This window comes from Tamandua tetradactyla, chromosome 14 (assembly GCF_023851605.1).
Source record: "Tamandua tetradactyla isolate mTamTet1 chromosome 14, mTamTet1.pri, whole genome shotgun sequence".
Lineage (NCBI taxonomy): Eukaryota > Metazoa > Chordata > Mammalia > Pilosa > Myrmecophagidae > Tamandua > Tamandua tetradactyla.
In genome coordinates, this window is record NC_135340.1 from 59,839,122 (window position 1) to 59,911,210 (window position 72,089).

At 40.3% G+C, this 72,089-nt stretch overlaps 2 protein-coding genes and 3 pseudogenes across 5 annotated transcripts in view; 2 read left to right on the top strand and 3 right to left on the bottom strand.

Annotated features, from left to right (window-relative positions):
* Window positions 1-1,592: 1,592 nt before the first annotated feature.
* LOC143655134 (tubulin beta-2A chain pseudogene) lies at window positions 1,593-3,186 on the bottom strand (annotated as a pseudogene).
* A 12,683-nt stretch (window positions 3,187-15,869) lies between these two features.
* Window positions 15,870-59,451, top strand: BLOC1S6 (biogenesis of lysosomal organelles complex 1 subunit 6). Of its 2 annotated transcripts, XM_077127770.1 has the most exons (6): window positions 15,870-16,064; window positions 22,856-22,997; window positions 24,653-24,740; window positions 26,567-26,653; window positions 27,089-27,211; window positions 55,703-59,451. In XM_077127770.1, the coding sequence occupies exons 1-5, from the start codon at window positions 15,983-15,985 to the stop codon at window positions 27,206-27,208; spliced, it is 519 nt and encodes a 172-aa protein (XP_076983885.1). In that variant the 5' UTR covers window positions 15,870-15,982; the 3' UTR covers window positions 27,209-27,211; window positions 55,703-59,451. The 2 variants fall into 2 exon arrangements, with proteins under 2 accessions (XP_076983885.1, XP_076983884.1); XM_077127769.1 differs by lacking the exon at window positions 55,703-59,451 and having other exon boundaries at window positions 27,089-31,750.
* On the bottom strand, window positions 16,161-22,122 carry LOC143656514 (small ribosomal subunit protein uS5 pseudogene; annotated as a pseudogene).
* LOC143655460 (dnaJ homolog subfamily C member 1-like) lies at window positions 39,297-55,862 on the bottom strand (annotated as a pseudogene).
* A 5,034-nt stretch (window positions 59,452-64,485) lies between the features above and the next one.
* The window catches only part of SQOR (sulfide quinone oxidoreductase), a 46,401-nt gene continuing 38,797 nt past the window's right edge, over window positions 64,486-72,089 (top strand). Inside the window, exon 1 of one of the 3 annotated variants that reach the window (XM_077127775.1) lies at window positions 64,486-64,569. The gene's annotated coding sequence lies outside the window, so the exon portion shown is untranslated. Of the gene's footprint in view, window positions 64,570-64,638; window positions 64,934-65,064; window positions 65,435-72,089 lie in introns of those variants that run through there. The other 2 variants (XM_077127776.1, XM_077127773.1) reach the window with 2 other exon arrangements.

Here is a 72,089-nt window from a genome sequence, read left to right on the forward strand (position 1 = left end):
TTGAATCCCAGATTCTTCTGGACCCCCAGGGCCTGAAGAAGTAGCCCATTCTTTCATGTTAAATGGAAGTACAAACTCATTGTACAAACCCCAAGTTACAAGTAAAGTCCTCTTTACTTGTGGATGATGTAGAGACCTTTGCTTTGTAGGACAACATCTACCCCCTCCCCAGAATCAATCCTCATCTCCCTTCCTGGTCATCAAACCAATAACCATGGTCAGTGACCATATAACCCAGGACTTCCTTTTGCTACTAAGAGAGGACTTAGGCCACATACTGAAGGGACAATAAGATCTAGACAGCATGGTAAGGCTGGATCTGGAAAAGTATAAATGGAACTGGATCCTAAAGTTAGTAGTTCAGTGGGGGTGAGGTCTAAGGTTGGATAAAGGAAAATTTATGGAGCACTTTCCCATGATACAGGATTTAATACCCTAGAAAATGGTGTTAACTTGCTGCTAGGATGGTTTTGGGGGAAGCATTGAAAAAGTGATGCTCTGCATTAAGTGAAACAGAAGTGGCAGAATTGTCAGGGAAGGCAGTTGAGGAAATGAACAAAATGATCAGAGAAGTGTGCATGCTAGAGTGAATATAGTATAAAAGTATATATCGAACTATATTCTGCAGGAAGGCTAAGATGACCCCTCCTTTACCAAAAATGATTAGAACTGCACTGGTGAGAGGGACACCAGAATTTTTTGAGAAACTCCGTGGTGACTATCTTCTGTAGGCCAGAGCTGTCAGTAGGGTATAAAGTTATAAAACTTGGCTCCCTGATCACCATGGGGATGATAGGATCCTAAGGTAACAGAAGCCAAGTGATAGCATCAGAAGCAAAGTACATGCAATTATTATAATGAACAGAAAGGATAGAGGGGCAAGCAGAGGAGTCTGTCACACAGAAAGCTGTGGAGATGGTTAAAGGATCATAGGCCTGGAGCAAGATGGATAGACAACGAATAAGACTATTGCTCAATCTGAAAATAAAAAAGAAATCAAGACTGGGTGATCCAGGAGGCAGCTTCCCCAATAACAAGTCATGATTTCTTGGCCAACATCTCAGTTTTCTGGGGCTGTTGTAACCAGGCACCACAAACTGGGTGGCTTCAAAGAATACAAATTTATTAAATCACAGGTCTGGAGGCTAGAAGACCAAAAACAAAGTGTTAAAAGAACCATGCTCCCTCTGAAGTGAATAGGGAAGAATCATACCCCTCTCTTAGATTCTGCTGATTGTTGGCAAGCCTTCATTTGTGGCACTCAGTCTCTGACTCCACCATCACATGGCTATCTTCTTTCTGTCTGTTTGTGTCTTTTTTCTTCTTCTTATAAGGACACCAGTCATGTTGGATTAAAGGCTCACCCTATTCTAGTATGACCACTTTTTTTTTTTTTAACATGGCAGGCATCGGGAATTGAACCTGGGTCTCTGGCATAGCAGGCGAGAACTCTGCCACTGAGCCATCATTGCCCGCCCTAGTATGACCACATTTTAACTTGTCTAATTCCATCTTAATAACTCAGTTTCAAAATAAGTTCACATTCTGTAGTAGTGGGGATTAGGACTTCAACATATCTTTTTTTTTTTTTTTTTTGGGACACATGCTTTTTTATTAGTATAGATATCTTAGCAGACAATACTGTAATTTTTAGAGGAGCTCCACATTGTTACATCAACAGTGTTGACTTCTGACAGAGGCAAAACTGAGCACCATAGTGTACAAATAAAAAGACCATGCTTGAGGACGACAGAAGTTCACAAAGGATGAACGATTTATTCTGAGTTCTCACGCCTCATCCTCGCCCTCCTCCTCCTCCAACTCCCCTTGTTCATCGGCGGTGGCGTCCTGGTACTGCTGGTACTCGGACACCAGGTCATTCATGTTGCTCTCGGCCTCGGTGAACTCCATCTCGTCCATGCCCTCGCCCGTGTACCAGTGCAGGAAGGCCTTGCGCCGGAACGTGGCGGTGAATTGCTCCGAGATGCGCTTGAAGAGCTCCTGGATGGCCGTGCTGTTGCCGATGAAGGTGGCCGACATCTTCAGGCCCCGGGGCGGGATGTCGCACACGGCCGTCTTCACGTTGTTGGGGATCCACTCCACGAAGTAGCTGCTGTTCTTGTTCTGCACGTTCAGCATCTGCTCGTCCACCTCCTTCATGGACATGCGGCCGCGGAAGATGGCAGCCACCGTCAGGTAGCGGCCATGGCGGGGGTCACAGGCGGCCATCATGTTCTTGGAGTCGAACATCTGCTGGGTGAGCTCTGGCACGGTCAGCGCCCGGTACTGCTGGCTGCCCCGGCTGGTCAGCGGGGCGAAGCCGGGCATGAAGAAGTGCAGGCGGGGAAAGGGCACCATGTTCACGGCCAGCTTGCGCAGGTCCGCGTTCAGCTGGCCTGGAAAGCGCAGGCAGGTGGTGACGCCGCTCATGGTGGCCAACACCAGGTGGTTGAGGTCCCCGTAGGTGGGGGTGGTCAGTTTCAGGGTGCGGAAGCAGATGTCGTACAGGGCCTCGTTGTCAATGGAGTAGGTCTCATCCGTGTTCTCCACCAGCTGGTGGACGGAGAGGGTGGCGTTGTAGGGCTCCACCACCGTGTCCGACACCTTGGGCAAGGGCATGACGCTGAAGGTGTTCATGATGCGGTCCGGGTACTCCTCGCGGATCTTGCTGATGAGCAGCGTGCCCATCCCGGAGCCCGTGCCGCCCCCCAGCGAGTGGGTCAGCTGGAAGCCCTGCAGACAGTGGCAGCTCTCTGACTCCTTCCTCACCACGTCCAGGACTGAGTCCACCAGCTCAGCTCCCTCAGTGTAGTGGCCCTTTGCCCAGTTATTCCCGGCACCGCTCTGGCCGAACACGAAGTTATCTGGCCTGAAGATCTGGCCAAAAGGCCCAGACCTGACCGAGTCCATTGTGCCAGGTTCCAGATCCACCAGGATGGCTCGAGGTACATATTTGTTACCAGCAGCTTCGTTGTAGTAGACATTGATTCTCTCCAGTTGCAGGTCACTGTCGCCATGGTAACTGCCAGTGGGGTCGATGCCATGCTCATCGCTGATGACTTCCCAAAACTTGGCGCCGATCTGGTTGCCGCACTGGCCCGCCTGGAAGTGCACGATCTCGCGCATGCTGCCGGCTGCGGAGCGGGGGTGGCTGGCCTCGGAGCTGTCGGCGTGCGGGGACCGGCTGGTTCGCGGGCGCAGTCAACATATCTTTTTGAAGGACGTACTCTAACCTATAATACCTGATTTCTTTATCTAGCCAGTTTTCAGATCCAGCGCCGACTGGATGAAGTCTGTGGTTCCAGAGGTATCCTTGCTAGAGATTTATATGGCCTCAGATGTAGACCACTGATGTGACAGAGGCATTCGTTTCTATCCTTATAAGGAAGGGAAATAAGAAGTAGTTTGGATTTGAGTGGAAAGGAAACAGTATGCATTTCTGTTCTTGCCCCAGGGCTATGTTAACTCTTTCATCCCTTGAAATAGTATAGTACAAAGGGATCTGGACCACCTAGAGACTGAGGATACCACATTGATCTAATGTATTTCTGACTTCATCAGATTGGAGAGCAAGAAGTAGCTAACGTTTTAGAGGTCTTGGAAAGATACCTGCGCTTCAAAGGTAGAGTTTCAGGGGCCTATGACATCAGTGAAGTTTTCAGAAGTCACTGGTCTGGAGCATGCCAGGACATACCCCCCTAAAGTAAGGCCCAATTATTGCATTTACGCTTCCCACCATTAAACAGGAAGCACAACACCTGGTAGACCTTTTGGATTCTGTAGGCAGCACATTCCACACTTAGGGGTACTACTCCACCCCCCTTACTAAGTAACATGGAATACTCCCCAGAGCAGGAAATGGCTCTGCAGCAAGTCCAGCTTGTGGTGAAAGTAGCACTATTGCTTGGAGCTAATGACCTGGCAAAGCCTGTGATGTTGGAGGTGTCAGTAGTAGAAAAAGGTGCCTTGTGCAGATTATGGCAAGTCCCAATAGGAGAATTACTGCGAAGACCCTAGGTTCTGGAACAAGCCCCAACCCCCACTCACTCCCATCCTGATTTTGAAAATCAGCTCCTGGTATGCTACTGACCCCTGGTAGAAATAGAATATCTGATCGTGAGCATCATGTTTCTATGAGACCAAAACTTCCTGTTTTAAGTTGGTTCTGAAAGACCCAATAAGCCATAAGGTCAAGTGGGCCTACCAGCAACCCATTATAATTTAGAAGTGGTGCATCTAGATTGGACACAAGTAGGGCCAGAGAATACGAGTAAACTACACGAGCCGGTGGTCCAGACTCCTGTTTACATTTACTGACTTTGGCACTTTTGTGGTTTTATCCCAGACTGCCTGGTTAAAAAGACACCAGCAGAATGTTGTCTCAGTAAAGGTCGAGATAGATAAACAGAAATTATTCTGAGTATTTGAAAAAAGAATTTATTACAGGGAATTGCTACATACAAGTGATGGAAAAACGGAGAACCCAACAAGAGAAGATGAGGCAATACAGAGATTATCAAGTCAGGCAGCTACTTCCCCTTTGCTTCCTAGAACCCAGGTGTGAGGGCTACTGAAAGAGCCAGTTATCAGATTATTTCCTCTCCACTTCAAATCCACCCTTCATCGCCTGCTCTGCAATAATGAGATGGCCTCTATGGTAGGATAATTCTCAGCTGGCCTCCAAGATTTCCCCACCTTGGTGTACATGTCCTGTATAATCTCTTTCTCTTGAGTGTGAGTGATACTCTAAAGGTAATGGATTTTGTTTCTAAGATTAGGTTATATCAGATGACAATGGTGAAGGGCTTTTACAAATGTAATTTAGCTCCCAAATCAGTGACTTTGAGTTAAGCAAAAGGAGGATTTTTTTCCCTGGGTGGGCCTGACCTAATCTGGTGATTCCTTAAAAGGGACTGGGCTCTTCTTGAGAAAAGAGACTTAAAGTATAAGAAAGCTTGGGGAGGGGGCCAAATAGAAAAGGCAGGCTCTAGTGGCTGAGTGTGGTCCCCAGACAGTAGCCAATAAGAAAATGGGAACTTTACTCCTACAACTATGAGGGTCAAAATTCTGCTAACAACCTGAATGACCTTGGAAGTGGAACATTTCCTAGTTGGACTTCCAGATGAGGATGCAGCCAGGTGATATCTTAATTTCAGCCATATTAGACCCTAGCAGAGGACCTAGCCCAAACATGCCAGACCCTTAACTCACAGAAGATATGAGAGAATAAATCTGTTTTGCTTTAAGCCACTGAGTTTGCTGTAATATATTATGAAGCAATAGAAAACTAATACAGGCCCTATAAATATTTTTTGCTTTGTCAGCTGGCATAATATTAAGCTTTGTCAGTAGAGAGCACTGGAGAGACATTGCAGGAGGAAGGAAATTTTTTTTTTAATCCCCTCTGTTCCAGTGTGCTTCTCTCATCAGTGCTCCTGCAGTGTGGCAGCCTCTGCAGCAGCAGCATCCTGGGGCCAGGAATATGCAGCCAACCTCCCAGTGGACAGTCTCCCCAGCACTCCCTGAGTTGGCTTTGCAGCAAGTTATGAGATACAGCACCTCCCTGCAAACAGTCTCCCTCAGTACCCCAGCAAGTTCCAACAGTACAGCCCCTCAGGGAGCTTCACCATCCAGCGAGCCATCTCCAATAAGAGTTGGATCTTAGTCTTGGGGCTGGAGAGGCTCTTCCTTGAATGCTCTATCCCAGTCCTAGCACTGGGTGCTTCCTATATCTGCTCTTTCTGTAATTTTTTTTTCAGGTTCAAGATTGAATTTATTGTGTTAAGAATTTTTTTGCATCTGGATAATTTTTGGGGTATTTTTTTTACACCATATAACATATACACAAAAAGCAATAAATGTTAAAGTACATTTTAACAAGTAGTTATAGAACAGATTTCAAAGTTTGTGTGGGTTACAGTTCCACAATTTCAGGTTTTTCCTTCTAGCTGCTCCAAGACACTGGAGCCTAAAAAAGAAATATCAGTGTAATGATTCAGTAGTCATAGTCATTTATTATATCCTAACTTCTCTAACTGCCCCTTCTCCTTTGATACTTCTCCCAATCTTTAGGAATATTTGGGCTGTGTCCATTCAAACTTTTTCTTGTTGCAAAAGGGTTTCAACAATATGAGTTGGGGAATGGAACTGGAGATACTGGCATTTTGAGGTTTCAGGACTTATCCGGCAGGAACCATCTGAAGGTTTTAGGTTTCTGAAAAGTACATAAACCTTTTGTAGAATCTCAGATAGAGTCCTGGGTGTTCTTCAGGGTTAACAGAAATAACTTTGATTGGGGTTTGGCAAACCATAGCAAATAGCAATATCTAGCTTAAGCTTGCACATCAGTAGCCTCCAGAATGGGCTCTAACTCCATTTGAACACTTAGCCACTGATACTTCATTTTGTTATACTTCTTTCCTCCCTTTTGGCCCAGAAGGCATTGTCAATCCCATGTTGCCAATGCCAAGCTCATCCCTGGGACTCATGCCCCACGTTGTAAGGGCTACTCTCACCCCTGAATGTCATGTCCCACCTAGGGGGGATGGTAATGATTTTATTTGCAGAATTGGGCTTAGAGAGAGTCACATTTGAGCAACAAAAGGGATTTCCCAGAAACAATTCTTTAGGCATAATCATATGTTATCTTAGCTTCTCCACTACAGAAATAAAAGGGCAAGCCTCAAAATCAAGGGCTTGGCCTATTTTCTTGGGAGTCCTTAATGTTTGAGAGAGTACCAGGGGTTTCCCAGATGTGAAAGTTGAGTAGTTTCATAATTTTTCTTCAGTCCCTCAAGGACTCTACCAATTCTTTTTAATTATCAGCCCTCCATAGTCTGGTATGTATCCGGGAATGACATTAAGCTATACAGAATTACAAGGCCTTGTTCCTGTTCTGGGCTCCATGTGTTTGGGTTGTTTAAATGAGCTCTTCAGGCAGGTTGATTTAGGCTGTGTGTTACAGAAGATTTAGTTTCAAGACACAATAAACCTCTTTGCTTTTGGCCTCATACAGGAGGTGAAGATACATACACTATCACCCTTTGCCCTGTATTTCATTTACATTAGTCCCAACAAAATCAGCTTTGTTTTTTATTTCTAACTGAAGCTTGATCTCTTTTTTGGTTACTTTAACAGTTGTTGTATGTAGCCGTGCTGACTTTCAGAGCTGCAGAGCTGGAGTTCTTAAGTTCTAAGCCCTGAGTCTTAGGTATCGCAGAGTTACTGAAAGTTCCGGAGAAATACTAGCTTATACATGTATAGCACAGCATCTCAGAATCTAGATATATACTGACACCTCCAGACTAAGTGTGACTGCTACAAGAGCTTAACATCTAGGCTCCAATTTTCTTCTAAGTATTTTCTAAAAAAGACCATACCCTACTTATTCTTTTGTTTCTGGCTTATTTTGCACAATACAATGTCCCCAAGGTTCATTCACTTCACTGCATGCCTCACAACTTTGTTCCTTTTTGTAGCTGCCCAATATTTCACCATGTGCACACATCATAGTCCACCATTCTGCTTCTCATCCATTGTACCCCTCTGCGCCCTTCATCTACTGGACATCACAGACAATGTCCAAAATAAACATGTAAATTGCCAGCTTTGCTAGTGGAAATTTATCCCTAAGAAAACTGGCCTGGTGTATGATATTGATTTGTACAAAAGAAGTTAATTGGTAGTGAAACATATAATTGTTAAGCCCTCTATGCCGGTTTGAAGCTATCATATACCCCAGAAAAGCATGTCCTCTAATCCTCATTTAGTATTGCTGGGTGGGATCTATCTGATTGTTTCCATGGAGATGTGACCCACCCAATTGTGGGTGGTAACTTTCAATTAGATGGTTTCCATGGAGATGTGTCTCTACCCATTCAGGGTGGGATTGCTTACTGGAGTCCTTTAAGAGGGAACCATTTTGGAAAAAGCTTTAGAGCCACCAGAACGCACTGAGCCAACAGAACAGACAGAGCCCCAGGGAAGCCATTTAAGAAGCCTATAGAGAAAGGTAGAAGATGTCCCCATGCACATTTCCAGTTGAGAGAGAAACCCTGAACATCACTGGCCTTCTTGAACCAAGGTATCTCTACCTGGATGCCTTAATTTGGACATTTTTATAGTCTTGTCTTAATTTGGACATTTTCATGGCCTCAGAGCTGTAAATTTGAAACTTAAGAAATTCCCCTTTTTAAAAGCCATTCTGGGCGGGCCACGGTGGCTCAGCGGGCAAGAGTGCTTGCCTGCCATGCCGGAGGACCTCGGTTCGATTCCCGGCCCCAGCCCATGTAAAAAACAAACAAACAAACAAAATATAATAAAACAAGAAAATGTTAAAAAAAAAAAAAAAAAAAGCCATTCTGTTTCTGGTATATCGCATTTCAGCAGCTTATGAACTAAAACACCCTCTGATATTCATTTATATCAATTATTTTCTCTCAACCCACCAGGAATCACATTAGGGTTGAAAGTTACTTAAGGAAACTTAAGTCCATTTAAAAAACAAATTAAGGTTGGTGAATACATGTATTCAAGGCATTAATAGGAGAAATATTTCTTCTGGTGCACAATAAATACTCAGTTAGGCTGCTATTATTTGCAACAGTGCTTTACAGTTTACAGATCTTTTTCATATGTCTTAACGGGTGTTTGGTTTTTATAAGAACTATGTCCAGTCATGGGTATAGTATTGGTGAAGAAAATAGGGGCTCTGGTTACATGGTGTGGCTGAAATCTCATAACTGATATAGTTGACATCTGTTGTTTTTGGTGGTTTAGTTTCCTTCCTCCTTTTGGTAACAGGACTCTGATTTTCCTTTAAGGAACTATCCCTGTGCCTTTTTACAACTCGTAATAGGGTCTTCAATTAGGGACTCTGCCTCTCCTTCTTACATGTGACCCAGACTGGCCCATCAGGTTCCTTTTTACTCCCCTGTCTGCCCCGCCCCCTTGCTCCACCCTCCCCCACCACTGCCCTAGATGCTGACATTCGTCTACAGGAGGATATGTGGTCCAAGTAATTTGAGTCTTTTAAAAGTGATTGAAATGAATGCTAAGAGTGAGTTGGCCTCATTCAGGAGCTGTAAGGGCTGTGAAAATCTGGAGCCATTTTCTTACTGCATTGAGAATGCTGCAGTGAAGCTAAAACAGAGAAAAGCAGAGTCAAGAACCTGAGAGAGAGAAAAAGAGAGATTCTGGATTTCATCTGAGGAAATGGATTTAGCTATCCCTGAAGCGAGATCAACTCTGGGGCTTTGTAGTTCTGTGACTCAACAGATTACTTGTTTTGCTTAAGTAAATTTGGACTTCTTCATTTGCAACTCCCAATTCCTAACTAATAAAGCTAGTGAATATTGTAGCTGGACCTTAAACATGGGCCTTTGACATCAAATCCTTTGCTATTTCACAGCCATATACTTCATAAAGGTGTCCTTAACTCTAAATGTCAAAACTGATCAGGTGTTTCTGTGGGAGATTTGAGAACCTGCCTTCTTTTCATGAGAACACAGTGCCAGGTCCCTTCAAATTGTCTATTAAAAATTTTGATTGCGTAAGATATTGGGTAATTGGAGCTGAAGGGATACAGACTGTGCAACAGGACTGGATACAAAAACTCAGAAATGGACAGCACAATACTACCTAACTGTAATATAATTATGTTAAAACACTGAATGAAGCTGCATGTGAGAATGATAGAGGGAGGACAGCTGGGGACATAAATGAAATCAGAAAGAAAGATAGATGGTAAAGATTGAGATGGTATAATCTAGGAATGCCTAGAGTGTATAATAATAGTGAAATGTACAAGGTACATTTTTACAAGGTACAATTTTAAAAATGTTTTTGCACGAGGAAGAACAAAGGAATGTCATTATTGCAGGGTACTGAAAATAGATGGTAATTAATATTTTAAAATGTCACCTTCTGTGTGAGACTAAAGCAAAAAAATGTTTATTTGTTACAAAATATATTTTTTGACTAGTGCATTTCCTAATATAACTTATGTAGATAGTTTGATTGAACGCCATAAGTACTTGGAATCTCAGGTAGGACATGAGCTTTTGCTGGTTTGTCCAGAGTGATGCCCCGATGAATCCCAGAGTGATTCGATCACTCCCTTCAGGGAGTGGTGAGAACAGGGAGAAATTCAACTTCCCCAAGTTGAATTTTTGATATTCTCACAAGCAGTGTGGACAACCAAAGCCACAGGCAGAGCCCCCAGCCTTGGGGTTTGTTCATATGAAACTTAACCTCACAAAGGATAGGTCAAGTCTACTTAAAATTTAGGCCTAAGAGTCACCCCCAAGAGAGCCTCTTTTGTTGCTCAGATGTGGCCCCTCTCTACAGCCAACACAACGAGCAGTCTCACCACCCTACCCCTCTCTACGTGGGACATGACTCCCAGGGGTGTGGACCTTTCTGGCAACGTGGGACAGAGATCTTGGAATGAACGGAGACTCAGCATCAAGGGATTGAGAAAAACCCTAGAATGAGCTGAGACTTAGCATCAAGGGATGAGAAAACCTTCTCGACCAAAAGGGGAAAGAGGGAAATGAGACAAAGTGTCAATGGCTGAGAGATTCCAAAGAGAGTCGAGAGGTTATCCTGGAAGTTGTTCTTATGCATCAAGTAGATATCACGTTGTTATTCAAGATGTAATGGAGAGGCTGGAGGGAACTGCCTGAAAATATAGAGCTGTGTTCCAGTAGCCATGTTTCTTGAGGATGATTGAATAATGATACAGCTGTCACAATGTGACTGTGTGATTGTGAAAACCTTGTGTCTGATGCTCCTTTTATCTACTTTGTCAACAAAGGAGTAGAACATATGGAATAAAAACAAATAACAGGGGGAACAAATGCTAAAATAAATTTAGTTTAAATGCTAGTGATCAATGAAAGCAAGGGGTAAGGGGTATGGTAGGTATAATCTTTTTTTTTTCCTTTCCTGTGTTCATTTAATTTTTTTTCTATTGTCTTTTTATTTCTTTTTCTGAATTAATGCAAATGTTCTAAGAAATGATGAATATGCAACTAAGTGATGATATTGTGAATTACTGATTATGTATGTTGTTTTATTTTGTTTATTTTTTTAATTAATAAATAAATTAAAAAAAATTTGATTGCCTGCTATTTTCCACATTGCCTCAAGAAGAATACTCTTGTCAGTTGGAGTCAAGAGGCTATTCTGGAGGCGACTCTAGTGCAAACTTCAATTAGATAGTACTAAGTGCCCTGGTTTGCTAAACCCCCAACCAGCGTGATTCCTGCTGACTCTTAAGAACATTCAGGGCTCGAACTGAGACTCTATAAAAGCTTCATGCACTAAGTTTGCTTTCCTGGAACCTACAATTCCTGGAGGGTTCCTAGATCAGATAAATCCTGAAACCCAGAGGGATCAGCCTCTCCAAGATGATCAATTAATTACATCCCCCTGTCCTTTAGTGTCTACACCCCTTCTCAACATGAAGGTGTCAGAAATGGCCTTTCCTAGGGATCCTGATGGATTGGGAGAGGGATCGGGGGAGAAAGAGGAGGTAAAATAGAAAGAATCATATTTAAAGACAAAAATGACGAGTCACTATATTAATATTCCATTTAGTCTCCAGCGTTTGAGATGGTGGAATCGTAGCTAATGACAAACTCTGAGATCTGTTCTGTAACTCCTTGTTGAAGCGTGTTTTGAAAATTATTGCTTTCTTTTTTCTTGCTTTGTATATATGTTTTATTTTACAATAAGAATGTTAAATAAAAAAGGAGAAAGTCTCTAATTGTTGGCACCTGTGATGGGCAAAGGCACTGTTCCACAAACATTCTGGTTCTTCCACTTTCTGAGCATGTGCTAAGATGACACTACTCTGCCCCGTTGAAGTTGGTTGTGGCCACGTAACCGGCTGTGGCCAATGAAATGTGACATGAGTCACCTCTGGGTGAAAGTCTTCAGGAGTTAAAATTTGCAGGTTTCTTCTTCTCACTGCAATGACTGGGGATGTTTTTGATCATGGAGGCTGTGTCAGCTTAGGTCTCTGAGTCTAAATTCTGTGGAGGAGGGCTTCATATACGATGGGCATGTGTGAGTGTGTTAAACTCCTGAGAATTGAGGGTTGTTACTGGAGCATAACCTTACCTGCTTGGAGTGATACCATTTCTGATTCAGTATCTATGCTCACATTGAACAGGCTTTTACTAATTAACATAAATAAGAGAGAAGGGAAATTGAATTTCAATCTGTCATATAAATTATTTTAATGATGATTTGAAAATAGAAGTTTGGACAGAATTTGGTTTGTGTTGTTTATAATAATTGTGTGCATTTTCTGAAATTTTCTAAACTTCTGCATATATATTACTAAACTTTTTGATGGCAGGGTTAGGAGAATATGTTGATGAAATAAATGCATGTAAAATACGTTACATAATTCAAGAAAGGAATGATGGAAAGTGTGGCAGAGTTGTAGTGGGTGGAATTATCTTAGCACTTTGTTAAGGTGAAAGAATATTCCACATGTAAGAAAGAGAAAAATGGATACAATTGTTTGAGAACATATTATCTTTTTAGATTGGTTAACCATTGGTAAAATGGCAAATTGATTTTCTTTAGTACCCCAACTTCCCTTATTTCCTGCCTGCAATTTTGTTCCTTTTTATTGTTCTAGGAGAAATTCCTGTGTGCAAGTGTGCCATCCTATGTGAACATATTTTCATATAAACAACACTTTAATCCACAAAAACCCTAAGCTCATGAACTGAAACCTCTTTCTCCTTTCCTCTCCTCTTTCTCTGTAAAACCCTTGAAACCTCTATCTTATTCAAATCTTTTTGTCCCCTACTCCTCTATTCTTCTGGAAAAGATTTGAGAGAGAAAAGGGAGGGTAAGAGCAGATTTCTGTGAGAGAAGTAGGTCAAATTGGGAGTAGGTTTTTATAAAATCACAGCATGTTGTAAATATAGGACATTCCAAAATATTCATGGATAAACGTTTACTTTTTCTTTAATTGAATCTACTTGCCTTCTCTCCTTCAGTTACAAAAAATATAAGATGTAGGGAAATTGAAGAAAAAAAGCCAATTGAAAGGTGGATAAACAGTTTTAATATATTTATTCTATTATATTTGTTCTTCCATGTTTTGTCTTTCAAGGTCCCATAAGGATATGGCTTTATTTTCTTTCCTTCTTTGAATATATAAAGTATTTGGCTCTTTCTAGATATTGTTTCTTTGAATTTCTTTGAACTAATTTTTCAGCGCTTTATGATTACATTATCTTTTGTCTTCTTAAATTCTTTTGGTCTAAAACTCTGTACATCACCTTTCTTCACTAGGTTCTTTTAAAAACCATTTAATCACTGATAGTTTTATCTCCCTGCTAAAACAGCACCTTAAAAAAAACCTTTTTATTAATAAAACCAATCAACATACAAACACGAACATTCTTAACATATGAACATTCCATACTTGGTGTGCAATCAGTGGCTCACAATATCATCACATAGTTGTATATTCATCACTATGATAATTTCTCAGAACATTTACATCACTTCAGAAAAAGAAATAAAAAGAAAAAAGAAAGAGCTCATACATACCATACCCCTTAGCCCTCCCCCTTATTGACCACTAGTATTTCCCTCTACCCAATTTTTTTAAACATTTGTTCCCCGTTATTTATTTTTAATCCATATTTTTTACTCACCTGTCCATACTGTAGATAAAAGGAGCATCAGACATAAGGTAAAACAGCATCTTGACGCCCTTGAGTCTGAGATATATTTTACTATTACAATGTTCTTTTCTGTCTAGAAGTCTTTCCTTGTTTTTCTCTGCTGATTATGAACCTGTCCTTCGAGGTACAGCTTAAGTTTCATTTTCTGTGTTAATTTAAAAAAAATTTCTCTAGTTATTTCCCAATTATGCATGTACAACTGCACCTCTGTGGTAAGCTGATTCATGGCCCTACCAAAGGTATCTTTGATTCCCCAGAATCTGTGACCGTCACATGACAGTTGTGGTTAAACTAAGGACCTTGTGATGGGAGAAATTATCCTGGATTATCTGGTGGGGTCTAATGTAATCACAAGGATCCTTATAAGAGGGAGGCAAGAAGATTAGAGTAGGAGAGAAAATGATGTGATGGGGATGCCATGAATCAAGGACTACAGGCAAACTGTAGAAGCTGGAAAGGCAAGGAAACACATTCTTCCCTAGTCTCCAGAAGAAACCAGCCTTGCTAGAATCTTGATTTTAGCCCACGCAGCCTGATTTTGAACTTCTGACCTCTAGAAGTGTAAGATAATACCTTTTTATTGTTTTAAACCACTACATTTGTGGTAACATGCTACAACAGCAGTAAGAAACTAATGAATGTTGGACTAAGTGATACTGTGAATTATTGATTATATATGTAGAATGGAATGATCACATGTTAATGTTTTAGTTCAGCTGTTAATTTTTTAAATTAATAAATAAATTTTTAAAAAAAGAAACTAATGCATGTTGGTCTCCAGTGTCTTGGAGCAGCTAAAAGAAAAACCAAAAAATTGTGAAGCTGTAATCCATACCAAATTTTAAAATCTGTTTATAACTGTTTTTTAAAATGTACTTGGAAATTTATTGCTTTTTTGTATATATGTTATAATTCACAATAAAAAAGTTAAGAAAAAAAAAGAAATAGAACATAATTATGTCCTTTGCAATTCTCTAGGTTTGCTCCACAAAATTTAGCACTTTACTATCATGCTCACTAATCCTACTATGTACAAATGATAGGATGTACATTCCTGGTGGACAGGAACCATGATTTTTGCCTCTTTTTAACCCCCATAGTGCTTACTCCAGTCTTTGGTACTCAGATATTTGGAGAGGGTTATCATTTGGGTGAATAAAAAGGAATGGTGACTATCAGCGGGCAAATAAAGAGCATTTTGAAAGAAATAACTCAATGAACTGTATTTATGTCTTTGGCATCAAATTCCATCATTTGAGAGAAGCCCTGACTGTGTTCGCCATGTGCCCTTCCACTTGAGAGAGAAACCCTGAACTTCACTGGCCTTCCTGAACCAAGGTATCTTTCCCTGGATGCCTTTGACTGGACATTTCTATAGATTTGTTTTAATTGGACATTTTCTTGACCTTAGAACAGTAAACTAGCAACTCATTAAATTCCCCTTTTTAACAGCCATTCTTCTGGTATACTGCATTCCAGCAGCTAGCAAACTAGAACAGTAGCCCATGACAAACTCTGGGGTCTGTCCTGTAACTACTTGTTGAACAGTGCTTTGAAAATTATTGCTTTTTTTTCTTTGCTTTGTACATGTTATACTATACAGTAAAAAAAGTTAAAAAAAAATTCGTGACATCATTCCGCTGGATCTCAGCAAGTACAGTTTCTGGTCATTTGGCTGAATTTGTCCCATCCATACTTGAAAGGAAACCGTAAAATCATACATCTACATTTAAGGGTGATAGAAATCGTGGCAAACACCCCATTAGCAAGGCTGAAGCTCACAGACAGGTAGACATTGAATTTTTTAACCGCTCAAATAACGGGGAAGGTTTTTTCTTTAACAAGGACAAAAAATTGAAAACTGTACTGCATTAGGTTCTGAAGTTCCATTTTTTACCCGGCTTTAGTAAACAAACCCTGACATCTCCCCCGCCTTCAACACAAAGCCCTTCCCGTCTTCTCTGTCCACTGGAGAGCAGTCCCTCCACGCCATCGCTGCAAGCCGGTAGCAAGCTCTGAACGCCACATATTAACAGTCTTCTAACATCCCTTCCCACGCCTGAAACGACGCCAGCGCAGGGGACCCCATAGCGCCAAGTGGGCGGACCCCTGGTCACGTGCTCCAAGGCCGTCTTATTCCGCTTTCGTCACTTCCGGGTGCGACCACCGGTTTTGCCCGGTCGGGCGCGGGAACCATTGGGTGCTCCGTTTTTGCTTCGAACGGTCTAGCGGCCTGTCCCTTTCTTGTTCCGAGCGGGACGGACATGAATGTCCCTGGACCGCCGCCCCCGGACGGTGTCCTGACCGGGCGCCCTGACGGCCTGGGGGTCAGGGAGACGACTCCGGGTGCGTGCAGTCGGGTGCGGGGCCGAATCGAGGGGTCGGGTCCTGCCCAGGGTGGGTGGGACGCCTGGGCAGTTCCGCGAGAAGATGCTGTCCCAGTCACGGGACTGACAGGGAGATCCCGGGTTCGGACCTCCCGCACAGAAGTGGGGATCCGCGCCGGCCCTCCTGCCCAGGGGATGGCCGGCACCCGAAGTCCGAAGAGGAAGCAGTGTTTGGGGGTGCGGTTGGGTCGGTTGATGATAAATCCTTTTTGAGTTTGCAGCGTCTGGTGGGTCGCTGGCAATTCGTTATACGATAGTGGCTGGGGATGAATATGTCAGAAGGATAACCTGGTTGTAATTCAGAGAATTGATGTATCCAGTATTTGTCCACCCACTCACGAAATACTCTTTTGCTTGGTCACGTTACTGTATCCGTATTCCTCCAGCAGTCTTTCCCAATCCAGCTCTGAGCAGAGGTTTAAGCCCTAATGCACTAAGGCATCCACTGAATGCAGTGAATTAAGTTACTGTGCATCTAGAAGCATACTCGGGAGAATTGAAAAAAAAAATAGTCACTCATATCATTTTACGTGTTCCATGATTCAGGTAAGGAACCCTAGACGAGAAAGGCTGCAGGGCTTCAGATGTGCCATTTCTTTTACCTCCTGTTCCGGAAATATAGGGGTTACCCCAAAATAATGCTCTCAGCCCTTCCGCGTCATGCTTTTCCTAAATAGTCTCCCCTATATAACACCCTCATGAGTTGCTTTCATAAATATGGCTTCCTTATATGTTTGCAGCTGGGGACCCTTTCAAATTCCTGTTTTGCCTCTACTCTGTTTGATGGATGCCCTGACATGGTTGTTCTGCACCAGGCATGGTATATTCTCACATGTTGCATGTACATAAATAAAAGCAGATGTGTGATCTTATTAGTGGTGCCAAATCACTCTCACTTGATACTTTAAATTACTCTCGGCTCTTCCTTCTCTCACCTCTCCCTTCTCTCACCTCTCCCTCTATTTAGTGTAGGGAATTCTACTACACAATTTCTGCCTTTTTATATTTTTACTGGTAGAACTACCATTTTATGGGTCCAGTCTTAGTCTTCCAACCCATACACCTCACTGCCATCACATTACTGCCCCAAGATAAAGCTCCCATCATATCACTCCCTTTCTCAGAAACCTGAAGTGGCACCTCACTACTTACTGAGTGGGAGTCCAGACCCATTAACTTAATACTGGAGAGCTCTCATAAGCTGTCCACATGGTCTTATAATTCACTGCTGCATATAACCCATGCTTTAACCACCTCTATGGCCCTTTTCTAGAGCAATCCTATATTCCCACCTTTCCTCGTACTGCTTCCTTTACATGGATTGCATCCCTTTCACTCTTGTCTTAGCATTCCTGGCCATTTGGAAATAATCCTCATACATTATGGGTGGGAGTGTAAATTGGTGCCACCTCTTTAGAAGGCAATTTTGCAATGTCTAAAAATATATATATAAACCCCTTGTCCCAGCAATGTTAAGAATTTATCCTGCAGAAACAGTGACATGAATATGCAAAAGTAAGCAAGGAAGCTCACTGTAGTATTGTTCTAAATAACAAAAAATTGAAAAGAACTCATCCATAGGGAACTAGATAGCAGATCATAGAACTCAATTCTGTTAAAAAGAATGCAGTAGATTGGTATGTGTTGAAGCCCAGTTTACCTATTTTTTTTCTTTGCTCATGCTTTTGATGTAAAGTCTAAAAATCCATTGCCTAATACTAGCCCCTGAAGATAGTTTCTTTTAAGAGTTTTACACTCTAATTCTTATATTTAGATCACTGATCTAGTTTGAATTAATTTTTGTATATGGTATGAGGTAGGAGGCCACTCATTCTTCTACGTGTGGAAATCCAATTGTTTGAACACTATTTGTTGAAGAGACTTCTTTTCCCATTGGGTGGACTGGGTACCCTAGTTAAAAATCAGTTGGCCACAGATGTGTGGGTTTATTTCTGTGCTTGCAGTTCTATTCCGTTGGTCTGTATGTTTGTCCTGTGTCAGTATCACACAATTTTTTTAGACAGTTTTATTCTCGCGTCATACAATCCAACCTAAGTAAATAGACAGGTCTTTGCCACCATGATCTCTGTGAAGGCATTTCGTTTTCTTCAGCAAATAACCCATACCATTCCTCCATATCCCCCCTCTCCACTTGTTGACATTTACTTTTGGCAAATGCCTTTGTTACACTGAGTGGAAGCATATTACAATGTTACTGTTGACTAGAGACCTTAGCTCGCATTGATTGTACTTTTTCCTGTATACCGTCCATTTTTTTCACATGGGCAGGCACCGGGAATTGAACCTGGGTCCTCAGGCATGGCAGGCAAGCACTCTTACCTGCTGAGCCACTGTGGCCCACCCTACCATCCATTTTTAACACCTTGCAATGTTGACATTAAATTGTTTTCCTTCATGTGAAAACATTTTTATATTTGACCATTTCATCACCATCACCATCACTGTCCACTCTAGGCACTCCTAAATTATGCCATTTCAGTCTTTATCCTCTATCTTCCCTTATGGTTTCTTTCATACATGCCCCCAGCCCTTCTTCCTCAACCACACTTAAAATTCACCTTCATTTAGTATACTTGTGTTACTGTGCTACCATTAGGTAGTATTGTGCTATCCATTTCTGAATTTTTACAATCAGTCCTGTTATACAATCTGTGTTCCTTCTGTACCAAATGCCCAATTTCTACCCTCTTTCTATCTCCTGATAACCTGTGTTCTTAACCTTAACTCTCAAAGTTCACTCATTAGTGTTAGTTCATGTTAGGAAAACCATACAGTATTTGTCCTTTTATTTCTGTCTAATTTCACTCAACATGATGTTCTCAAGGTTTATCCACGTTGTTTCATAGCTTCATGACTTTATTCTGTCTTACAGCTGTATAATATTCCATCGTATGTATATACTACGGCTTGTTTAGCCACTCATCCATTGATGGACATTTGGGCTGTTTCCATCTCTTGGCAATCGTAAATAATGCTGCTGTAAACACTGATATGCAAATGTCTGTTTGTGTCCTTGCCTTCAGTTCCTCTGAATATATACCTAGTGATGGGATCATATGGCAATTCTATACTTAGCTCCCTGAGGAACCACCAAACTGCCTTCCAGAGTGGTTGAACCATTTTACATTCCCACCAACATTATATCACACAATATAATACAATAATACTGGTATTTATAATTACCCAAATGGTTACCTTTACTTCAGGTATTTATATCTTTATGCTACTTTGAACCACTTGTCCAGTGTCCTTTCCTTTGGTGTGAAGAACTTCATTTAGCATCGCTTGTAGGGCAAGCCTAGTGGTGATGAACTCCCTCAACTTCTTTTATCAGAGAATGTCTTAATCTGTCCCTTGTTTTTGAAAGAGTCTTGCTGGATATAAAATTCTTGTCTGGCAGTTTTCCTTCAGCACTTTGTAAGTATTTCAACCCACTGCTTTCTTGCCTTCATGGTTTCTGAAACCTTGAGTGAGAAATCAGCACCCAATCTAATTGGGACTCCCTGTGTATAGTATGTTGCTTTTCTCTTGCAGCTTTTAGAACTCTCTACTTGTTTACATTTCGTAGTGTAACTAATATATGACAGAGGGTAGTTTTCTAAGTATTTATCCCTGGTGTTCTCTGAGCTTCTTGGATGTGGATATTTGTATCTTTTGCTAAGTTGGGAAGTTCTCTGTTATTATTTATTTGAATATTCCTCTGCCCCTTTTTTTGTCTCTCTTCTCCTCCTGGGACTCCCATAAGGCATATATTGGTGTGCTTGACGGTGTCCCATTGCTGTCTTAGGCTATTTTCACTTGTAATATTTCTTTTTCCTTTCTATGCCTCAGCCTGACTTATTTCAAGTGTTTTGTCTTCAAGCTCACTGATTCTTTCTTCTGCCACTTCCAATCTGCTCTTGAAACCCTCGTGGTTGTTTATTTATTTATTTTTAACTCACACTCCAATGTGTATTTTTTTCCTGAGAGCCCGCGTTGTAGCCTCGGCAAGGGCCCATGTCCTGTGCACGGAGACCTTGGTGTTGGTCTCCTCGAGACGGCTGGCGAATTCCTGATAGGGAGACTCGGTGAGCACAGTCTCTTGCCAGACGCCAGGAGATGGCATCAAAGGTGGCCTTGGCAACATTGCCGAGAGTAGCCATACAACCCTCGCTGAAGTGTAGCAGTCGTCAATACCGGTCATCAGTAGCAGTTTCTTGGGCACAGAGGCCGAGACAATGCCAGTTCCTGTAGGGGCAGGAATGAGGCACAGCAGCAGAGCCACAGCATCCTGTCCCCTTGCAGGAGACAATGTAGGGCTTGCTGAGCTTGTTCCCCCAGTAGCCCTGGTGCACAGGAGTGATGGAGAGCTTGGTCAGAATGATTGTCGCTTGGAGCACTTCACACCCAGACCTGTGTGGCCATTGTAGTCCCTGATGGCGACCAAGGCCTTGAACCTGGTCCGCTGGCTGGCATGGGTCTGCTTTTGTGCAGGCATAATTTTTAAAACCTTATCTTTGAGGGATGTCTCCAGACTCCTTGATGGCCAGAGAGAACAAATAGATCTATTCCAGGGATTTGATCTTCATGTCCTTGACCAAGTGGCTCAGCTTGGTGACAGGGAGCCTCTCCTTGTCCTCAGCCTTGCTTCTATGAGCTCTGTGGCCTCGGCCCCAGCCTCAACCATAGCCACCACCTTGGCCCTGTAACCTGCTGCCAAAGCCTCATGGAAGCTACCGTGTCTTCCCTTTCCAGGGCCCCTGAGCCTCTGGGGCTCTCACTGCACTGGTGTCATCCACCATTTGGTGTTTTCTTGAAGAAGAAGCTATCTTGGGCATTTTTCATTTTAGTTATTGTCTTCAGTTCCAGTAGTTCTGTTTGGTTCCTTTTTAATATTTCTCTGTTTACTAAGTTTCTCATATTGTTCATTCATTGTTTTCCTGATAACCTTTACTTCTTTTTCTGTATTTTCTTTCATTTGCTTGAGCAAATTTAAGATCATTTTTCTAAAAGCTTTGTTTGGTATGTCCGCGTTCTTGTCTTCCTTTGTTGGTGTTCTGGTATCTTTATCCCCTTTCTTTGGATGGGCCATCATTTCCTGTTTTTTTGTCTTGTACTCTTTTGTTGCACACACATTGTACATGTTAAAATATTAAAATATTAAATAATTTAAAATATTAAAATGTTAACTCTAAGATTTATTCCCTGGGATGTCTGTTTCTTGGTTTTGTAACAAGTGATAAGACAGATTTTCTTGCACTTTAGCCCTCCTATCAGGAAGGTCTGCCCAAGGTGAGTGCAGTGTGCAGGATTTTCCTTGCCTTTTTAAGTATCTGTCTTGTCCTGGGCTTTTGCTTCTTGCTTTTTTGTTTTCCTGTTTTCAGGAGTTTGATTGTCCCCTTTGCATCCCAGGAGACAAACCTCTTTGAAGCTTGCAGCCCTTTGTCCCAGACTCTATAGTTGGTTTTTTTTTTTGGATGGGCAGGCACTGGGAATCGAACCTGGGTCTCTGGTGTGACAGGCGAGAATTCTGCCTGCTGAACTACCGTGGTCCGCCCTGTATAGTTTTTTATATTCCTTTTGTTGTCTTATGCTGCTTTTGCCTGGAGGGCAAATTATGGGAAGAAGGTCACCACCAAGAGGACTTTCCCAGCTACCACAGGACCAGTCTCCTACAAAGGGGGCTCAGACTAACTTTTAAGTGCCTGGGGAGGGGAACAAGAAGGGTGCCAAAATCTTCTCTGATGCCTTCCTAAACCTGAGCTTCTGCCTGCCTAGCAAATGAAGCCCTTCAGCTAACTGTCTGCACAACCCTGAGTGAAGTGCCTCCACTGCTATCAGGGAGAGTTGAAATGATTTGTGCAACTGCCCGTTGTCAGGGGTGGGTTGAAACAATAGCTGCACTCAGAGTTGGGACCTAGTGATTTGAATTTGCTGATCATTGCTTTTTTTTTTTTCCTGATCATTACTTTTGATTGGCTGAGCCTACCCTCATTCTTGGGGAAGAGGATTTTCATGTGTCTTTCTGTCACCAGTGAGCTAGCCAGGGACTGAAGTGGACCCTGCAGTGGCCAGTCACGACAGTGGGGGATGGGCACCAGGCGCCGGTAGCTACCACATGAAGAGAGCAGTTAACAGTTCTTTAACGTGATTAATCAGTCCCTTTTTCTCACTCTTCCCTGGATGCTATACAGTGTTCTTCCGGCCTCTGAGGTTTCAAAGTAGTTGTTTCAGTCAATTCCCCTTCTATTTAATAGCTGTTTTGGTGGAAGGACTGAGTCATGGACTCTACTCTGCCAGCTTCCCCCAAAATTTATATTGACATTGAATTTTTGTTTATTTAATTTTTGCGTGCTTTTGAAAGCAAGAATGCTTTAGTTCAGTGATGGATACCCATTTTTAGAACTCAGATTCCTTTAAGAATCCAGTGAAAATTAATAAAGCCTCTTCCTTGAAAAATATATACATGTTCAGAATTGTGCATATTTTAATATTCTTTTGCCTTATACCAGTAGCTTAGTAACATTTTTTTGAACCCTCATAAAAAGGGTTTTTCAGAAGACGTGCCCAGAAGGTAAAAATAAATAAGGAAAGGAAAGCATTTCTGTATGCCCGTAGTTGGGACAGTGGTTGTATGCTCAGAATCCCACTTCTACCCTCCTTCTTTCCTTCCTGCTTATTCCCTCCTGCCCACTTTTAGTAACTATAATTTAAAAGGTTCCTAAATTTGATTTTTTTGCTTGGTTACAGGTTTAAGTGACACCTCTCTAGATGAAGGGTTAATAGAGGACTTGAGTGTAGAAGACAAAGCTGTGGAGCAACTGGCAGAAGGATTGCTTTCTCACTATTTGCCAGATCTGCAGAGATCAAAACAAGCCCTCCAGGAACTCACGTAAGCTAACAGAAAATCATATGTGCACTCTTTTTCTCTGTGGCCCGAATCAAAATTTACTATAGAAGTATAATTGCTTATTGTATTAAGGTATACTATTGTGTAATACTTAATCATAATTGAATATTTCTATACCTTCAGTGATAAATGGTAGTAGAGGATCTACATAGAATCTAAATGTAAAAAATGAAGTGAATGTTTCTAGAATATTTGATCTCTTCTAAGAAGTGTACTGAAATCTTATCCAGACCGATTTGTTTTGTATTTTACTATTATTTTATGAAGAGATTACCTGTTGGGGATGTTGTTTACTTATTTCTGAGTAGAGTTGAGAAATTGCCTCCAAAGAAGTCATACTTGTTTTCAGTTGCTGGTTCAAATGAGTTGCCAAAGATAAGTAAGTATCTCTTTTGGATTGACCTATTTCGTTCCTAGTAGATAACTCTGCTTGCTAAATAAAGCATAAGAGGATATGTTAAAAGAGGAAAGGATAGAGCAGAACCCATAGAGAAGGAGCAGTATATAAAAATAATAGACTCAGGTTTTATCAGTTCCCATCCATAGCATCAGACTTCGCTTCTGTTTCCTTCTGGTCAGAACCTCTCTGGATTGCCCAAACTGACCTGACATTGCTTTCTTTCTATGGTAATCACTTTAAATTGGCTGTGGACTGCTACTGCTCTAAAACAGCCCCTTTGAAAACTTTTCTCTGAAGCTTTTGGAAGTTGTTTGCGATATTCCTTTTAATATCCATGGGATCAGTAGTAATAACCCTTTTTTTATTTCTGATATTGGTAATTTGTGTCTTGTTCTTGGCTAGCCTGGCTAGACCTTTATCAACATTATTGATTTTTTTCAAAGAACAGCATTTGGTTTCGTTGATTTTTCTCTGTGTTCCTGTTCTAACAGCCTATTTTTTTGTCCTGCTGGTTCTCCTGTCATCCATTCTGAATTTCACCTTCTGTGGTTTCTGATCGATCTTGTGACTGTGGGGTATGCCAAACACAGTGTTAGATGGTGGAAATGTCATTGCCCTTCATTCTATTCATGGCTGTTTCTCTTTTTCCTCATTGTTCTCTATTTAGCTCAGTTTTGTAAATAAATCATATTATATATTTTTGTCTATAGCATTATTGAAAATACTCAGATAAATAACCTTGTGTTGTTACTTAGCCATGTGGTCCTAATCTTGATTAATCTGTTGACTATCAGGGAAGTTGGCTTCTCTTCTGCATTAGATTTTTGAATCAGAATTTAACGAGGACCTTTAGAAGTTATCTGGTCTGCCATTCTTACTTCAAGAATGAGGAAATTTGGGCCCAGAGAAATAAACTGAATTTCCAAGATCATACAACTTGCCATTGGTGAGAATTGCTGCAAATAACAGGGTATAAAATAAATTGAAATAATTTGATAGTTTTAGTTGAAAAGAGTCTGAAATTGAATCAAGAGTAAACATATTTAGTTATCAAAATGCAGCTTTGGAATAGTATTTTGAAAAACAGATTATGCTAAATTCAAATAAGCCTTAAAGAGTCAAACATTTCCAACTTAATTTCTGACTTTTAATATTAACCAAGATAAATGTGATTTCTTTTGATGAACTAGTACTTACAGTATGTAATGTTTATTTTGGCTATCTACTTTTGTTTCAGACAAAACCAAGTTGTATTATTAGACACACTGGAACAAGAGATTTCAAAATTTAAAGAATGTCATTCTATGTTGGATATTAATGCTTTGGTAAGTGTGATTTAGTTGATGTAGCTTAATGTCATCTTATTTTAAAACTAGCTTTATTTATCCTCCCAACTTAACTTTGTACTTAAGTATGTTTAGGATCTTTTCCTCTCCTTTTTCAAGTTTAGAATTTCTCTTTCAGTAGGAAACTTTGATTTACTTTATTAGACCTTCCATTGTCTTGAATTTTTACCTTTAGACTGTTGAACTTAAAACAGGAAATTAACTTATTTTTGAAAGTCTGGAATAGATCTATTCTTAATTAAAGACTTATAAAAGAGAGCTGAAAGTAAGGAAACTTTGGGTACTATGTTTCCCCTTAAAGAAGGTCTGTCTCTGTTTAGCTATAATTTACATATATAGTTTTTCATATTAACATTTTATTTAATTGTATGGCATATCTACAATGCCATATTTAATTGTATGGCATATCTACAGTGCCATTATAAATTAAAACCGTGGATTGAAATGGACTCTTTGAGAAGGAGCAATTATATCTTTCAATATAAATGACAGTAGAATTCCATCAGAATCTCTATAGCTTTTGATAAGAGGAACTGATTCTTTTTATTTTAAGAAACAGGGAATTAAAAAAAAAAAGGAACTTGTGACTGCCTTTTTCCTCCCTTTGAATGTTCAAAATGGCTTGGTTTGCGTGTTTTTGTGGTCGTTCATATATACCTCAAAGAAATGGACTTTCCACTGTGCAAATGCCGCTTATTAATGTTTTCTTTTTATAGTAAGCAAAACTAAGGTCCATATTTTCTAGCATGAGAGAGAGAGGCCTGTGGTAGTACATGCAAAATCCTTCTATTTAGTAGTTCGTAACTTTTGGTGAAGGAGGTGGGCAAGACTCATCCGCTTTTGTCTTCTTCACTGAGTTCATGTTGCAGCAGAATGAATGAATGTTGAATGAATGAACCAAGTAGAATTAATATTGTTGCTTCACTGTGAAGGGGCAGGAACTATGGCTTCTTCTTTTGTCTTCTCTCAGCCGAAGAATGGTTTTGATTATCAGCAAGGAACTTAATACTCGAAGGCCCAGAGAGATCTAAAAGGGCATATAGGCTTTAGAGCTCATCAGACGGTGACTTTACTGTTAGCCACATTAAGAGTTCTAATTTCTGCACTGACACCTCTCTTCTTACTTTTACTTCCATTACCTTATCTGAGAACGAAGTGCTTTTTTCCTTCTCTCCCATCTACCTGGGAGTATGTCATCCTCCTGTTTTCTCCTGAAATGGGACTTCATTTTAGAACATGCAGGCTGGCTGAGATATAAAGTCTATCCTTAGACTTTCTTTTTGGGAAGAAAAGTGTCCTTACCATGGTTGTTCTGCTTGACCTAACTTCAGAAGCCGAAGGAATGTGACTTAACTTGGTCTTCTGTCCTCTCAGGTTCACAGTTTTTTAAATGGGCAAAGACACTTCAAACTTTCCATTGAACCCTGTCTTTATTTGTGCCTTGAAAAGGTAGTAGAGAGTTTTACTTTTCTTGAATGAGACTCATAGCATTATTGACTAGTTGAAAGTTTCGGATTTTATTGCACATTTTAAAAGCAAAATGTCTGTATGCAATATAAATAAATGTCTACTCTATGTTCAGTAACTTTTCATAATCAGTCCAAATTGAATCAAGGGTTTAAAAAAAATGCTGCTAGTAGTTTAAATCAGTTTTGTGTTTTGGAATTAAAATGGTATATTTAAGACTTTAAAAAATCGATCAATTCAGGATGAATAATCTGTAATTTAGGCATTGACTTTTTTTTATCCATTTTGATATATCAGCTTGTTTTAACTTGAATTTTAATTCACTTTTCCATGTTAAGTTCACTGAAGCTAAACACTATCATACCAAGTTGGTGAATATAAGAAAAGAGATGCTGATGCTTCATGAAAAGACATCAAAGTTAAAAGTGAGTTTAAAATTCTTCTTTCACATTCTTTATAAAAATAGAGGTTTAATTTTTTTCCTCAGTATTCACTTTTTTACTTTTTATACATCCATATACAATAATGTACTTAATTCATGGTATATTCTTTTCTTTTAAATCTTATCCTTTTTCAAACCTCACTCTGGGCTTTATAACTGGGCTGGTAGGCTTACCTTCTCTGGCCTGTAGGCTCATATTCTCTGGATATGTAATTGCAATTCTCATGTGATAGGAGCTTGAGGTAACACATTTTTGGAATCAAGGGGACCTTATATTACCCAAAACTAATATAAATGTTAAATATAAAATTTACTAATATGTCTTGATTACCTCAAATCAAGGCACTATTACTTTTAAGTAAGGCCATAACCTAAAATACTTGATTATTCTTTTGGCTTTTAAAAATTTTTGACACAGAAGAGAGCACTTAAACTGCAGCAGAAGAGGCAGAAAGAAGAGTTGGAAAGGGAGCAGCAACGAGAAAAGGAAATTGAAAGAGAAAAGCAGTTAACTGCCAAACCAGCTAAAAGGACATGAAAGGTTGACTGTATCTGTGTGTGCGTTTCCTTTCCCAACCCCATATTTTTTGGATTTAAGCTCACCTAAGTGTAGACCGATGTTAAGGTAGTGCCTTATACCATTGCGTTAGGTTTTGAAATCCATTTCTCAATATTGCTGGGTCTCTATATCTTCATTTCAGCCATTCAACAAGCCTTTTTTTTTCTTAGTAGCAGACATAATGTTGTTTGGTTTTGATATTTATATGTATTTTTTTTTCAACTTTTGTTTTACTTAATTTTAAATTTCATTATTTTGACCTTGAATCATTTGTAAACTGGAAAATGGTTTGATTGTTATAATAGTCTATTCTCTACTTAGTATAAAATTTTTAGTTTCTTAACAGGTGTACATTGAAAAGTTCCAGTTTCTCATTTTAGAAGTTAAAGTAACTTGCCTTTTTGGTAATACAATGTTGGTTTTTGGTAATTGCCTTTTCATTGCTTGATAAGAAGAAATACCAACTGTTTAATCACATATGCCATTGGAAGAGAGGTGGTATAAGCCTTTGTGAAGAACATGAAGTGAAAGTGGGTGCACATGAAATAACAGCATCTTAAGGATAAGTGAGCAAGATGCCAGATAGATTCCGCTAACTTCATACTCTATCTGCTTCCTGGAGTCCGAACCTTCAATTCACCTTTCATGTTATTTGGTTCTTAGGTAGTTTCTAGGTTCAAAGTAGATTCCGTCTATGCCTAGGGTTTGCCTGGGCTTGTTGAGCTATCTATCACATACGCATAAATGCTTAAATATTTATAATACTTAATAACAATTGTGACACACCGAGATAAGGTGATGAACTCAGCTTTCCAACTAGAAGATTTGTTCCCTAGTTCTGTCTCTCCTTTGATTTGCTGTGTGGCCTTACATGTAGTTTCTTTCCCTGTGCTTTTTAAAAATTCTTTAAGTGGAATGATCTGTACCAACTACCTACTTTATAGATAATGACAGGAATGGTAGAAAATTAGTAAATAGCTTCTTCACAAACGAAGGCAGCATGATACCTTTAGTATTTTCTAGAACTTTTCCCCCAGTATGATATGTAGTAATCTATTATGTGAGGAAAATATTATGAAGCTTCATTATTAAAAATTCAAAGCACATTATCATAGGTTTAGTATTATTTAGTATTCAACTGGTCTCTAATCTCTATTACATAGGGAGTATACAGGATTTATAAAGGTATAAGATTAGAGTATGTGTCTTTTATAATCAACATTACGTCTTTGGTCAGCTGGAATCACTACCTCTTATCAATATCAGACTGATAATTGAGAAAGTATTAGATTTAAGTTGAGTCCTAAAAACCTGGTCTGTTTAAAGGTTTATGGTTTGTTTGAAAGAGCCTTTTCCTTCTTTAGTGAATGAAACTAGTCTCACAATTCACATTTGATCTTTTGTTTAAGAATATAAATATGTTTACTTAAAAGCTAAGTGTTGCTCTCAAATACTTGATAAAACTGCCCAAAGCAGGATTGATTAGGGCCTGCAGGACAATGTCACCTAAACTTTTGAATGTACTCATTTTTAACCTGAGGAAGTGTGCATTGTTTCTCAGGGTGGTTGTGGACCAGCTGCAATGATTGTTTAAAATGCTGGTTCCTGGAAATCACTCTAAATCTACTAAATCAAACCAATTTTTATTTGTTTGCTGTTTAAAGTTTCCTCAAGTGATATTAAAGTACTGTAAAGATTGAGAGCTGCTGGTCTAGGTCAGAGGATTCCTCTCTAGGCTTCAGATCATTATCACCTGGGGAACTTTTAAAAAAACAGATATTTTGGGACATTCTTACTTGGTAGTTATGAATTGAAGTCCATAATCTGTATTTTTAGGAAGAGCTCTCCAGATAATTCCGGTGCAAGGAACCACTGGTCTTGACTATTTAGTGATTCTTATTTATAAGAAGAGAAATCATCTAAAAGCTTCCTGGTAACTCTTGGGATTAATGTTTTGAAATAAGAATTGAGACTGAACTGTAGCAAGCAGGAAATAAATACAGATTTCTGGTTAATTAATGAACTTTTGAGTCCTACATAAAATAAAGGTTTACTGAATGAATGGCATGGCACACACACTTTCAGTTACGTTGTATACATTTTGAAGACTTCTGAAAATGTCTAAACTGATTTATATGTAAAAGCATCCATTATTTTAAGGTCAGTTATAAATCAGAATACTGCTGTCTTGGTAGTTAAACCTTAGAAGGTTAGCGGTATTTCATTAGCATAGAAACACATTACTGATCGAATCTGAGTAGGAACCCTTCTAATTAGTCTTGTATTTTTGCATAAAATAGTGAATTGGTGCTTGGGAGACTTTTGGTTTCGGGTTGAAAAAAAACTGTCTTTATTTTGAAACTGTATCAAGTATGTACTGAACTAAATGTTGGGAATTCATTTTTTACTTGGGAGTAGTAATCAGGTAAATATGCAGATGTTGAATATAATATAGATTGTGTCCGCAGTGAGTTTTTTCGTCAGTATATTTTACAAATATGCCAATTGTATATCCTCATATATTAGTCTGTTTTTGAGCTTGTAAAATGAGGACTACTTTTTACACATTTAATAAAAAAGAAGGGCCTCTGAATTATCTGATATTATTATCAAGAGCCACTCTGTACATAACACTGTGTAACACTTCCTTCATGTACACTTTTCAAACCTTCTACTCTTTTGCTCTCCTCTCCTGCCATCTTTCTTTAATGTATTGTGTTACAATATGATAGGTCCACTCATGAAGTCCTTTTCAGAAAGGTGACAGAAAGTGTTGTGAGAGAATTACAGTCGAAATAACGCAACTTCATAGAGTTCTTCACTGTTCTTTGAGAATAAACATAATAGCTAATACTTTTAGTGGTTTGGTAGAAAGTGCTTTATAAGGGTCCCTATTAATTGGAAATTTCCAGTTAATATTGGAAATTCCCAATTTATAGACTAATTTAGGCCAGGTTTTATTTTAAATCTGGGAGTCTTTGGACCGTTGGGCGAGGAAATTCTGTAGATGGTTATTGGAGGGGCCACGAACTCCTATAAATTAGTTATAGAATTTTGTTTATATTTCCAGGATTGGGTCTATGGATTTCATTCAATTTTTAGATATATAACTCCATCCATATGCTCCAAAAGAATGATTCTTAATTCTTAATCCTCCAAACCTTAGTGTGCACATATTAAAAAAAAATACTTTCTATATTTTTCTTTTGGATGAAGATATTTTATATGTTCATTGGGATTAATTAGATATTTAAGATTGGTTCTGTTGTGTTAATTTATTCATATTTTTTTAGATTAATTAACCTCATACATGGTTGGTATTTGGGTGAGACTGGGCTTATCTTCAAAGCCAATAATAGAGTTAAAGGCGTAGTCTAGGGAGACAATTCTTAATGACCTTAATTTAAAAGGCACTTAAAGCAGAAATTCCAAAGACACAATGTAAAGGAAGGGCAATCAGAGAGAGGCTAGGTAAAATTTTGCGGGGGGCAGGGGGTAAAGGCAGTGGTAATTGAGAATTGGAGAGACAATCTATCCTTCTTGTACCCTGAGTAAAGAAGGCTGTAAGCATATAAAGAATAATAAATTAATAAACTCCACCTATTTAAGGATAAAAGTAGTGAAAGTTCACCCCCTACTGTCATTTCCTTATATGCTGAAGAAAAGGTTGTAGCTATTCATTTTGGTTTAGACCATAAATATATTCCTAATGTGGTCCATGAAACCTGCAAAATACAAATTCAGATGAGGATGTACTGAAAAATCACCCTGAGCATGTATGGTTGCTGCTTACTCTTATTCCTAGGCTTGACTTTTGTTAGTCTATAGGAAAGATGCAAAAAAATATTGAACATCTTGTGGAAGGGACTACTAAGAAATAAAAACATGCATGATAGACCTATGGGTTCCTTACTTCCTTTGATCATAAGTTTTTAAATTCTAAGGCATATAGTGCCCTAGTATAGTGATTAGGATTGTGGGCCTTGAAGTCAAAATGCCTTGGTTCTTATTACTGTTTGATTCGTGACTTGACAAACTATTTAGAACCTGACTATACCATAGTTTACTAAACTGTAAACTTGGAATGAAACAAGTTCCTACTTCATAAGGCTGTGAGGTTTCATAATATTTGTATAAAGACCCTTAGCAAACTAGAGCTCATAGTAAAACTCAAGAAATGTTGGATATTATATCATGATACCTTGAAGTCACATATCTACGTAGGGGGCTAGATTTTCCCCCAAACCTTCCAGGCCCTTTTGCACTTGTTTTTGCTCAGGGGGTGTCCATCACCTAGAATCCTTCATCTTTTTATCTCTGCTTGTTGGACACCTATTCATTGTTTACAATTCAAATGTCACCTCTTTAGGACTTTTTTTTCTCCCTCCCCCCAAAGAATTCCTACTTTTCCTTTCCCATATACGTCATTGAACTTTTCTTCAGCAGTAACAGTATTAGTTACACATTCATGTGTTTCTCAACACCAAGAATTTTTCTTAACCATGTTTGTGTTCATGGTGGTAGAGTAAATATATATTTTGTATGCTGTATGGTGGGAGTCACATATCATTCTTTCCCCATGTAAGTATCCTGTTATTGCAGCACAATTTGTTGAATTTTTGTTTGTTTGCTTTGTATGTTTGCTTGTTTGTTTTGTTTCTGGGACGTGCATGGGCTTGAAATTGAACTCTAGTCTCCCGCATGGCAGGCAGGAATTCCACTACTGAACTATGCTTGCACTCCCTCAGTAAATATTTTGTAACTGATTACAGCTAAGTAGGAAAGAAATAATCTGTGCATATTAAAAATAGCTATAATAAAAAACACTGGACCATATAGATGCCAAATTAGGAATACTACAATAAAAAATTATAATTTCTGAAATTCAGACACAGCTAAGGAGCCTTGTAATCCTTTGATAATCAAAGCCATTTCTTCCATGCCTAATTACATATTTAATTAGATTCAAAACTAGCGATAGGTCCCAAGATCTTGGGAATCAAATGAGCTAAAGATAACGAGTGGACTGGACTATAGACCCCACATTTGTTTAGATTTATACTTTGTCTACACACTACTGGTTGCACAGGTCTCTTAAAAATTAGATTCAGGTAAGAGCTCAGGTAAGAGCAGACTTAACTAGGTGAGCACATTTCAAGACTTGAAACAATCTGAGACAGCACAGGTGGGATAATGCTGCCATCTGGTGGTACTCTTTTCTCCCATAGTTCTACAAATTCTTGTATTGTTTTTTATTGGTTTGATCAAGAATTTTGGCCTAAGCCTTTTCAACTATAGTTTTTTAGGTGAGTCAGGATTTTCTGTATTTGTTTAAACAATGAGATGTTTCAAAGTATTCTATCTGAAACATTTGATAAAGTTTAAAACTATATATTTTTCTAACCTTTTGAGTCTTCTAGTTTGATGGTAGACTTTAGGGTTTCTTTTTAAATTTTTTTATTTTCCATCTCTAATCATAGTCAATGAATCTATAATCATCAGTCATTATCAACCATGCTCAGAATTCTCTTCTAAGAAAAACATTCCAGGCCAAAGATCTTGCTGTAGGCAAAAGACCCAGGGTGTTCTATGTTTTTAATTCACTTGCCCCTACCATGTTGAGCCTCAGCTGATTGGATCTGGGCTGGGCACCTGGCCGAGGGCAGCCAAACCAAGGGTTAGTCAATGATGAGCTGGTCTGACAGGAAAAAATCTGCCTAGGTGGGGACTATAGAGAATCTCACTGATCCAGTCAATTACTGTCTTGGGAATTTCTACTTAGGACACTCCTTCTTAGAGAATCAGTACTTTAGTCATTGAAAGAGAGATGGGAAGACACACAGAGACAGGACAGCAGCTGAGTGTTAAGTGAGGAAGAGTAGGTGTCTATGAACTTATGCTGATGGGGCCAAAGTAACCAGACCCCTCCAAGTACCTTAAGTCCTGAGTGAGTTTCCTGTACAAGGTTTTGTGAGACCTCAGTGCTGGGCTTTTTTTTTTTTTTTTATTCTTATGGGATTTAGTTACTGGGGTAAGATATATGTTTTCCACATTTCCACAAATATTTTTACATTACCACCCTCCTCCACTCTTGTCCTCAGCCTTCCCCATTTATGAGATAACCTTAACAAATTTCTATTTATTGCAACTATAAGCATCTAACATCATTATTTTTTAGATTCACTCTGGCCTGTTATATTTTCCAAAGTTTTTTTTCAAGGTAAACAAATGGCTCAAGTATTTTATTAGTTTGCAGCTAATCTTGTTACACTATATAATGAAAATGTACAAAGAATTATGTTGCGGTTTTTAGTTCAAGTCAAAGGCATTCATTAATAAGGGATCTTTGAATGTGAATAAATCCAGAAATTTCTTTAAGCCATCTGATGAGAACAACTGTGTATGAATATTACCTTATTTTGGAAGGTACTGGCATATATTTGAATTAAATTCAGAATTTTTAAAAATAAGCCCTAATTAAAAAAACTGCTCTATGTTAAACTTAAACAATTTTAATAGAACTTTCCTTTCCAGAAATGATAATAAATGAACAAGACATTTGTAAAATGTAGTCCTGAACAAGTCACAGTTAAAAATAAATGTATACTCAATTTCTACCTCCTCCAAACAGAGGCTACTTTTTATTCCTTAGCCTTGGAAACAAAGTGAAGAATAGCTAAGTGGCCTCAGGAAGGGGGCTGCCAAAACAAAACTCAAGCGGATGAACATGGACACCTCTTAAAAGAGTTTAGGAAAATCTGACTAAAGGATCCAGATTCTTCCTAAACAGCAGTGCCGCTGGGGCCTGGCCCAGTCCCATGTTCACCTGTGCTATGCTATGAAACAAACTCTGATATCCCTGCTCTAGGGGAGAGCTTTTCCCTGGAGGGGTTTAGTGTCCAGGGAGCTCTCTGATTGTATGAGTGAGGTAAGCACAGACTCCATATGGGTCTCTGAAGGCTTGGAGTTAACATCATTTTTCTGAAACGGCTAGGCAGAGTCCAAGTGTCAAATGGCCCATCCTCCAGTTTGTTCTAATTCCTCACCGTGCATTTGTAAACCTGGATTGCAGACTTTTGTTATGTCATCATAATCACATCTAATGTCCATCCTAATTTAGGATTCATATTTTGTGCCTGGAAACAGTCCCTGTATTTAACAATAATACCTACACATAATCCACTGTTACAATTTATATGGTCACAAAACATTAACAGTCTATACACCAAGCAAATGTTTTTAACCATAATTGTCGTGCATCAAATTCACAGCCAGAATCCCCAAGATAAAAATATTTGTAACATACAAATAATAACTTAAGATACATGCACACATATATACACACTCACACACACTTTTTGCAGAACTGTGCTTGGGGAAACTCTACTTGTTGAGTGCCATGAAGGCACATTTTGCTAAACTTCTGCTCCAGGTTTTTTGTTTGGAAAATCTATCACAGTAGGACACAGCTGTTTATTGGATGAGGAGGGAAGAAAGAAATGCTTGTAGCAACCAGAAAGTTTCAATGTCTTTCAAATTGTTTAGAATGAACCTGCAGAGACGATTAAGTGTTCTCTAAGTGTTCTCAGGATGCGAAGTTGGAGATGAAATGTGATATTAAACCAGTTGCAGAAGGTGTCCAGCAGCCATCTCTTGAGGTCAAACCTGGTACTCAGAAATGCAGGAAACCTTCAGGACATAGCCTTGTCCCGTATCATCGCATAATTTGATCATATGTGAATTTCACAAAAGATTCATATTGTGCTGCTAGATTAGTATTGAGGATTTGCTCATACTCCTCCCGAATTTTATCTTCATAGTCTTTTAAAACACACTCACATATTATGCTGACTTGACCAAGGGTAAACTGGTCTTTCTTCATCCAGGAGGAACCTGGAGAGCTAGGTGCTGTGAGTGCTGAGGACTGGGGTGACTTTCTGAAGTACAAGCTTCACTCAGATTAAGAACAACTTCTAAATGTCTCCACCTCTCATAAGGACTATATTCTTGTTTTAATGTTCTGAGAAATTTGCTCCTAAGTTGGAGGATGTTGCTTGCTGCTGGGCAGGGCGGGCTGCTGCACAGTCCGTGGTGGGATCTGTGTTTGAAGCTGCCGTCTGGGGCCTCGGGCCTGAGCGAGGCTAGGCAGAAGGGTACACCCTCACTGCTCCTGGGAGCCGGAACCCAGCAGCGATGCCTCTAACTCCATGGGCCACTTCAGCATCACCCTACATGCTATGCCACTGGGGGGCCAGGGACCAGGTGCTGACACAGAGGAAACCGTGGCCTGACCAGTGGTACTTGCAAGCCAATCCAGCTCCAATGGTGCTCCAGTACCTGGCAGTGGCGCTGGTCCCACCTTCTATCCTGTAGAATTTTTTTTTTTTTTTTAAACATTTTCTTGTTTTTTATTATATTTTGTTTGTTTTTTTTTTTTTACATGGGCTGGGGCCGGGAATCGAACCGGGGTCCTCCGGCACGGCAGGCAAGCACTCTTGCCCGCTGAGCCACCGCGGCCCGCCCTATCCTGTAGAATTTTAATATGCATTATCTAATTTAATTAAAGGATGAAATTTAGGAGCGTTTGTATTTCCATGCTGCTAATCCAGAAATTCAAGGAATAAGGTTTCAGTGACTGGAACTGGATACAATCCTGCAGTTATCTGCTGTTTTCATTGCTTCCTGAATTTCCTCCTTATTTTGTTCAATTTTTTTTCATAGGTTAGTCTCATTTCTGGCTGGATTTCTAATCCTGGATCTAGTCTCAGTTTATTCCAAAATTTGAATTTCATAGTTCCAGCTTTTAATTTGTGACTTCCAGAGTCTTAGAGGATAAAAGAACTCCAATAGGAGTTGACCACAGAAAGGTCTTTCTTTTCCTCTCGTGAAGTTGAAGAAATGAATGAACCAGAAAGGGAGAGAATAGTTGTGTGGACAGTAGGAGCTCCTGGCTTTAGATCTATGTGAGGGACTTATATTTTGGCAAAGAAGCAGAACTTGTTTCTTTTTTGTTCTTTCAGATACATAAACATTTCTCTTAGAGCTGGCAGATATGAAGTAATATCAACAGAAAACACTAATCTTATAGGAAAACTTTTGGTTCCTATTGGCCTGCCCAGCCCAGTTGACGGGAAGAGGGAGTCACCACTTGAGGTGTTTGGCAGTTAACCAAAAGTAGGGGGCAGTGTCCAAAATCCAGACAGAACAACTACATGTGGAACACTGAGCTTGAGACAAAAGCGAGGGGAACATGAATTGTCATAACTTGAGCAGAACTAAAAGGAAGCGTTTTCCCATTGAATTGTAGAGAATGTGAAAATCTTTTCTTAGTATTCTGGGAAGATTTAGGAGATATCAAACCCAGCTTTCTGATTTGAATTTAATCATTTGAATAGTCTGACTTGAAATGCAACTGAATAGATTTTCATTGAACATCTATAACATATAAAGCATCATGCTGTGTGTTCTAGGGGATCCAAAGATGAAAAGAAATAAAAAAAGGAACTTAACATAAACTTAAGGATGTACCATGTGCTTTATATGTGATATTTCATTCATACCGTTGAATGAGGTATTTTTATTCATCCATTCCACATTAGAGGAAATTGAAACTTAGAGAGTTTGTGTAACATACTCAAGGTCACACCACCAGGAACTAGTAGAGCAGCATTATTGCATAGATCTGTGTGACTCCTATACAGCATGCTTTTCCTCCTTGTTCCCAAGAGAGTATTTCCAGTTTTTCATGCTCTGGAAATCCCTATCTATTGTTTATGGAGCATCAGCTATATGCCAGGTGCTTTATACATGTTCTAACAGCAAAAGTAGAAGGCAGCTATTGTTACTTCCATTTTACAGAAGAGGAAGCTAAGGCACATTAAGTCTCAGTAACTACCCAGTATCACACAACCATAAGTGATGAAACAGGAACTTTTGTTCTGGGAAAAGCCCAAAGTTACCACATTGCAGGGAAAATTTGGGGGGCTGGGCATGGAAATAGGCTTCAGGAGTTTTACCTTAAATCTCTTGGATAAAACTACACCTATCAAGGGGATTTGGACACATCATTTCTTCTGCTAATTATCTTAATCCATTCTGATAATCCTGGAAGAAGAGAGGTGGGGGGGGGGCATGAGTTTCCCTGTCAGGAGAGAGCCTACTGGTAAGGATGCACAGAAATCTTTGATTTTCCCACAAACCTGTTTTACTTCTAGAGAGTACCAAAGCCCCTCACCTTTCGGGATGGAAACAAGCCACAGTGAGACTGGAACTGGGTGAGATGGGCCCAGGAGCCGTCCCTTGACAGAATAGTGGTGCTGAAGAAAAAGCACCCCTAGAATGGCCAGGACATTCCCATAACGCAGGGTCATTTTGAGACATTTCATCACCACCACTGCCTCGAGAAACCTCGTTGTTCTTTTCCTGGGCCTGCATTTCTGGGTCTGCACCCTTCCATTTAGCTCCATCTCTTTTGCACCTTCCTGACTTCGGGAGAAGAGTCCATCTTGGGCTGGAAGCCAGGTTTTCTTTGAGCCCTGAGCAATGACGTTTCCCTCAGGAGTAGATGTACGGACAGGAAGTGATCCTTTAAACTTCCTGTATTAACATTCTGAGTCTCCTGGCTTTTCAAGGGTATTGACTGATTGGATGTTTTCAGTTAATAATAGCATCGCTTCATCTGCTGATGCAGTGGCAGCACTGAGGTAAGTGCACTCATCTCAAATAGATTTAACTATTTCACAGCCTGGACCTCAGAAGATGAGTCCTGAGGTCTGTGAATACACCCTCTCAGAATGAGGGAGCAGGGAAGAGATTGCTTCTGAGTTAGGGCAGATGCTCCTTTCCTGTTTGGGTTGAAAATATAATGACAAGGAGAAAGAAAGTGAGGCACACATGAGTCACTCCGCCCCTCTGCACTCTGCCCTCAAACCCTTGCATTGTACTGACCCACCTCCTACATCTACCCCAAGAGACATGCCATCCTGAGCAGCAGCTTATGCCACTTTACAAGTCAGACCTGTTACTAAAGACGCAGACTAGCGTCTATAGCAGGCTGTGCCACTCCTATCCTATCTTTGTTTTGGGCTCATTAAACGGTGCCTGTGAATATATACCTTACACACCTCCAGCCTCAGAGAGCACAGCTGACCAGGGGTTCAGCTGCTGTGCTCTGAGACCCATCTGCATTTGTGCAGAGGCATGTGTCCTTTAGGCTGCTGTTAGCCAATGGCCAGGTGTGGCAGGTATAGTAAAGCAGGTCCACTCCTGGGAGAAATGGGACCTCCCTGATGGCTGACATTGGCTCAAGGACTTCCCCACTGGCTTTCCTGAAACTGCTTGGCAGTGTAGGATGCTTCCAGCTAACCTTCTTTCTTTCTTCACTCTGGGTCAGGTTTGCATTGCAGTCTGGTGGCTCTTCCCTTCTTCTGCTTCTTCCCCGTTTTCTGTCATAGGTATCTCCCCTAATAGCATTGTTGCATATTTAATCCCATCTTGACATCTGCTTTCTCAAAGGATCTGAACTAACACAAAGTGCTGGTGAGAGGGGCACCAACGTTACTAAGAAGCTCTGTGGGCTCAGGGACGATGGTAGGATAGGCAATTACGAGCTGAGCTTGCTAGCATCTTTGGAGATAATAGCAGCCAGGAGGTACACTTAATCGCCGGAAGCCAGGAGACCACACTCACATCAAAAAGTCAAGCTTGGAGGGGCAGTCAAGGAGGCTTTACCAGTAGGGGATTGTGGTAATGGTTAATGGAGCATGGCAACTAAAATGGCTTCTGTTTAATATTTATAACAAGGGTTTACAAACTTTTCATGTAAAGGTCTAGATAGTAAATTTTCTAGGTTTTGAAGGACACATACTTTCTCTTGCAGCTACTAAATCCAGCTATTTGTAGTACAAAAGCAGCTATAACCAAATGAGTGTAGCTGAGTTTCAATGAAACTTTATTTATAAAAACAGGTGACTGGTAGGATCCTGCAACCCCATTGCTAGGTATATACCTGGAGGAACTGAGAGTGGGAACACAAGTGGACATCCAGTGGTGTTTATGGCAGCAGTGCTCACAATTCACAGTGGTTGGAGGTGGCCTAAGGGTACAATGATTGAGGGAAAGAAGGGGAAACTGCGCTGTATACATACAACAGACCTCTGAGCAGCTGCCAGAAGAAATGAAGTTGTGAGGCATACAACTAGTCCTTAAGGACAGTAGGTTGAATGAAATGGCAGAAACAAAAAGACAAATATTATCATTATTTTATCTTATTTTTCTCTTCTGCCTTTTGGTCAAGAAGGCTTTCTCCATCCCTTGATGCTGGGTCCTGGCCAGGGAAATTTACACCCCTGGGAATCATGTCCCATGTAGTGGGGAGGGCAGTGATTTCACCTGTTGAGTTGGCTTAGAGAGGCCACATCTGAGCAACAAAAGAGGTTCTCTGGGGGTGACTCTTAGGCCTAATTTTTAAAAAAAATATTTTTATTTGAGAAATCATCACACATATACATTCTATACATGGTGTACAATCAGTGGCTCGTAGTGTTATCACAGAGTTGTGATTCATCACCATGATCATTTTTTAAGAACATTTGCATCACTCCAGAAAAAGAAATAAAATGAAAAAAGAAAAAACTCATGCATACTATGTAACTTACCCCTCCCTCTCATTGATCACTAGTATTTCCATCTACCCAATTTAATTTACCCTTTGTCCCCCCATTATTTATTTTTATCCATGTTTTTTTACTCATCTGTCCAAACCCTGGATAAAGGAACATTCACACAGTCACATTGTAAAAGTTATATAGTTATACAATCGTCTTCAAGATCAAGGCTAATGGAAAACCGATCAACAGTTTCAGGTACTTCCCTCCAGCCACTCCAAATGCACCATAAACTGAAAAGGGATTTCTATATAATGCATAAGAATAACCTCCAGGCTAACCTCTCAACTCTGAAATCTCTCAGCCACTGAAAATTTATTTTGTCTCATTTCTCTCTTACACCGTTTGGTCAAGAAGGCTTTCTCAATCCCTTGATGCTGTGTTCTGGCTCATCCCGAGATTTCTGTCCCATACTGCCAGGGAGATTTACACCCCTGGGAGTCATGTCCCATGTAGGAGGGAGGGCAACGAATTCGCCTGAGTTGGCTTAGAGAGAGAGCCACATCTGAGCAACAAAAGAAATTCTCTGGGGGTGACTCTTAGGCCTAATTTTAAGTAGGCTTAGTCTATCCTTTGCACAGATCTGTGTGACTCCCATACAGCATGCTGTATGGGAGAATAAGTTTCATAGGGGTGAACCCCAAAATCAAGGGTTTGGCCCATTGATCTGGTTGTCTCCACTACTTGCAAGAATATAAAAAATTCTTCAAATGGGGAAGTTGAATGTTTCCTCCTTTCTCCCTAGTTCCCCATGGGGCCTCTGCAAATACTTCTTAATTCACTGCCCAAATTACTCTGGGATATATTGGGGCATCACACTAACCTGGACAAACCAACAAGATCTCACACTGTATTCAATATTCCCTGTACCCATGGTGATCAACTAAACTGACCATGCAGGTTAAATTAGGTAATGTGCTATGCAAAATATAAATTTTGCACAAACTTAACATCTCTTCCTTTGGTTTCACTTTAGAATTTGAAGCTTTAAAATAGGACAAGATGGGGGAGGCCATGGTGGCTCAGCAGGCAGAGTTCTTGCCTGCCATGCCGGAGACACGGGTTTTATTCCTGGTGCCTGCCCATGCAAAAAAATATATATATATATTTATTTTATATATGATATATATATGATATCATTATCATCCTTTACTCTGTATTCAAATCTACTTCAGTCCTGTTCAGATCAGCTTCCTTCATATCTCTAGTTGAAGTTTGATCTTTTTTTCAATTTTATTTGAACAGTTCCTGTATGGGGTACTGCTGACTTTCATAGCTTCAGAACTCTAATGCTGAGTCTCAGGTGTCACATAAATACCCAAAGTTTTGGGGAATGACCAGGTTATATACGAACAGCTCAGTATCTCAGAATTCAGAAATATATGTGACTGCTGCAAGAGCTTGCAATCTAGGACCCTTTACAATAGGCCCCAACCTAGTGACCCATGCTCTCAACTTCAGTTCACCAACTTTTTATATTATAGTGAGTTCATATGAGTGAGGCATGATAACATTTGTCTTTTTTTTCTGACATTTCATTCATTATACAATCCTTAAGTTTCATTCACCTAGCTGCATGCGTCACAACTTCATTGCTTCTTGCAGCTGCTCAGTAGTACATTGTACGTATGCATCATAGTTCCCTCTTTCGTCGTTGAACCCTTAGGCCACCTCCATCCATTGTGAATCTAGAACACTGCCACCATAAACACCAGTGTGCAGATGTCCATTCGAGTCCCCACATTCAGTTCCTCCGAGTCCCCACATTCAGTTCCTCCAGGTGTGTACTGAGCAATGGGGTTGCAGGATCATATGGCAACCCCACTCCTTGCTTCCTGTGGAACCACCACACTGCCCTCCAAGGGGCTTCACCTCTCAGTTTCCCTTCCAACAGTGAATAGGTACATCTATTTCTCCACATTTTCTCTAGCACTGTTTCTCTCTGTTCATTTTTAAATCATTTTATTCACACATCATACAATTCAACCTAAGTATATAGACATGCCTTTGTCATAATTATCTATATAAAGACATTTCCTTTTCTTCCACAAAGAATCCATATCCCTCTCCCATACCCCCCACCTGTTGATATTTAGTTTTGGCATAATGCCTTTGTTACATTCAGAGGAAGTATATTACAGTGTAACTATTGACTATAGACCCTAACTTTCATTGATTGTACTTTTCCCCATATACCATCCACTTTCAACACCTTGCAATGTTGACATTCATTTGTTCTCCCTCACGCAAAAACATGTTTTTATTTGTACACTTAATCACCATTATGGTCCACTCTAGGCATTCCTAAATTATACCATCTCAGTCTTCATCTTCTATCTCTGCTTCTGTTTTCATACGTGTCCCCAGCCCTTCTCCCTCAATGGTACTCACATTCAGCTTCATTCAGTGTACTTACATTGCCGTGCTACAATCAGGTAGTATTGTACTATCCATTTCTGAATTTTTACAGTCAATCCTGTTGTATAGACTTTATTCCTTCAGCACAAAATGCCCAATGTCCACCCTATTTCTATCTTTTAAAAAACTTTTAAACTTTATCATATAACATATATACAAAGCAAAGAAAGAAAAAAAACCAATAGTTTTCAAAGTGCTCTTCAACAAATATTTACAGAATAGATCCCAGAATTTGTCATGGGCTATCATACGATCCTCTCAGATTTTTCCTTCTAGCTGCTCCTAGAAGGCTAGAAGGAAAAAATATTTTTTTATCTTCACATTTGGCTTTTTTTCTTTTTTGTGGAAAATAACATATATACAAAAAAGCAATAAATTTCGAAGCACAGCACAGCACCATAATTAGCTGTAGAACGTATTTCAGAGTTTGGCCATATAATCCTACAACCCCATTGCTCAGTACATACCTGGAGGAACTGAATGTGGGGACTCGAATGGACATCTGCACACTGGTGTTTATGGTGGCAGTGTTCTAGATTCACAATGGATGGAGGTGGCCTAAGGGTTCAACGACGAAAGATGGAACTATGATGCATACGTACAATGTACTACTGAGCAGCTGCAAGAAGCAATGAAGTTGTGACGCATGCAGCTAGGTGAATGAAACTTAAGGATTGTATAATGAATGAAATGTCAGAAAAAAAAGACAAATGTTATCATGCCTCACTCATATGAACTCACTATAATATAAAAAGTTGGTGAACTGAAGTTGAGAGCATGGGTCACTAGGTTGGGGCCTATTGTAAAGGGTCCTAGATTGCAAGCTCTTGCAGCAGTCACATATATTTCTGAATTCTGAGATACTGAGCTGTTCGTATATAACCTGGTCATTCCCAAAAACTTTGGGTATTTATGTGACACCTGAGACTCAGCATTAGAGTTCTGAAGCTATGAAAGTCAGCAGTATCCCATACAGGAACAATTCCACAATTTTAGGTTTTCACTTCTAGCTGCTCTAAGATACCGGAGACTAAAAGAGATATCAATTTAACGATTCAGCAATCATATTCATTTGTTAAATCCTATCTTCTCTGTATAACTCCGCCATCAGCTTTGGTCTTTCTGTCCTTCTCTTTAGGGTGTTTGGGCTATGGCCATTCTAACTTATTCATGTTGGAAGGGTCTGTCAATAATATGGGGTAGGGAGATGGAACTACTCAATGTTCTGGAGAGGCTGGGCCTTCTAGGTTTCAGGAGTTATCTAGTCCAGGGACCCCACCTATTTCTATCTTGTGATAACTTGTGTTCTAAACTTTGGCTCTCATAGTTCACTCATTAATGTTAGTTCATATTAGTGAGACCATACAGTATTTGTCCTTTAGTTTCTGGCTAATTTCACTCATCATAATGTCCTCAAGGTTCACATTGTTACATTCTTCATGACTTTATTATCTTACAACTGAATAATATTCCATTGCATGTATATACCACAGCTTGTTTAGCCACTTGTCTATTGATGGACATATGGGCTGTTTCCATCTCTTGGCAATTGTAAATAATAACTGCTATAAACATTGGTGTGCAAATGTCCATTTGTGTCCTTGCCTTCAGTTCCTCTGAATATATACCTAGTAAAGGCATTGCTGGATCACATGGAAGTTCTATACTTAGCTTCCTGAGGAACCTCCAAACTGCCTTCCAGAGCGGTTGTACCATTTTACATTCCCACCAACAGTGGATCAGTGTGCCTTTTTCTCCATATCCTTTCCAGCATTTACCATTTTCTGTTTTTTTTTTTTTAATAATGGCTGTTCTAGTGGGTATCAGATGATATCTCATTGTGGTTTTGATTTTCATTTTCCTAGTAGCCAGTGAAGTTGAGTATCTTTTCATGTGCCTTTTAGCCATTTGTATTTCCTCTTCTGAGAAGTGTCTGTTCATGGCTTTTGCCCATTTTTAAATTGGGTTGTTTGTCTTTTTGTTGTTGAGTTGAAGAATCTCTTTATATATTTTGGATACTGAATCCCTATCTGATTTAGTATTTGGTTTCCAAATATTGTCTCCCATTGCATAGGCAGCCTTTTTACTTTCCTGACAGAGTTCTTTGATACACAAAAGTGTTTAATTTTGAGGAGTTCTCATGTATCTATTTCTTTTTTCAGTGCTCGTGCTTTGGGTGTAAGGACTAGGAAACTGCCTCCTATTCCAAGATTTATAAGATATTTCCCCACATTTTGTTCTAAAAGTTTTATGACCTTAGCTCTAATGTTTAGGTCTTTGATACATTTTGGGTTAATTTTGTAGAGTGTGTGAGATATGGATCCTCTTTCATTCTTTTGCATATGGATATCCGGTTCTCCAAGCACCATTTATTGAAGAAGCCATTCTGTCCCAGGTGGGTTGGCTTGGTCACCTTATGAAACATCAATTGTCCATAGATGCGAGGGTCTATTTGTGAATATTCTATTCAATTCCATTGGTCAGTATATCTATCTTCATGCTAGTGCCATGCTGTTTTAATCACTGTAGTTTGCAAATATGCTTTTAATCGGGTAGTGTGAGACCTCCCACTTCATTTTTCTTTCTCTGAGTCCTCATCTTGGGGTTCACCCTTATGGAACTTATTCTTTCAAAGGAGAAACTAAGCCTACTTATAATGATGCCTAAGAGTCACCCCTTGAAACCTCTTTTGTTGCTCAGGTGTGGTCTCTTTCGCTAAGCCAACTCAGGTAGGTAAACTCACTGCCCTCCCCCCTACATGGAACACAACTCCCAGGGGTATAAATCTCCCTGGCAACATGGGACAGAACTCCCAGAATGAGCCAGGACCCAGCATCATGGGATTGAGAGAGACTTCTTGACCAAAAAGGGGAAGAATGAAATGAGACAAAATAAAGTTTTAGTGGCTGAGAGATTTCAAACAGAGTTGAGAGGTTTTCCTAGAGGTTATTTTTATGTGTATATAGAAAACCCTTTATAGTTTATGGTGTATTGGAGTGGCTGGAGGGAAGTACCTGAAACTGTTGAGCTGTGTTCTAGTAGTCTTGATTCTTAAAGATGATTGTATAAGTATTTATCTTTTACAGTGTGACTACGTGATTATGAAAACCTGTGTCTGATACTCCTTTATCCAGGGTATGGATAGATGAGTAAAAAAATAAGGATAATAAATAAATAAATAATGAGGGGGGAAGGGTAAAAAATTAGTTAGATTGAAATACTAGTGGTCAATGAAAAGGAGGGGTAAGGAGTATGGGATGTATGAGTTTTTTCTTTTTCTTTCTTTTTTAGAGTGATGCAAATGTTCTAAAAAATAGTTATAGTAATGAATACACAACTATGTGATGATATTGTGAGCCATTGATTGTATACTATGTATAGACGGTATATGTGTGAAGATTTCTCGATAAAAATATTAAAAAACAAATAAAACAAAATAAAAAACAGGTAGCTGGCTAGATTTGGCCCATGAAGAGGTGATGAGATGAAAGACCCTGCAGCCCTGTGGCAAGTGCATCCCATGATAATTCCCCTAGTCTTCCTCAAAGGGACCTATGGCCATTTACTTGGTGAGTGTATCTCGGGAAAGGATGGATAATCAGTTATTACCCTTTTGAATATTGGATTTGAGTTGAAATATTACCTAGAGATCCAAAGGAATAGCATATATACAAAAAAAAACAATGCATTTCAAAGTACACTGCAACAATTAGTTGTAGAACATATTTCAGAGTTTGGTGTGGGTTACAGTTCCATAATTTTAGGTTTTTCCTTCTGGCTGCTCCAAGACATTGGAGACTAAAAGAAATATCAATATAATGATTCAGCATCATACTCATTTGTTAAATCTTATCTCTTTGTTATAACTCCCCCTTCTCCTTTGATCTTTCTCCAATCTTTAGGGGTATTTGGGCCATGCCCATTCTAACTTTTTCATGTTGAAAGGGGCTGTTGATAATATGGGATAGGAGGATAGAATTAGATGATGTTTTAGGGAGGCTGACCCCTTTGGGTTTTAGGATTTATTTGGCCTAGGAACCCATCTGGAGGTTGTAGGCTTCTGGGAAGTAATCATAGTTCATGGCACTTTTGTAGAATCTCAGGTAAAGCCCTAGGTATTCTTTAGGGTTTTCAGGAATGGTTTTGGTTGGGAGTTTGGCAAACCATGATAAATAGCAATATTGAGCTGAGGCTAGTGTAAGAGTAGCCTCCAGAGTAGTTGCTCAACTGTATTTGAACTCTCTCAGCCACTGATACCTTATTTGTTACAATTCTTTTCCTCCTTTTGGTCAGGAAGGCCTTGTCATTCACATGGTACCAGGGCCGGGATCATCCCAGGGAGTCATATCCCATGTTGCCACGTAGGCTTTTACTCCTGAATGTCATGTCCCGTATACAGGGGAGGATAATAATTTCATTTGTAGAGGTGGGCTTGAGAGAGAGAGGCCACATTTGAGCAACAAAAGAGTTCTGGAAGTAACCCTTAGCCATAATTTATTATTATTTTTTATGTACCTCCCTACATATATGTATTTCTGTATCTATACATATGCACCCACAGGCAGGTATGTGATACGTATATCGTAAGGAATTTTGTTCACAAATTTTTTTTTTTGGTTCATGGGCCAAGAATTGAACCTGGATTTCCCAGTGGCACGTGAGAATTCTATCACTGACTGGGCACCTTTGAAACTGTGTCGTTTTATGGACAACAAACTCAGCAACCACTGAGAAGAGTATGATTATCAAGAGTTCAGACTGCTCAGGAACAAAATTTTGAGTCACACTACCAGTAAGCAGACAAGACCTGCTGAGGTGATAGCTGAGGGTGAAAAAGATTTAGAATAGACAGTGGAGAAGAAGAGGATGAGTTTTAATTGTGGCGCTGACATCAACTCTGGTGATCTTGTTGGGGAGGGGGGTGGACTGTAACTCATATAGTAAATTCCTTCTTCTGAATTGTCCCTCAGGAAGAAAGGAACACAACCATAGAGAAGCTTTACCCCATCCCTGAATGAAGTGGAGCTACCTGGTGCAAGGGGTGAACTGCATGTAGTGGCCACGAGAACATGTCTCCCCTACCTCCACCTATAGGGAAACTAACTGATCAACAGCCAGTTGCTTTGCTCTGTAATCCATTCCCATATTTGTGCTGAGGCCTATTCTACTAGCTGTTCCTAGCCAATTACTGGGCTCTGTGCGGATACTATGACAGGCCTATTCTTGGGAGCAAGACCAACCACATAATCTTCAGTGCTCAGTGCAAAATGAAATTGCAGTCTCTTGTTCAAATATTGTCAAAAATTGCAAGATGATGTTAGAAGAGGAACATTAAACCAAGAATGGAGCCCTGTACAACTGCACAGGTTGCACAGCCATGAACACAGTTCTGCCTGGGAGATACAGGACTCCTTTGATGGCTAGCTTTGGCTTGAATTCTCCCTGAGTGTTGATGAACCTTCTTTAGACTCCACAGCTGTCTAAGATGCTTCCACCTAACTTCCATTTCCTCTCTTCTTTGTTTGGGGTCAGGCTTTCAACAGAGACCAATGGTTGTTTTAGCTTTCTTCAGCTCTGTTCTCATTTTCTCGCCCAGGAATTCCCCTAATGAAATCATTGCATGTTTAACTCTATCTTGGCATCTGTTTCTTGGGGTACCTGGACTAACATAGCCCCTTAATCCTGATATCCTATCATTTATGTATATACTGACACTGCAACTTAGCTTTGAGTTTCTTCTCCCCAGCAATAAAAACAATTTAGGCTACCTGTCTCCTGGATCCTAGCTTATCCACAAAATGACCCAGTTTCAGAGGTACAGTCCAGAGGCTAAACTTTTTATCCCATTTTCATCATGATTTCTCCCATGACTGACAAGGTTGACTATAATGTGGGCATGGGGTTGTAGCTAGAACTTCTGGTAGAGAAAGGTCAGAAATCATTTAGAGGAAAGAGAATGGCAGTGAGAAAGAGGGAGAAAAGTAAAGGGAAGTTCAGAGGAAACTAAGAAGCTCAGAGGGGAATTTGCTATAAAAAGATCCTCTGTAGGGGCCCCTCTGGATCTTCATTTTGGCAGTCCCAGAGCCAGTGCTATTGACTGTCAGAAAGAGGCTATTTGCTTTTACTCAATCACTGCTTTGTTTGGTTTCCCAGCAGTGTTTTCAGGGTTGTATCAATTTCCCAAGTATATTCGAGTTTCCTCTCCAGGGAAATTCTCGCTGGTCAGAACTTTGGCCATGTAACTTCATAGCTACTGAGAGCTCCTTTCTAGACTGACTCTTTTCAGTGTTGTTCAAAACATGCATAGACAAGAGGTAGATGAAGAACTAGTAGAAGAATTGCTACCTGCTTCAGAGGCCAGGAAAGCCTTAGATTCCTATATCATCCCCAGTACCCCAAATCTCAAATTTTCATTGAATATTAGTCTTCCAGGTGCTTATCCAATATGACTTATAAATTTACTGATTTTTATTTTATTTTTTAAAATAATTTTATTAAAAAATTTCCAAAATTTACAAACATTATTCCCACCAAGCAACAACTCTTCCTCTCCCCCTCCCTCATCTCTTGGTAACTGTTAATATACTTTCTGCCTTTCTGAATTTGCTATTTCTAGGTATTTCATATAATTGAAATTATATAGTATTTGTTTTTATGTGCCTTGATTATTTCACCCAGCATAGTGTTTCAAGGTTCATCCATGAGGCAGACTGTCTTAGAACATCATTCCTTCTTATGACTGAATAACATTCCATTCTGTGAATGTACATAGTTTATTTATCCATTCATCTGTTGGTGAACACTTGGGTTGTTTCTACTTTTTGGCTATTGTAACTTAATATTGCTATGAATATGGGTGTTCAAGTATCTGTTTGAGTCCCTCTTTTCAATTTCTTTGGGTATATACCTAGAAGTAGAATTGCCAGGTCATATGGTAATTCTGTATTTAACTTTTTGAGGAACTGCCTTCCACAGTGCTTGCATCATTTTACATTCCCACCAACAATGCACAAGGGTTCTAACTTCTCTGAGTACTCTCCAACACTTGTTTTTTTCCCCCCATTTTAAAAATAATAGCAATACTCCGTGTTATTACAGTGTGGTTAATGATGTTTAGCATCTTTTTTCATATGCTTATTGGCCATTTGTATGTTCTCTTTGGAAACATGTTTAAGTCCTTAGCCCACTTTTTAACTAGGCTGTTTGTCTCTTGTTGTTGAGTTGTAGAAGTTCTTTATATTGTCTGGATATTAAGCCCTGTTTTAGCTTTCCTTGGCTGCTCAAGCAAATACCATGCAAGGGTCTGACTTAATCAGAATTTAATGGCTCATGGTTTTGAAGTTAGGAAAAAGCCCAAATCAAGGCATCATCAAGATAATGATTTGTCCTCAAGGACCACTGTCCTGGTTTAAAAGGATATATGCCCCCTCGAAAAGCCATGTTTTAGTCAAAATCCCATTTCATAAAGATAGAATAATCCCTAGTCAATACTGTATGTTTGAAACTGTAATTAGATCATCTCCTTGGATGATGTGATTAGTCAAGAGTGGTTGTTAAGCTGGATTAGGTGACAATTTATCTCCACCTATTTGGGTGGGTCTTGATTGGTTTATTGGAGTCCTATAAAAGAGGAAACATTTTGGAGAATGGGAGATTCAAAGAGAGCAGAGCAGTACGACATAGCCATGAGAAAGCAGAGATCCTACCAACCAGTGACCTTTGGAGATGAAGAATGAAAACGCCTCCCGGGGTGCTTCATGAAACCGGAAACCAGGAGAGTAAGCTAGCAGGTGACGCTGTGTTTGCCACTTGCCCTTTCAGCTGAGAGAGAAGCCCTGACTGTAGCTGCCATGTGTTTTCTCATTTGAGAGAGAAACCCTGAAATTCATTGGCCTTCTTGAACCAAGGTATCTTTCCCTGGATGGATGCCTTTGATTGGACATTTCTATAGACTTTTTGACTTTTTGTAATTGGGACATTTTCTTGGCTTTAGAACTGTAAACTAGCAACTTATTAAATACCCCTTTTTAAAAGCCATTCCGTTTCTGGTATATTGCATTCCAGCAGCTAGCAAACTAGAACAACCACAGCATTCTTGGGCTGGCTGCAGGCAATTCTTGGTCCCAGGCTCCTTTGTCACATGTCAGTGCACGTGGGAGCCTCCTCTGGCCTCCCTTGGACTCTCCTTTCTCCGTTGATATTCATCTTCTGGCTGCTTCCTCTGTGGCTTTCTCACTCTGTCTGAGTTTCAATCTGTTTATAAAGGACTCCAGCAATAGGATTAAGACCCATCCTGGGCCATGCCTTAACGAAAGTAACCTCATCAAAAGGTCTTCCCTACAATGGGTTCACACCTACACAGGAATGAATTAAGTTTAAGAACATATTTTTCTGGGGTACATACAGCTCCAAACCACCACGAGCTCTTATCATGTATATGATTTGCAACTATTTTCTCCCAACCTATACGTTGTCTTTTCATTTTCTTGATAGTACCTTTGATGCACAAATGTTTTTAATTTTGATGACATTAGTGAATTTTTCTTTTTTTAAAATAATCTAACAATAATTTTATTTTACTTATTAAATGAAACAAAAAGTTCTCATGAAACTATTAATAGCACTAATATTGCAGACAATGAGATTGAACATACTTCAGTATTGTTTAATTCTGGGTAAAATGCTGAATCAAAGGATTTGTTCCAAATTCAGTTGATTTTGGCGCATGGCTGCCATAGCTGAAAGCAAATTCATAAAGACATATATACCCAAGTGTAGCATGCTATTGGCTGGGTTCATTAAACTTTAATTCCAGTTTGCTATACCACCTGTTAAAAGGTTTTCATAGAAATCTTCCCCCCAAACCCATCAGTTGTTCTTGCCAACTGAATGGAAGGTGTCATGCCTTTATATTTTTAACAAATGAGTTCATTTTGTTTAAAAGATTTTTTTTAATTAAAAAAATTTTTTTAAACATAACAACATACAAACATGAACCTTCTTACCATATGATCATTCCATTCTTGGTATATAATCAGTAACTCAGTGTCGTCACCTAGTTGTATATTCATCACCACGATCATTTCTTAGAATATTTGCATCAATTCAGAAAAAGAAATAAAAAGAGAAAAGAAAAAACCTCATACATATCATACCCCTTACCCCCCCCATTGACTGCTAGTATTTCCATCTACCTAATATATGTTGGCCTGTTTCCCCTATTTTTTATACCCCTTACCACTCCCTTTCATTGATCACTAACATTTCAGTCTACTAAATTTATTTCAACATTTGTTCCCCCTAGTATTTATTTATTTTTAATCCATATGTTTTACTCATCTGTCCATACCGTAGATAAAAGGAGCATCAGACACAACGTTTTCATAATCACACAGTCACAATGTGAAAGCTATATTATTATACAATTATCTTCAAAAAACATGGCTACTGGAACACAGCTCTACATTTTCTGGCATTTCCCTCCAGCCTCTCCAATATACCTTAATTAAAAAGATGATATCTATATAATGCATAAGAATAACTTCCAGGATAACCTCTCGACTCTGTTTGAAATCTCTCAGCCGTTGACTTTTTATTTTGTCTCATTTCTCTCTTCCCCCTTTTGGTCTAGAAGGTTTTACCAATCCCTTGATGTTGAGTCCCAGCTCATTCTGGAATTTCTGTCACACATTGCCAGGAAGGTTTACACCCCTGGGAGTCATGTTCCATGTAGAGAGGGGGAGGGTAGTGAGTTTTCTTGTGTGTTGGTTGAGAGAGAGAGGTTACATTTGAGTAACAAAAGAGGTTCTCTGGAGGTGACTTTTAGGCCTAATTTTGTTTTTAGGTGCATGGTCCGGGAATCGAACCCAGGTCTCCTGTATGGAAGGCTTAGGCCTAATTTTAAGTAGGCTTAGCCTATCCTTTGTGGGGATAAATTTCATATGAACAAACTGCAAGATTGAGGGCTTGGCCTATTGCTTTGCTTGTCCCCACTGCTTGTGAGAATATCAGTAATTCTCTACATGGGGAAGTTGAATTTTCCCCCTTTCTTGTCATTCTCCCAAGGGGACTTTGCAAATACTTTTTTAGTCGGTGTTGTTTGAAAGGTTTTTTAAAAAATATTTTTTATTATAAACAAACAAACATAAACATTCTTGACATACAAAGATTCTATACATGGTGTATTCAGTGGCTCACAATATCATCACATAGTTGTGTATTCATCACCCTGATCATTTTTTTTGAATATTTGCATCTCTCCAGCAAAAGAAATAAAAAAGAAAAGAGAAAAAATTCATACATACCATTCCCCTTACCTCTCCCTCTCATTGAGCACTAATATTTGTTTGAAAGATTTTTTACTTTTTTATTTTTTTGGCACGGGCAGGCTCCGGGAAATGAACCCAGGTCTCTGTCATGACAGATGAGAATTCTGCCACTGAGCCACTGTTGCACTGCCCTGTTTGAAAGGTTTTTAAGCAGATTAAATTCTATTTTCTACATTTAAAATCTGCAGAAATGAGAGTTTTTCTTAGTACCTCACATGTCATTTTGGTCACAAAATAGTACATAATAATGGAAAAGCATTAAAAAACATCTGTTTTCAAAATGTTTTCTCCTTTCAAAACAACTACTTTCATAGTCAATGTTAAAATATTGTCTTAATTTGAAGAAATAGAATTTATTTTTATCTTGTCCAGTAATTTAGAATATTTGTTTTTGTGTGAAAGAAAAATGTGAAACTGATCTTGAAATTCAACAATCTATGAAAACACTAGGAAGCCTCTCCATGCTATAAAAAAAATCCATCTTACAGAAACGAGTGACTAGGGTCCTAGGAAGAGCTGTGAGCTCTGTGGAACCCTACTTTTTTCTCAGGGGCCTTGGGGCCACTCTCTGTGTTACACCTACCCTGATGATGATGGGAGCAGATGGGGGCTACAGACCTAAATCCTCTGCTCAATCTTAGAGCTTAATTCCTTTCTCCCTGTGTTAAGACAAAAAAATAAAAATCAGTAGAAATTCTATTATAGTCTCTCTATATTCCAAAGAACTATTTTGAGCACCTCACTTTGGAGACAGCTGTTTCATAAAGAAAGAATGGAAACAACCAAAATGTCCAACAATGGGGACTTGTTAAGTAAATGAAATAAACTCTCAGGCATCTACATTATGGTATACTAAGTAGCCATTAAAATGATACTGGAGGTGTAAGAGTACATGGAATGAAAGAGATGACAAAACAGTCCTGTGGTATGGTCCCAGCCTTACAAAAATGTTATGTGAACACATGTGCATCAAAAAAAGCCTCAAGAAATTTATCTTTCAAAATAACAACAGTGGGTGTGTTACACAGGATTGTTATTTTCTTCCTTCTGTTTATCTGTATTTTCTTGAGTTTCTATTAATGAACATTTCACTACTGTGACGCTTGTAAAAAAGGGCCAAATATTTGAATTTGACTGTGTTGCCTAGTTGGCCGTGGAAAGAAAGTCACATTTGCCAAGGAAGCCAGCTTTATTTCTTTAAACTTTTCTACCTCAAAGTTTTTGAAAGGGATTAAGTCTTAGGAAAATATTTTAGACTTTCCAAAAGCGTAGTTTATGGCTGGAACTGGTCCCATCACTTCCTGGAGGTCCTTCATTAATATCGTGAACAAAATCAAAAGAAATATTTTTATTTCAGAAAGTGTTGGCTATTTAAGACTATTAAAACACAAAATAAGGCACAGAATAAATGAGCCCATCTGTGGCAATGACCGAGAAGTACTTCAGAGAGCCGCAGGACACCTGGCTTGGGCCAGGCCAGACCCTCCATCTGTGAGTCAGCCCAAGGGTGGGCTGCACGGCACCTACAGAGACTTGGGCTGCCCTACTAGCCCTTGGCAACTCCATGGCACCTTCCAGTATAAGGTGAAACCCATGTTCTCTGAAGAGCCATGTCTCCTCATTTCTCTAAACTGTGGGGGTTTCAAGGGAGAATGTTTTGGAGAGAAGCTTCTTTCACAGAATATCCCACTATCTACCTCTGCCTCCTGGGACCTGCATTTGAGTGAGGTTAGCAGGCTCAGGAGGCACCTCCTTTCTTCCTAGTTGCAGATTGAGAGTATGGAGAGAGAATCCAGCAAAATCCATGGAGGAAATAGGTTTTACAAGCACATGCTTGGGTAGCTGCTTGATTTTTATTCCAAAGGTAGTTTGGTGCATGGGGTGGTGGGGGGACTGTGGGCATTTGTGATGGGTGCAGTGTGGCTTTCTCCCTCCCAAAATTCTAGAGAAGAACAAGTTTTTATAGTTCTTCCAGCTTATCAGATACATCTTGTTTGCACTGATGGGTACCTGTATATTTATATACCCTTTGAGGGTTAGAACCAGCAAGTACCCTGGGCAGGATGATGACACTGTTGCATTAATGAAGCCACTGTGAGAGGGACTGCATCAGGAAGAGACCAGCTTGAGTTCATGGGACAGAAGAAATGACTCACCTAGAGGGCAGGTGACCGAGCCCTTCAGCTGCTTGGCTTTGGTTATCACATCTGTCACAGACCCAATTTGTGGGTAATCTTTTCCCATTGACATGGGGTCCCTTCTGGGAACTTAAACATACCCCTTGTCAGCTGGCTGAGGTCCTCTTCTGTCCATTCAGGTGCCTGTTTTTTCTGTGTTCTGCTCCTGTTTTCCAGCCAATCATCCATTTGCTCCCCCATTCCTTCTGTAGAAGTTCTACAATCATGAGATTGAATATGTTTACTTTCTAAAGATATGTATACAGGGAATTTAGAGTTTTGTTTTGTTTAACTTTTGTTTTTGAAGGGTTTTGATTTCAACTCTAGTCATTGTATCCTCCTTTTTCTTCAATTTTGTTTCTTTATATTTAGCATAATATAAAGCATCCAGGATTAGGTGAGCAGTGCTTTTAGTGTAAGGTGAAACCACATTCCCAGCTTGCATGGAAGCAAATCCTGCCATTGTGGTTTCATCAGCAATCGCTCATTTTTTTCTGAAGGACCAAGTTTAGGTGGATCCACACTCTTGCCTGTCTTTTTTTTTTTTTTTTCTTTGTCTCTTTTTCTACTGAGCAGTTCATCTGGTTGTTTCTCCAGGTAGATGGAACAAACCACAGCATAATGACCCAGGGGGAGAATGATGAACACGAATAATGCCCCCTCACATTGTTCTTCTTTGTCACTCGCCTGTAGTGAAAGGCGGCTGTCGCCAGTCGGGAAGGCCATTGATCAGAATATCATCACACCTCTGCTTTCGTTCATCATCCTTTAAAACTGCATAAATGGCCACCAATTGTCTAAACTGAGTTTCTACATCTTCATCTTTATTCTTGTCTGGATGTAAGATTAGCAAAGGCTTACCATATGCTTTTCTGATGTCCGCAGATGAAGCATCCTGCTGCACACAGAGGAACTGGTAGAAGTTGAGCTGCACCTCCTCCACCAGGCTGCCTGGCCAGCACACCAGCATCTGCATCTGCACACGCTCAGACACCTGCACAGGAGGCACCCGTGGCCGCGAGGGCATGGTGGGTGGGGCCGGCATCCGAGGGGTGGCGCCTGGCAGCCTGCATCGGAGATGGAATGGCTGGGAGGTGGCCTGCGGTCGGGTGGCAGGTTCTCCTTCCAGCCCCGGGCTTGTCAATAGCTGGGCAGCGGGTGCACAGGGCAGAAACTTCCCTCGGCCTCCTAGTTGTTTCTTTTGTTAATCATGCTTTAGATGTCATATCCTAGAATCAGTTGCTGAATTAAAGCCACAATGGGATATCATCCTGCCCAGGGTACTTGCTGGTTCTAGCCCTCAAAGGGTATATAAATAAACAGGTACCCATCAGTGCAAACAAGATGTATCTGATAAGCTGGAAGAACTATAAAAACCTGTTCTTCTCTAGAATTTTGGGAGGGAGAAAGCCACACTGCACCCATCACAAATGCCCACAGTCCCCCCACCACCCCATGCACCAAACTACCTTTGGAATAAAAATATCATCCCATTGTAAGAATGGCTGCCATTAAATAAACAGGAAAGTATAAATGTTGGAAAGGACGTGAAGAAATAGGAACACTTATTCATTGCTGGTGGTAATGTAAAATGGTACAACCACTGTGGAAGGCATTTTGGTGGTTTCTCAGAAAACTAGATATTGAGTTGTGCTACAACCCAGCAATTCCCAGAAGATCTGAAAGCAGGAACAGGAATAGACATTTGCACACTGATGTTCATAGCAGCATTATTCACAATTGGCAAAAGATGGAAACAATCCAAAAGTCCATCAACAGATGAGTGGATAAACAAAATGTGGTATATACACATGATGGAATATTATGCAGCATTAAGAAAGATTGAGGTCCTGAAGCATATGACAACATGGATGAACCTTGAGGACATAATGCTGAGTGAAATAAGCTAGACACCAAAGGACAGATATTGTATGATTTCGCTAGTATGAACTAACTAGAACATGTAAACTCACAGTCTTCAAGTGTAGAATATTGAGAGAGAGACAGAAGCTAGAGAAGGGGGAGTGGTTGTCTAATACGCACAAAATTATTAACGGTTGAATTTATTATATTTTATTTATTTATTTTTTTCATTGGATCATACACTTTATTAAGATAAAAAGCCCAAGAGATACTAATTTCGCTGGTTTGAAAGGAAGTATGCCCCCTAAGAAAAGCCATGTTTTAATATAAATCCCATTTCATAAAGGTAGACTAATCTCTATTCAATACTGTATGTTTGAAACTGTAATGAGATCATCTCCCTGGAGATGTGATTTAGTCAAGAATGGTTGTTAAACTGGATTAGGGGATGACATGTCTCCACCCATTTGGGTGGGTCTTGATTGGTTTATTGGAGTCCTATAAAAGAGGAAATATTTTGGAGAGTGAGAGATTCAGAGAGAGCAGAACGATGTAGCCATGAGATGCAGAGAGTCCATGAGCCAGCAACCTTTGGAGATGAAGGAAAATGCTTCCTGGGGAGCTTCATGAGACAGGAAGCCAGGAGAGTAAGCTAGCAGATGACTCCATATTCGCTATGTGCCCTTCCAGCTGAGAGAGAAGCCCTGACTGTGTTCGCCAAGTGCCTTCTCACTTGAGAGAGAAACCCTGAACTTCATCGGCCTTCTTGAACCAAGGTATCTTTCCCTGGATGCCTATGATTGGACATTTCTATAGACTTGTTTTAATTGGGACATTTTCTCGGCCTTAGAACTGTAAACCAGCAACTTATTAAATTCCCCTTTTCAAAGGCCATTCCATTTCTGGTATATTGCATTCTGGCAGCTAGCAAACTAGAACACTACTTGTAGTTAGGATTAATTACCAGATTCGTGGTGGAGTATATAATGCTCTGAGAGTGGAAAGTACTTATAAAACAGCTTTCTAAATAATCACTTTTAATTACATATGCAATATGATACGCATAATTCAATCTGCTATAATTTGAAATGTTGGCAGTGCATTAGGACCACTGAAGGAAACTACTAAGTTGAATTTAAATGTTTGGGAATGGATAGAGGAGATGGTAGCTCATTATTGGGATTATGAGTAATAACATATTGTAGGTGAATTTGATTGAAAGTGGCTGTTTAAGGTCATGTATCTAAATAAGTTCTTGCATGAACCACTACAAATGTAAAAAAAAATTAAAATATTTAAAAATTTTTTTAAAAAGAATCCATTGCTGAATTCAAGGTCATGAAGATTTGTTCCTGTATTATTTTCTGGCAGCTTTAGTATTTTAGCCCGTACATTTAGGCCCTTGATTCATTTTGAATTATATTATGTGTATGTTGAGAGGTAGGGGTTCAACTTCATTTTTTTGCAGGTGAAAATCTAATTTTCCAACACCATTTGTTGAAGAGATTATCCTTTCAGATTACTGGTTTTTAACAGCCCTCTGAAGCAGCCTGTTTTAGCTCCATTTTAGTGCTTATAATCCTACCTAGGAACCTATTCAGTTGAATGCAACACACTTATGGGTCCAAGACACAGTGTTAAGTCTTGGGATCAAAAAGATGAAAGACTCAGTTCCTGACCTCAATGAATTTATATTTTCTTAAGGCACAATTTGTCACATTACACATAATTTCATTATAGGGAGAGTAATAAATAACCATGATAGAAAATACCAAAGGAATGGTAATTATGGAACTCACGGGTGACACTAAGTCAGGTATGGGAGAAAGAAATAACTTGAATGACCAGAAGCCAAATATCAGCTCCAGAGGATCCCTCCTACTCCTCCCACCCCAACTTTCAACTTTTTGCTTCATCTTTTGTGATACTGCTCCCATTCCCTGGTTCAATTTCGTGTCTTTTAGGATCGTTTTGCAGTGCAGTGCACCTGCCTATACTGGAAATCATTAGCTCTTCCACATCTCAACTAATTCCCATATTTGAGAAACTATCTTTTTTCTCATATACTGGGCCCAGTATTTATACTGTTCTGTTTTAGGGCAGGGATGCCGAACTTCTTTCTTTTCAGCACCTGGTATAACTAGAACATCACCCTGGGCATCTGATAACAACCACAACAACGACAGTAACTGTAACACTAGCACCTACCATTTGCTGAATATTTATTCACTTTATATGTATTAACTCATTTAATTTTCATAAGAATCCTATGAGGTAGGGGGTAAATCACAGGAGATATGTTTAAATCTTTATCTACGTTCCTGTGGGTGTGAGCCCATTTGCAAATAGGACTTTCGAAGATATTATTATTAAGAAGTGGGCTCAATAAAATTTTCAAAGATCCTATTTAGATGAGGCTAAGTTGTATCAGGGTGGTCCTTAATCCATGGTTGAAGTTCTTATAAGGAAAGGAAATCTAAATAGAGAAACAGATGACTTAACAGGAGACATAGAAGCCAGAAGAAGCCATGTGACATAATCAGAGATGCAAGCCAGTAGCAGGATGCTCCAGACTTCAGGAGAAAGCATGGCCTGTCAACACCTTGATTTTGGACTTCTAGCCTCCAGCCCTGTGAAATAATACATTTCTGTTCTTTAAGCCAACACATTGTGTGGTATTTGTTATAGCAGTCCTGGCAAACTAAGATATAAGTACTTTAAAAAATATCTATTTTACTGATGGTGGAAACTGAGAAAAATTAAATACTTTGTCTTTGAGAGTGATGCTCTGTAAACCTTTGGTTTTCATAGTTCCTAATATTCTGAAATATTTATGACTCATAAGACATAGTCTTTATCTTTCCAGCATACCCTTGAGAAAGGATAATGTTTAACTCTATTTTATAGATGATGAAATTCAGGCATAAAGAATTGCCCAAAGCTAAGTTTGGGTCTAAATTCCTGAGAAAGACAGTATGCCAAATGTAGCATATTTCTTATGTCCTAGGACACCCCTCTGGATGGAGATTCCAAGCCTGCCAGAACCATACCACATCCTTCCTTTATAGCACTCATATATATATATATATATTAGCAGAAAAATTTGTTGCTCTAGGTTTGGGGATTTTCATAATGTCTTTTTAAAAAAATATTTTTATTGGCAAATCTTCACACACATATATTCCATACATGGTATACAATCAGTGGTTCACAATACCATCACATAGTTGTGGATTTATCCCATTTTTAGAACATTTGCATCATTCCAGAAAAAGAAAAAGAAAAAAGAAGAAACTCATACATCACATACCCCTTACCCCTCCCTCTCATTGACCACTAGTATTTCTATCTACCCAATTTATTTTACCCCTTATCCCCCATTATTTATTTATTTTTTTGATCCTTATTTTTTTACTCATCTGTCCATACCCTGGATAAAAGGAGTATCAGATGCAAGGTTTTCACAGTTACACAGTCACACTGTAAAGGTTATATAGTTATACAATCGTTTTCAGCAAACAAGGCCACTGGAACACAGCTGAACAGTTTCAGGTACTTCCCTCCAGTCACTCCAATACACGATAAGCTAAAAAAGGATATCTATATAATGCATAGAAATAACCTCCAGGATAATCTCTCAACTCTGCTTGAAATCTCTCAACTCTGCTTGAAATCTCTCAACCACTGAAACTTTATTTTGTCTCATTTCTCTTCTTCCCCCTTTTGGTCAAGAATGTTTTCTCAATCCCTTGATGCTGGGTTCTGGCTCGTACTGGGATCTCTGTCCCACGTTGCCAGAGAGATTTAAACCCCCGGGAGTCATGTCCCACATAGGAAGGAGGGCAGTGAGCTCCCCAGCAGAGTTGGCTTAGAGAGAGAGGCCACATCTGAGCAACAAAAGAGCTCTCTGGGGGTGACTCTTAGACCTAATCTTAAGTAGACTTAGCTCATCCTTTGCAGGAATAAGTTTCGTAGGGGCGAACCCAGAGATTGAGGGTTTTTAGCTATTGATTTCATTGTCCCCATTGCTTGCAAGGATATCAGAACTCCTCCAAATGGGGAATTTGAATATTTCCTACTTTTTCCCCAGTCCCCCAAGGGGACTTTGCAAATACTTCTTTATTCACTGCCCAGATTACTCTGGGATAATCGGAGCATCACACTAACCTAGACAAACCAACAAAATTTCACATCCTATTCAAAATACATTTCATACTGTTTTAATTATATATCCATGAAATAATATAGGAGGAAAGACCTTATATTTATGGAACCTATAGTAGACATCTCCTTTTTGGCTGCCTGGTATTCAACTCCTTTCCTCATTTTGGGAGGGTGCCCCATTGTAAGAGTCCTGATTGAAGCTGGAGGAGCCAGGTATACTCTCTCCAGCCCTTGCAGGTACGATGCTGACCTTTGACGTAGATTCAGTCAGGTGGACATTCTCACTGCAGACTCAAATTCTTATCCCTCTTTGTATTTAATCACCTGCTTTAGAGTCTGTTGTGACTGCAGTGGGGGTGTCCTGGGGACATCCAGACAATTCCTGATAAAAGATGATGTTGTGTTTTCTGTTTTTTGATGACCCAGATCTGTCCTGATTCTTGTCCACTCTTTCTGCCATTGTTTCCCCATTTGTTTTGTTGCTTCTATGAACCCTTGAGAGCCTTTCAATATCCTTTTTTTTACTTAAGGCATCCAGAACTGGTTTATTGCTTGCAAACAAGAACGTTGATTGAGATTGTAATTTGTGAAGTGCCTCCATACACTGGTCTCAAAAAAACTTTATTTTCTGGTTAGCAGATGAGGAAACTCTAGCGACCTGGTAGCCCAAAAGCAATTTCAGTTATTATTTTATATTCAGGTTGGATGTGTGGAAAACAGACCATCTGGGAGGTGTTGGGCATAATTTTAGAATTATGAAACTTTTAGAAACTGGGCATAAATCACTAGTTATAATCATTATCATCTGTATACCCTACCCCACTCTGGTTCTGAAACTGCCTAGTAGTATGGCAGGACTGTGTATGCTGCTCGGTCCCTGGCACATAGTAGGAACTCAACCCTATTGATTGGATGAAGGAATTGATGGGCTTGAAGGCTCTGGGGGATTTGAGCCTGTCCCACTCGCTAGCTCCCTTACTGGTTCTTCTGGGCTGCTCTTTCTGCTAGGGAGAGTTTGTCTGGCTGGGTCTGAGCCCCTTCTCCAGCTACTCCTCTCCCAGGGAAGAATTTGCTGTAATGAAGGAATGAAGGTGGGGTTTGCTGAGAGGGCAAAGAAGAGGGTGCTGCAGTACTGCTAGGATCAAGATCAGCCCTCATCTTCCTCTGGCCTCTTTTTTCCTGTTTTCTAGAGGGGCCCTTTCTCTTTATTTCTATTCCTGCCTGTTTCTTTTGCCAGCCCTTGCTACTCATGAGCCGTCGGCCTTCCCGGAGAACAGTCTTTACTTTGCCCGCTCTTCGGTATTAAACTGGGGTGTGCTCTTCTGAATTCCAGCCCCTCGTATAACTTCCTCTTCGCACTCTTTAATGATGCTTCTAGTTTCTCAGCTCTTCAAGTGCACATTTACTACTCTTCAAGTCCCACAGAGGTAGGAAAAGAGTCTGATTTATTTATAAATATATGTCCGGGCTGCAGACATCATGCTTGGCACATAGCAGGTAGGGCTCAGGGAGTATTAACCAGATGAAAGAATAAATGCACGAGTGAGTGAGTAACTCTCAGCCTGCTTCTTCACCATCTGATGATAATGATTATAACTGCACCTGTTCTACCTTTTAGGCTGTTAGCTGCTCTCTGCAGTGTTCTCTGTTGTAGTGGAAGGAGAGAGGTTTTAGGTGAGATGACAGAATGGATACATGTTGAGGCCCCAAGTATGTGGGATCAGTTTAGAACAAATTCCTTAACTCTGAACCTGACTCCATAGCCACCAATCTCAAACCATTCAGCAATCAGCATGTCCCCTGTGATCCCTCCTCCTTGCCTGCATCCTTCTCATCTAAACTGGGACTTACTAACTGGGGTGGGGAAGGTGGTGGAACTGAAAGGTGGGGTGGGGCATTTTGCATATCTGGGGGGATGTTTTTATGTGTTGAGAAATGATTGCGACAGAATCTCTTGGTGTTTAGAGGGAGAAGACCAGGCATGCTGACAGCACTGTGTGGACAGTCACATACAACAATTAACTTTCCTGACTCCTGCATTCTCTCTGGTGTCCCCTGCCCCCAGCCCCAACAGTCAAGTACGTGAAAAACCAGCTTTTTTTTTTTGTAAAATAAATTAGGTTCTAGGCTCAGATAATTATAAACTTCTATAAAATTATAAAGCATTTTTTGCTTGGTTTTAGTATATGGAAATTTAAAGGAATGGATCCATTGGAAAAGCTCAGAGAAGATTATATTTTATTTTGTTCAGAGCTTCTTTACCACAGTTATTCACCATTTCAGAAAATCATGTTACAGAAGCAATGTTGCTGAGGGAATTGCATTCCCTACCAATAAAACTCGGTAGTCTCCATTTGTAGCTTTGGCGCGTGCCGTGATTTTACAATAGACACAGTTAGTCACACTGAAGATAGAAAATGTTGATTGAAATAAAAAATGTTTTAAAATGTTAATTATTCAAAATTCACAAAATTAAATAAGTATAAAAGAAGCTTACATAATTAAACTTTCAAGGGATCTTTTAATTTAATTTTACAGTGCTAAATAAACATAAAAAGGCTGCCCGCATTGAGAGTTGCCAGGAGCCACCCCCTTTCCTTGGGAGACAAGGCAGGGAATTTTTTTTTTTTGCATGGGCAGGTACTAGGAATCGAACCCGGGTCTCCAGCATGGCAGGTAAGAACGCTACCTGCTAAGCCACCATGGCCTACCTGTTGTATAATATAACATATATACAAAGCAAAGAAAGAAAAAAGCAGTAGTTTTCAAAGTATTCTTCAACAAGTAGTTACAGGATAGATGCCAGAGTTTGTCATAGGCTACCATACCATCATCCCAGATTTTTCCTTCTAGCTGCTCCAGAATGTAGGAGGCTAGAAGGAATATATATATATATATATATTTTATCTACAATTGGCTTTTTTTTTCTTTTTTTGTGAAAAATAACATACATAAAAGCAATAAATTTCAAAGCACAGCACAGCAGTTAGTTGTAGAACAGATTTCAGAGTTTGGTATGGGTGATAATTTCACGATTTTTGGTTTTTACTTCTAGCTGCTCTAAGATATTGGAGACTAAAAGAAATATCAATTTAATGATTCAGCAATCATATATGATTGCTAAATCCTGCCTTTTCTGTATAAGTCCACCATCACCTTTGATTTTTCTATTCCACTCTTTAGGAGTATTTGGGCTGTGGCCATTCTAATGTTTTCATGTTGGAAGGAGCAGTCAATAATATGGGGTAGGGAGATGGAACTAGCTGATGTTCTGGAGAGGCTGAGCCTTCTAGGTTTCCAGTCTAGGGACCCATCTGGAGGTTGTAGGTTTCTGGAAAGTTGCCCTAGTGCATGAAACCTTTGTAGAATCTTGTATATCGCCCTAGGTGTTCTTTAGGATTGGCTGGACTGCAGGGACTTTTTAAAAGATAAAAACTGACCAAGGATAGGACTTTCTAAGAGAATGAGCGCAGTTCCAACAAAGTTGCAATTTTTGCAGTATTTAGTGATTAGCTGGTCTAGGTCAGGTAGGAAGATCTTATTAAAAATAGAGAAGTATGCTTTAAAGACGCCTTCCTCCCCCATGTAAATTGGGAACTTAACCTCGGCCATTCAGAGCATTTAATCACTTGCTTACTCTTTTGTCCTCTCCTTTTCCACTCCCTGGGTGGCGAAGTTCCCTTTCACTTTCTAGATAGGATGCTGCCGGATGGCTCAGTAAAGCTGTGAGTTCCTAAACTGTATGAAAAGTTTTTCTTTTATCAGCATTGTCTATAGTTTTTATGTTATTGAAGTTTAAAATTGTAATAAGATTTTTAGGGACTTCCTGTATTTATTATGAAAAGGGGCCGCTGGATCTAATAGGGCGGAGAACCATCTAAACTTTGCACCCATCTAGAAAGAGCAGCCACTTGAAAATTTCCAGCCATGAACGTGGGAGGGAAGACGGTGGCTGAAAGCCAGCCGACCCTAGCCTGTGCCTTGAGGTCAGAGCACGGCCACAGCGTTTACCAGAGCAAGTCGCTGAGCTTCTGGGAGCCTCAGTGAAATGGGCGCAGGAAGAGCTCTCTGGACAGTAGCGGGAAGTAGGTGAGAAGCACCGGGAAGGCGTAGGACCTAACGCAGATTGCCAGAGCCTCTATCTGCGGCGCCCCGCCTCCACCTTCGCCCGAGGGTTACGCAATGCTGTTGGCACCCAGGGGCGGGAGCAGCAGGTGGCCTCCCTGCCCTCGCCTGACGCGCGCGGGGTCGCCGGGCAGCGCTCTAGGGCGGGCTGGGGGTAGGGGCGAGTCTGCCCGGTCCTCCCGTCCCTGGCGGGCTGCACCCTGCGTCTGTCCTTGGGGTTTATGAGCGCTCAGAGCACGGGTGCCGGGTGCACTTGGCCTTGGTGCCTGGGCTGCGGCACCCGGCGAGGCGGCAGCGGGACCTCTCGGGACCTTTCCACGGGGAGCCTCGCTCTCCCCGCCTCCGGCCTCCGCCCTGAGGGGCCGGGCTGGCGGGCGGGGCCCCAGCCAAGGCCGCACAACCCGAGCAGGGAGTAGCAGCTGTGGCTGCGCCAACGCTGTGGCCCGAGGCTCCGCTCGCCCCTGGGTAAGAGGCATCTGGCGGCCGGTCACTGGCTCTTCGCCAGGGAGAGGGGACGGGTGGGGTAGTTCTGAAGCTGTCAACTCCGCCCCACAACTGGGGCTCTGCAGACCCTGTATTCCGCACTCCAGACGGGTTCACACTTCCCTTCCCTACTTCGGTGGCACCCGCGGCTCTTGCAGCTCTTTTCTAGGACTCCGGGTCTAGGGGCTCTCGCTGCCTTCTCAGAGTGGTGGATGTCCCGGGCGCGGAGAGGCCGATCTGCGAGGGCCACCCACGATTTTGGTGTATGGGAAGTTTTGGTATCTTAGTGTGTGGAAATTTCTGGCGGCTTCCACTTTTTGACTTTGTCACTCAGCACCGTCCCGGGGCGGGAGACAAGGGTCGCGTCAAGGGGTGGCATTTATCCACCGACACTGCCCGGGAGACAGAGGAGAGCTCGAGGGGTCAGCTGCGGCTGGGACCAGGGGAGGAGGGCAGTTAGGGGACCGGCTGAACAGAAATAGGTGGAAATGGGGGAAAGGGCCCCCTGGCGAAATAGGTGTCTCAGTTCCTTTGCTCATCACCTTTTTCTTGTAATTATCGAAATCCCAACTTAGTTCCTTGATCGAAGGCACAGTGAGCAGTCACTGCCTTTGCCTGGATTGCCCATTGCTATAGTGAAGGGTTCTGACCATTTCTGAGCCATGCACTTCTTTGGCAGTTCCATGAACATTGACAGCTTCTCCAAACAGTGCTTTTAAAGGTATGAAATAGAAGACAGAGTTTTATGAAGGAAACAAATTCCCAAACAGTTGTCAAATATTAAAATAATTTATAACATAGTAATATATATGATTCTTTACTAATGTATTAAATAACAAGCTCTTAGCAACGCATCTTATCCCACCATAATTTTGAAGTAGTAATATATGTAAACAGTATTTCAAGATATAGCTTACACCTATGATATGATAAGAAAATATCTGTGATTTCTATTGATGACAAAGTCATAGATACTGTTAATTATACTGTGGTTTGTTGCCTTTATTCATAGTTGAAAATTTCAGTTACACATGGGTGAAAATAAAAACGTAGTGTTTTTTTCATCCAACTTCACGGGCCCAAGCTTAAGAACCCCTGATAATGTAAAGGACCCTGCTTCTGATTCTGACATTTCCATTGACTAGAATTGTAATGTGTCTTGAGCTTCTTCATTGTGCAATGGGGATAATAATGGCTTCCCATATCTTTGAAGCATTCAGCTCTGCCCCTACTACACAGGGGTGAAATAAAAGCCATGGATCTGTGTGTGGTGGGCTGTGGTTCTCTCCTGAGAAAAAAAAGTTGAGTGTTGATAGGAAACCAACATTACTTTGCAGAACTGTGGCTCCCTCCATCTTGCCTGTGGAGGCTTGTTAGTCTGATGTGCTGTAACACAGGAAATTTCTTAAAAAGGAATGGAGACAGACCCATGATGAGGCATTTCTGGACATAAATACATGTTCCTCTTCCCTCTTTTCTTTTCATCTCTCCTTGTCCCACAACCTCTCTGACATGCTTTCTTTCGGATCCTGCATATTTGGTAAATAGAAGTGAGGGCAGATTGCTAAGAGCTGCCCAGAAGCCAACTAATTGCTTCTTCTCAACCTTAAAAGTCTATGAAATTCAACTAACGTGGTTGGCAATAGGAAGAGGAAAAGTGGATCCAGCCAACTATCCCCATCATTTAATTTGTAAAAGTCCTAAACTGGGGTGGGATGATGTGGAGTGAACTTTGTAAAGAACAGGACATTTAGAGCAGACTGGGGCTAATTGTGTTTGTAATTTGGGAAAGGACAAATACTTTTCTTCATTTACTGTCACAACCCTAAGTATCATGGGTACTTCCCCTTGTGATTATCATGAGTTTCCAAGTTTGGGCCCCAGCCCCGTTCTCAGGGAACTTTCATTCCAGAGGGGAACTAACACCTCCAACGCTATGTACATTAAAGGAGAAGAAATATCTGTGTGTTTATCCTGGGACTAATCCCTGTCTCCTGGAAGGGAGGCTCAATAGTAGGTGATTTCTCGCTATTATAATTTCTTATTTCTAAAACGATTTGCTCTAAAATAATCTGTGAAGTCTCCATAGGAAAATGATGGGTCTTAACAACCACCTTATTTAGAGTGTATTGTAAGTACTCCCCAAGGAGGTGGTGGGTACAGTAAATGTGATTTTTTGTTTCTGTGAGCATGTGAGTGATGCTTGAAATGGATGAAGGGTTATTCCCATTCTCCAGCCATCTGAGTTTGGTTGATAATCGTGAGGCTTTGAAGGTCTAGGTGATCAAATCTAAGTTAGCTTTGAATCACAGAGTAGGAGGAGCCTTTAAAATTAACAAGTCACATACACTTATTTTATATTCAGGGAAATGGACTTAAAATGGGTCAGTGACCTTACCATTAAATGAGAGGTTCCATAACCTCTATTTCCTCATTTATAAAATGGAGAAAATTACACCTACTTTCAGGTTGTTGTGCGAAATTATGTAAAGTGAATATCTCAATGCCTGGCACAATGCAAGCTTTCAACAAGTGATTTTTGTGTGTGTGATGCTTTCATGGTTCCTCGCATAGTGCACCTACCCAGTAGCTGCCCAGTAGGACTTAGGGGGAAAGGAATGAGAGCAAAGACCTGGTTATAAGCCGTTATTATACTTTGCCACATTAAGTCACAGTTCTGATCAGTCTAAGGAGGTAGTAGAATAAGTCTTCTCCACTTGAATACCTCCATTTCCCTTCCTAATTAGGATTACAGAGCTTTAGAGATGGAAGGGACCTTCGATGAAGAAGGCATGGCCCAAGGTGGTTAAGGCATAACACCAGCTGCCGCTACCTGGAGTATGGTCACTGATTCACAACACACCCTCAGACAAGCCTTCACCAGTAATGGTAACTGTGCCATTTAGTTGGACGTAGGAAAGACGTGAGCTCTTAGAGAACCTGACGTACCTGTTGCCTTGTCTACCTTCCATTCTATCCTAACCATTAAAGGATTGAGTCGAGCGTCTATCCAAAATGGTCAAACAACAGATGCATAACTTGTAATTACAGAGCCTCTGCTCATTGTGTTAATACCTCACATACTGGATGGATTCCAGGGAATGATGTACCTGACTAATTGGCCAGTCTTTGCTTTTAATGCTACTCCATCCTTCAGAGACTCTTTGCACGTGGGACTCTGAGCAGGAATCCCAATGCTCCTGAGGATGATGAATAATTTTATTTTGATTTTTATTTAGTAGATTCAGGAAACCAAGAGCTAAATTGAGCCCTGCTGTGTGACTGGGAGCAAATTAATTTCATATCAGGCCTCCCTTTCCTGTATTGTGTTCTGCGGTCTGCGGAAGTGAACACACAGCCATTTGCCAACATTGAAAGGAAATCTGAAATATACTTGACTAGAAGCCAATTGTGAAAGACAGACTTGATCAAGTTCCCACGAGCTACAGCCAGCAGGAAAACACGGCTATTTTTCTTCTTGTACGTAAGTCAGTCAAAGTTAAGTTCACTTAACTTTTAACTGAAAAAAAAAAAATTCAATTGACTGACTCATTTTTTCCTTTCTGGAGCCAGAATGCCAGTTTTCCTTTTGTAAATTTAATTTTTGTTTTCTGCTTGGTAATAATATTGGTTTGGTGAAATAGTCAATCCCTTTCTCTGACTGTAAAGTAAGTAGAGGCTACGGAAATCTGCTAGGAGTTTCTCAGCGCAAAGATAGCCATTGTTCAATTGCAAAGTCCTCATCAGTAACTCTTTCAAGAAAATTCCTAACATTCCTCCCTACAGAGTTAGGGAACTAAAGAGACCCAGTGTGGCTCGGGAATCATCGGAAAGCTAGATAGGATGGTTCCACTTTCCCAAGTGACTTAGTTCTGTTCCCCCGTGGGAGCACTTGCTTCACAGCTTAATACTGAAAGGAACGCTTGGCTTTATCACAGCTCTGAAGGTGGAGTTCTAACATGGCCCTGTAGGGCTAAGTGAAGATTGCTTCATTTTTTAAATTTGTTAACAATATAGTAATCCGGTTCCTGAACACACCAGCTCCTTATTACTAAAGAGCAGGTGTGCCAAGAGGAAGGGCTCCGGCTGTGTAATCAATCCCTTCACGGAAAGGCTCTCAGTCCATTTTCAAAGAGGGCGGTTTCCTGCTCTCTCACCCAGCTTTGAACCTTTGGTGCATACTGAGTAACCCAGTGCTGTGACTTACTCCGCCTCTCTCCTTTATAACCACTGGAACAATGTCATAATTTGTTTTCTTCCTTCTTTATCCCTTATGGGAAATTTGTTGCAAAAATTCCTTCAAGGGTTGTCTTGTATTCATGACTCATGCCATCATCTCTGTTCCCATTGCCTAGAGCAGTCCTCACTGATTCTGAATTTTTGAAGCAGCCACTTCATATTCCTGGCCTTTCCTTTTAGCATGAACAGGCTTGTTTTCTCCGTCATGGCTCCCCAGTGCCTAGTGTAAACACTCAAAACTGCTGAACCCAACTGAGTTGCTCTAATTCATCCTCTTATCTTTCTCCAGGGAGGTCTTTATAAGACCTCAGTTTCATTAAGACCTTCCAAGGTCTCTCATTGCCATTAGCAGGGACCACGAGCTCAAATGCACCCCAGGGAGCGGGTAGCATAAATGACTGACATAGGCTGGGTAGGACTGGAGCAAACAGGAACTGAGTGCAAGACTGGTGGTTACTCAGCTCAGTCAAGTATGGCTGTGTGAGAACGCGTGAGTCCTGTATGGTCAGAGAAGGTAGAAATCTGAACTTCTCTTTTTTTGGTGAAAGCTCCCACATTTGTAATGTCAGCATCTAATTCAAAATTTATAAAACATGGTGAGCCAAACAAAACACAACTTTTGTCTGCATTTGGCCCGCAGGTTGCTGGTTTGTGACCCCCAAATGGGGTTAAACTTGTCTAGGATTAAGATTCCAAACTTTGGTAATATATGCCAGTCCAATCTTATTTCTCTTGCTGCCCAGTACATACCTGTCTTAGACTGCCCTCATCCTTGCTCACAGTTATGCGGTGCTCATTCCAACTGGTTCTGCTTCCAAAAGCTCAATCTTAACTATCTAAAACTAGCCCAAATGGCTCTTGCCATGACCTTCCTGTTTCCGCCCACATCATTCATTTCTCTCAGCTGCCTGGATGTCAACTTTGGCTTGTTTTTCTCCCAGGGGCCCTTCTCACCACTCACCCAATCTTTTTGCTTTCCGAACCCTGTCTTCTCAGAATCTTTATTTGCATTTATAATGCCAGCAACTACTCAGGCCCATATCACTCAGACCTGGACCAGTGCATTTGCCTCCTAACTAACTTCCTGAATTAGTTTTGTCTCCCCTGCAATTTAGCTTGCTCCCTCATACACTCTTCTTAAAGCTGTCCCCTTTGTTCTAAAAAACTTTTTTTCCATATAAAACCTTGATTTCCTAGCATGGCCCTTTACAAGCTAGCTATGCTATTTCTTTCAGATCTAGCCCTACATCATCTTGTCTAGTTACCCCGGTCAGATCTGGTTGCTCTCCATTGCCCACACACACTCTGGGCTTTCCCACTTTATCAGTCAAGGTCTCTGGGAAACAGCACGCTCCAACAGTGTTATGGAGGAGGGCTAATGAAATTACTATTTACATAGGTGTGGGCAAGGACTAGAGAAACCAACAAAGTGGTAGGCCATCATGGGGCCTGAAGAAGCAAGCAGAGGGAGTGTTACTAGAACCTTGTAGTTGAGAAGACCACCGAATGGGAGCCAAGACCTTTGGCTAAGGAATACAGCGATTGCCAAGCCAAGGCTTGGTGGGTGAATAAATATCCTGACTTTACTCTCTCTCTTCCCTATTCGAATCCCCTGCTGGTGCCTCTCATTTGCTGAACCCAACTGGAAGCCAGAGGACAAGGGAGGCCAGTTGACTCACTCCTTACAGGTGAGCATTCAGGGCTCAGAGCACCGACAGAGAAGAGCAGAGAGTGGATCTGGGGTGCAGCCACCACCTCTTTGAATCATTAATTTATACTATATTTAGCTCCTGCTCAGATTCGGCCTGCTTCATTGATTGTTCCTTCTTACATCAAAGCATCTAAGGTATTTGGTTCATGTTGATTACATGGCATTTTGCTTCTGCTGTGGAAGCTAAGAGTAGTTAGATGTATATGTGTATCTTCTTTGTCTTTCTACTTTGGATATGGATGCTCTTGAAAATTTAGCTGCTATGTGTTGAAGTAAGTCCACTACTGGTATAAACCTGTATTTGCTCATGTTCCCTGCAGAAAACCCAATCCTTGAATGCCATCTAGCTGATGGCACTTCCCTCTTTATCAAGGTTAAATGGATAAAAGAGATGTGAAAACTTTCCTTGGTGATGATATTTCAAGTTTCTATAGAATGGGTGGTAGAATGTGACAAAGGAAAGGAAGGCAAGGGTTTTTATTCTTTCAGAGTAATTATTGCATTAAAAAAATCATACTGTAGCTATGTTATTTAATTGCAAAAATTCGCCCCAACCACCTATGTAATTATAATATTCTACAGTAATATGTAATTAAAGTACTTTTTAAATGCCACCTGACAGTTTGGCAGATATGTAAGGAGAAGAAGCAGAGGAAAAATATGTTAAACATGCACAGTTTTCCATCT

Bases quoted from the DNA above. Each gene is read 5' to 3' on its own strand.
- BLOC1S6 (XM_077127770.1), top strand. From the start codon at position 15,983: ATGAATGTCCCTGGACCGCCGCCCCCGGACGGTGTCCTGACCGGGCGC. The intron at 16,065-22,855 runs GTGCGTGCAGTC...GCTTGGTTACAG, and splicing joins GGTCAGGGAGACGACTCCGG to GTTTAAGTGACACCTCTCTA. The intron at 22,998-24,652 runs GTAAGCTAACAG...CTTTTGTTTCAG, and splicing joins CAAGCCCTCCAGGAACTCAC to ACAAAACCAAGTTGTATTAT.